Source organism: Mytilus californianus, unplaced genomic scaffold (assembly GCF_021869535.1).
Source record: "Mytilus californianus isolate M0D057914Y unplaced genomic scaffold, xbMytCali1.0.p SCAF_5, whole genome shotgun sequence".
NCBI lineage: Eukaryota > Metazoa > Mollusca > Bivalvia > Mytilida > Mytilidae > Mytilus > Mytilus californianus.
The window spans coordinates 352,277-421,577 of NW_026262701.1; the positions used below are offsets into that span (position 1 = coordinate 352,277).

The window sequence follows — 69,301 nt, forward strand, 5'->3', positions numbered from 1 at the left end:
TAGTACCATAACCCCCAAAATCAATCCCCACCTTCCTTTTGTGGTATTGAACCTTATGGTAAAATTTCATTGAGATCCATTCACTTAAACTAAAGTTAGAGTGCGAAAACTAATGTGTATTCGGACGACGACGCCGGACGACGACGACGACGACGCCAACGTCATACCAATATACGACCACAAAAATTTTTTTGCGGTCGTATAAAAAGCACTTTTATATGACTAGAATCATAACTAAAAGATAAATATTTCAAATTGCTCATGAGAAAATAGTGCTGTATATACTTGAATACTTTCAGAAAATTAAAAAAAAACACTTTGGCAACTCGACTTATTTTCATTATACATAACAAAGTAGATAAATTAACAGTACAAACAGTAGTATCTTACAACATTAAATACATGTTATACATAGTATATATATTTTGCTTACTTTAAATTAAAATAAACTTAATATCCTTGATAAAAAAATAATAAAAAAACTTTAGACATAAAAACTGAAATCATTAACCAACAATGTTATATAATCAAGTCTAAAACATCTAATCACTGGTATCAATCAGTCATTTACAAAATAATGATCATGATTTATGTGTGTATTCATGATGGTAACTGTCAAACAGAAAATGTTGAATATTCGTGATCTTTGACCCCAGAATTTGTAGGTTCATCTTTGATCCCAGATGTTGATGCTGCATTCCCAGAGCACTCGTTTTGTGAAACTGATCCAGCATGAGCCAAGAATAAGTCCTTTAACACACCCAGCTCTTTTGATAGAATTGTAACTTTTTGTTCCAATGTCTCATTTTCCTTTCTAAGTTTATCAACCTGATCCATTGTTTCCTTTGCTTTCTGTCGACTCTTTTCTCTGCTTTTTTTGACAGCCATGTTATTTCTCACCCTTCTCATAACATATTCATCACTTCCTTTTTCTAATTTTTTTCGTTTGTATTTTGGTGAGGTATCATCCATGCTACTTCCATCTTCATCACTGGTTGTAAACTGTCTTTTCGAGGGATGTTCCATCTTGCTTCTTTGTCTGTGCGAAAAAAATAAATAAATTTTAATCAAGTGAAAGAACCTGACCAGAATCCCAAAAACTTACTTAAAAAAATATGCAAAAAAATTAATTTAGAATAAAAATTCAGGGAGTCCAAACTCACCAAAGTTTACTTTTCTTAATCTTCAGTGACCTGTTTACAAACACAATAATTAACATACAAAGAACAAGGTACACTTTAGGGCTTCTTTGGCCCTAATAACTCACCAAAAATAAAACATTGCCTCATGTCATTACTAATAACATTGTTTTAACAATAGAAGATAAAATGCTTCGCCACGCAGCCTGATACGACCGATTTGGATTGTGATCAAATTTTTGACATAATATAGGTTTTTGCCACAAAATAAATGTGTGGTCAAAGATCTTAAAAATTTGAAATGGGACATTTAATTTACCTATTATGGTCTATCTGATATCCAAAATCTGTCATCATGGTTAGATTCAGCATATAAAAAACACCAAAATTGAATTTTTTAATTGAAATCAAACAAAGTTTAATTTTGGACCCTTCAAACCTTGATATGGACTAATTTGAAAACAGGGCCCAAAATAAAAAATCTAAATGCACAATAAGATTCAGCATATCATAGAGCCGCAATAATTAAATTTTTGATGAAATCAAACAAAGTTTAATAATGGACCCTTTGGACCTCAATGTTGACCAATTTAATAAAATGCTTCGCTGGGGCGCAGCTTGATACGACCGCAGAGGTCGAATCCTGAACAGTTGGGGCAAATATGGACACAACATTCAAGCTTGATACAGCTCTGAATTTGGATTGTTATTAAATATTTGACACAGCATAGGTTTCTGACACAGAAAGAATGTGGTCTAAGAACTTGAATTTTTTTAATTTACCTATTATGGTCCCATGTCCAAAATCAAAATACATGGTTAGATTCAGCATATCAAAGAACCCCATATATTCATTTTTTGTTAAAATCAAACAAAGTTTAATTTTGGACCCCAACTTGGACAAACTTGAAAACTGGGCCCATAATCAAAAATCTATACACATGTTTAGATTCAGCATATCAAAGAACCCCAAGAATTCAATTTTTTCTTAAATCAAACTAAGTTTAATTTTGGACCCTTTGGACCTTAATGTAGACCAATTTAAAAAAAGGGACTTAAAATTAAAAATCTAAATACACGGTCAGATTTGGAATATCAAAGAACCCCAATAATTCAATTTTTGATGAAATCAAACAAAGTTTAATTTTGGACCCTTTTGACCTCAATATGAACCAATTTGATAGCAGGGCCCACAAAAAAAAAATCTAAATTCATGGTTAGATTCAGCATATCAAAGAACCCCATATATTCAATTTTTGTTGAAATCAAAAAAAGTTTAATTTTGGACCCCAACTTGGACCAACTTGAAAACTGGGCCCATAATCAAAAATCTAAACACATGTTTAGATTCAGCATATCAAAGAACCCCAAGAATTCAATTTTTGTTATAATCAAACTTAGTTTAATTTTGGACCCTTTGGACCTCAATGAAGACCAATTTAAAAAACAGGACCCAAATTAAAAATCTAAAAACACGGTTAGATTTGGCATATCAAAGAACCCCAATAATTCAATTTTTGATGAAATCAAACAAAGTTTAATTTTGGACCCTTTTGACCTCAATATGAACCAATTTGAAAGCGGGGCCTACAAATAGAAAATCTAAATACATGGTTAGATTCAGCATATCAAAGAACCTCATATATTCAATTTTTGTTGAAATCAAACAAAGTTTAATTTTGGACCCCAATTTGGACCAACTTGAAAACTGGGCCCATAATCAAAAATCTAAATACATGTTTAGATTCAGCATATCAAAGAACCCCATATATTCAATTTTTGTTGAAATCAAACAAAGTTTAAATACTGGACCCTATCTTGGACCAACTTGAAAACTGGGCCCATAATCAAAAATCTAAACATATGTTTAGATTCAGCATATCAAAGAACCCCAAGAATTCAATTTTTGTTAAAATCAAACTAAGTTTAATTTTTGACCCTTTGGACCTTAATGTAGACCAATTTAAAAAACAGGACCCAAAATTAAAAATCTAAATACACGGTTAGATTTGGAATTTCAAAGAACCCCAATAATTCAATTTTTGATGAAATCAAACAAAGTTTAATTTTGGACCCTTTTGACCTCAATATGAACCAATTTGATAACGGGGTCCACAAATAAAAAATCTAAATACATGGTTAGATTCAGCATATCAAAGAACCCCATATATTCAATTTTTGTTGAAATCAAACAAAGTTTAATTTTGGACCCCAATTTGGACCAACTTGAAAACTGGGCCAAAAATCAAAAATCTAAATACATGTTTAGATTCAGCATATCAAAGAACCTCATATATTCAATTTTTGCTAAAATCAAACAAAGTTTAATTTTGGACCCTTTGGACCTTAATGTAGACCAATTTGAAAACTGGACCCAAAATTAAAAATCTAATTACACTGTTAGATTCGGCATAACAAATAAATAAATGTGATCAAAGATTTTACAAATCTAATGCGCCATACTGTGCAATTAAAGACTTCTTGAAATTTTTCAATATTTGAAATTTGAAAAAAAAATAATTTTTGAAGAATAATTCTTTTTAATTTCTGAAATCTGAAATGAGAAAAAATTGACCCCCCACAATTTCTTTTTATCCCCCCCCCCCCCTTTTTTTCCCCAAAAAAATTCTTTCCCTCAAGATATGGTCATAATCTCAATTCAAATTTCCAATGGAGTTGGCAACCATAATTACCCATTTAAATTTACCATAGTGCTAACTTAATCTATTTTATAATAGAATTAATAAAATGCTTCGCTGGGGCGCAGCTTGATACGACCGCAGAGGTCGAACCCTGAACAGTTGGGGCAAGTATGGACACAACATTCAAGCTTGATACAGCTCTGAATTTGGATTGTTATTAAATATTTGACACAGCATAGGTTTCTGACACAGAAAGAATGTGGTCTAAGAACTTGAATTTTTTTAATTTACCTATTATGGTCCAATGTCCAAAATCAAAATACATGGTTAGATTCAGCATATCAAAGAACCCCATATATTCAATTTTTGTTAAAATCAAACAAAAAAAGTTTAATTTTGGACCCTAACTTGGACAAACTTGAAAACTGGGCCCATAATCAAAAATCTAAACACATGTTTAGATTCAGCATATCGAAGAACCCCAAGAATTCAATTTTTGTTAAAATCAAACTAAGTTTAATTTTGGACCCTTTGGACCTTAATGTAGACCAATTTAAAAAACGGGACTTAAAATTAAAAATCTAAATACACGGTTAGATTTGGAATATCAAAGAACCCCAATAATTCAATTTTAGATGAAATCAAACAAAGTTTAATTTTGGACCCTTTTGACCTCAATATGAACCAATTTGATAGCGGGGCCCACAAATAAAAAATCAAAATTCATGGTTAGATTCAGCATATCAAAGAACCCCATATATTCAATTTTTGTTGAAATCAAAAAAAGTTTAATTTTGGACCCCAACTTGGACAAACTTGAAAACTGGGCCCATAATCAAAAATCTAAACACATGTTTAGATTCAGCATATCAAAGAACCCCAAGAATTCAATTTTTGCTAAAATCAAACTAAGTTTAATTTTGGACCCTTTGGACCTTAATGTAGACCAATTTAAAAAACGGGACCTAAAATTAAAAATCTAAATACACGGTTAGATTTGGAATATCAAAGAACCCCAATAATTCAATTTTTGATGAAATCAAACAAAGTTTAATTTTGGACCCTTTTGACCTCAATGTGAACCAATTTGATAGGGGGGCCCACAATTAAAAAAAATCTAAATACATGGTTAGATTCAGCATATCAAAGAACCTCATATATTCAATTTTTGTGGAAATCAAACAAAGTTTAATTTTGGACCCCAATTTGGACCAACTTGAAAACTGGGCCCATAATCAAAAATCTAAATACATGTTTAGATTCAGCATATCAAAGAACCCCATATATTCAATTTTTGTTGAAATCAAACAAAGTTTAAATACTGGACCCTATCTTGGACCAACTTGAAAACTGGGCCCATAATCAAAAATCTAAACACATGTTTAGATTCAGCATATCAAAGAACCCCAAGAATTCAATTTTTGTTAAAATCAAACTAAGCTTAATTTTGGACCCTTTGGACCTTAATGTAGACCAAATTAAAAAACAGGACCCAAAATTAAAAATCTAAATACACGGTTAGATTTGGAATATCAAAGAACCCCAATAATTCAATTTTAGATGAAATCAAACAAAGTTTAAATTTGGACCCTTTTAACCTCAATATGAACCAATTTGATAACGGGGTCCACAAATAAAAAATTTAAATACATGGTTAGATTCAGCATATCAAAGAACCCCATATATTTAATTTTTGTTGAAATCGAACAAAGTTTAATTTTGGACCCCAATTTGGACTAACTTGAAAACTGGGCCAATCTAAATACATGTTTAGATTCAGCATATCAAAGAACCTCATATATTCAATTTTTGCTAAAATCAAACAAAGTTTAATTTTGGACCCTTTGGACCTTAATGTAGACCAATTTGAAAACTGGACCCAAAATTAAAAATCTAAATACACTGTTAGATTCGGCATAACAAATAAATAAATGTGATCAAAGATTTTACAAATCTAATGCGCCATACTGTGCAATTAAAGATTACTTCTTGAAATTTTTCAATATTTGAAATTTGAAAAAAAAATAATATTTGAAGAATATTTGTTTTTAATTTCTGAAATCTGAAATGAGAAAAAAATGACCCCCCACAATTTCTTTTTATCCCCCCCCCCCCACCTTTTTTCCCCCAAAAAATTCTTTCCCTCAAGATATAGTCATAATCTCAATTCAAATTTCCAATGGAGTTGGCAACCATAATTACCCATTTAAATTTACCATAGTGCTAACTTAATCTATTTTATAATAGAATTAAAAATATAGTGTCAAATCTTTCATATGGATTTTTTTGTAAAAAAAAAAGATGCAACATTTGCAGATATTTTTACTGGTCTTCCTTTATAAATATGCATTTCTTTAAACATAATTTAAAAGCAGTGTAAGGGAAGTAACTAAAACGTTGTATTTGGATTACCTCCCTTACGCTGTTTTAAATTATCTTTATTGTTCATTAACCATTACTTTATACATAATTTAAAAGCAGTATAAGGGAGATAATTTCAATGATGTATTTGATTTATCTCCCTTACACTGCTTTAAATTATGTTTTGTACTAAAGTATTTGTCCATTAACCAGGACAACCTTGTTTTTCCCCCTTTTTTGCCCCTAATTCCTAAACGGTTTGAGCCATAACCCCCCAAAGCAAATCCTTACCATCCCTTTGTGGTATGGAAACTTGTAGTATAATTTCAGAGAGATCCATACACCGTTGCACAGTTATTGTCTGGAAACTAGAAAATGCTTATTTTTGGCCCCTAATTCCTTAACTGTTGGTACCATAACCCCCAAAATCAATCCCAACCTTCCTTTTGTGGTATTTAACCTTATGGTCAAATTTCAAAAAGATCCATTCACTTAAACTAAAGTTAGAGTGCGAAAACCAATGTGTATTCGGACGACGACACAGGACGACGACGACGACGCCGGACGACGACGACGACGACGCCAACGTCATACCAATATACGACCACAAAATTTTTTTGCGGTCGTATAAAAATATAGTGTCAAATCTTTCATATGGATTTTTTTGTAAAAAAAAAAGATGCAACATTTGCAGATATTTTAACTGGTCTTCCTTTATAAATATGCATTTCTTTAAACATAATTTAAAAGCAGTGTAAGGGAAGTAACCAAAACGTTGTATTTGGATTACCTCCCTTACACTGTTTTAAATTATCTTTATTGTTCATTAACCATTACTTTATACATAATTTAAAAGCAGTGTAAGGGAGATAATTTCAATGATGTATTTGATTTATCTCCCTTACACTGCTTTAAATTATGTTTTGTACTAAAGTATTTGTCCATTAACCAGGACAACCCTGTTTTTCCCCCTTTTTTGCCCCTAATTCCTAAACGGTTTGAGCCATAACCCCCCAAAGCAAATCCTAACCATCCCTTTGTGGTATGGAAACTTATAGTATAATTTCAGAGAGATCCATACACCGTTCCACAGTTATTGTCTGGAAACTAGAAAATGCTTATTTTTGGCCCCTTGTTGGCCCCTAATTCCTTAACTGTTGGTACCATAACCCCCAAAATCAATCCCAACCTTCCATTTGTGGTATTGAACCTTCTGGTATAGAAAAATAGAGATCCATTCACTTAAACTAAAGTTATTGTTCAGAAACCAAATGTGTCTTCAAACGACGACAACATGATAACAATATACGACGCAAATTTTTTGAGGTCATATAAAAAGCATTGTAGGGGACACTGTCATTAGTGGTAGATGTAGTGTACCGGTTTGTACGACAATGTAGAAGACACTGTCATCTGATGGATGTACTGTACCAGTTTGTATGACATTGTAGTGGACACTGTCATTGGTAGTAGATGTACTGTACTGGTTTGTATGACATTGTAGTGGACACTGTCATTGGTGGTAGATGTACTGTACTGGTTTGTATGACATTGTAGTGGACACTGTCATTGGTGGCAGATGTACTGTACTGGTTTGTATTACATTGTAGAGGACACTGTCATTGGTGGTAGATGTACTGTACTGGTTTGTATGACATTGTAGTGGACAATGTCATTGGTGGTAGATGTACTGTACTAGTTTGTATGACATTTTAGTGGACACTGTCATTGGTGGTAGATGTACTGTACTGGTTTGTATTACATTGTAGAGGACACTGTCATTGGTGGTAGATGTACTGTACCAGTCTGTTTGACATTGTAGTGGACACTGTCATTGGTGGTAGATGTACTGTACCAGTTTGTATGACATTGTAGAGGACACTGTCATTGGTGGTAGATGTACTGTACTGGTTTGTATGACATTGTAGTGGACACTGTCATTGGTTGTAGATGTACTGTACCGGTTTGTATGACATTGTAGGAGACACTGTTATTGGTGGTAGATGTACTGTACTGGTTTGTATGACATTGTAGGGGACACTGTCATTGATGGTAGATGTACTGTACCAGTTTGTATGACATTGTAGGAGACACTGTCATTGGTGGTAGATGTACTGTACTGGTTTGTATGACATTGTAGAGGACACTATCATTGGTGGTAGATGTACTGTACCGGTTTGTATGACATTGTAGGAGACACTGTTATTGGTGGTAGATGTACTGTACCGGTTTGTATGACATTGTAGGGGACACTGTCATTGGTGGTAGATGTACTATACCAGTTTGTATGACATTGTAGGAGACACTGTCATTGGTGGTAGATGTACTGTACCAGTTTGTATGACATTGTAGAGGACACTGTCATCTGATGGATGTACTGTACTGGTTTGTATGACATTGTAGAGGACACTGTCATTGGTGATAGATGTACTGTACCAGTTTGTATGACATTGTAGTGGACACTGCCATTGGTGATAGATGTACTGTACCAGTCTGTTTGACATTGTAGAGGACACTGTCACTGGTGGTAGATGTACTGTACCGGTTTGTATGACATTGTAGGGGACACTGTCATTGGTGGTAGATGTACTGTACAAGTTTGTATGACTTTGTACGGGACATTGTCATTGTTGGTAGATGTACTGTACCAGTTTGTATGACATTGTAGAGGACACTGTCATTGGTGGTAGATGTATTGTACCAGTTTGTATGACATTGTAGGGTACACTGTCATTGGTGGTAGATGTACTGTACCAGTTTGTATGACATTGTAGAGGACACTGTCATTGGTGGTAGATGTATTGTACCAGTTTGTATGACATTGTAGTGGACAATGTCATTGGTAGTAGATGTACTGTACCAGTTTGTATGACAGTGTAGTGGACAATGTCATTGGTGGTAGATGTACTGGACCGGTTTGTATGACATTGTAGTGGACAATGTCATTGGTGGTAGATGTACTGTACCGGTTTGTATGAGATTGTAGTGGACAATGTCATTGGTGGTAGATGTACTGTACCGGTTTGTATGAAATTGTAGAGGACACTATCATTGGTGGTAGATGTACTGTACCGGTTTGTTTGACATTGTAGAGGACACTGTCATCTGATGGATGTACTGTACTGGTTTGTATGACATTGTAGAGGACACTGTCATTGGTGATAGATGTACTGTACCAGTTTGTATGACATTGTAGAGGACACTGTCATTGGTGGTAGATGTACTGTACTGGTTTGTATGACATAGTAGAGGACACTGTCATCTGATGGATGTACTGTACTGGTTTGTATGACATTGTAGAGGACACTGTCATTGTTGGTAGATGTACTGTACCGGTTTGTATGACATTGTAGAGGACACTGTCATTGTTGGTAGATGTACTGTACCAGTTTTTATGACTTTGTAGAGGACACTGTCATTGGTGGTAGATGTACTGTACCAGTTTGTATGACATTGTAGTGGACACTGTCATTGGTGGTAGATGTACTGTACCAGTCTGTATGACATTGTAGTGGACACTGTCATTGGTGGTAGATGTACTGTACCAGTTTGTATGACATTGTTGGGGACACTGTCATTGGTGGTAAATGTACTGTACCAGTTTGTACATCTTCGCTAGCCAAGGGTTACGATCCACTTTCCTCCTCTCCACCCTTGGCGGATTGAGATAGAATTTCGGAGACACATGGTAATGATTTTCATTGGTTGCAGTTGAAACTCGCTGCATCCAATCAAAAAGTGCCTATAACATGATTACGTGTAAATGTAGAAAGTGTATGTTAACAATTGGCACGTGCTTATTGTGCAACAAGTCTTTACATCCCTAAATATACGCCTATACTTAGTGACAATTTGAATGTTTTTAATCAATTAATAGAATTTCCTGTGTATGTTTCTTGCACAAATGCATGAATGTCAACGTATATTTTCGTTACCTGCTTTACCAAGTGTGTAGAATCTAGACGCTACCTCCAAATTGAAGAGTTCAAGTGTTACCATTGGTCAAGAATGATGTATTCGGAATGGGTGTGACTTTAATCTACCGATAGATGGCGCAACATTGTTATCACAAATGTTGGCTTAATCTGCCAAGGGTGGAGAGGAGGGAAGTGGATCGTAACCCTTGGCTAGCGAAGATTCAGTTTTTATGACATTGTAGGGGACACTGTCATTGGTGGTAGATGTACTGTACCAGTTTGTATGACATTGTAGAGGACATTGTCAATTTTTTGCTTTTGTGCAGTACATTATGCTGTTGCTAATTGCACCCCCCCCCCTTTTTTTTTAACCCCACCCTTTTTCAAATGTTTTTACAAAAAAAAATTTGAAGAAATTTTCTTTTTAATTTCTGAAATTTAATGTGAAAAAAAAATTTCCCCCTCACAATTTCTTTTGAACCCCCCCCCCCCCCCCCTCCCAATTTTTATTTCATCACCCCCCTCCCCTATATCTCTAGGCAATGTAGATTAAACAAACACACAGCAATACCCACAGTAAAACTCAAATTTAATAGAAGTCAGAGTCCGGTGTCAGAATAGGTAACAAAAGAAACTAAGCAAAATGACAATGAAACATAAATTAACAGAGGACTACTACATGTAGCAGTTACTGACATGCCAGCTCCGGACCTCAATTAAACTGATGGAAAGTTTATGTCTTCATCATATGAAAATCAAACACAATCTCTCCCGTTAGGGGTTTAGTATCATACCATCATAAAGTATATGAGAAAAACATAACCCGTATCATGCCAACAACTGGTTTTAGAATAAATGTGTTTATTTCCGATGCAAAGACCCTATGAGTGAATCAATATTAATACCAAAATATGCCAGAGGTCAACCAGTTACCTACATAAATCAATTGCTTGTACTAGATGTTTTAAGTTATAAGTCAAATAAGTTTGCACTCCAACATGATGCTCAAGGTAAATAACTCAAATTAAGTCATATTGAAAACTGTGTCTTGAAACTTTACTCTTTTTACATTTTTACATTATCATCCAGTACTACATTTGAGTAGAAGTTGTCTCCCCTTCACCAAGAAGTGATGCTCAGTAATGATATTGAATGACAATAGTATTACTGTGCAACAGTCTATTTATAGAATTTTTTTTTTTTTATTTCCTAAATTGTTTATTTACTTATGAATGATTATTTTTCTATAATCAGGGAACTGTAATGACTTTCTAGCACCATGACACATGAATATTCTAATAGAACAAGCATTCTGAGAGTATTGCAAGGCAATACATAGTCCCCTACCGGGTAAAAATTCATTATACTGGAACAAAATGCTAACTTGTTCTATAACTTGTCACGGTGTAAACAAAAAGAAAATATCAAGTCAATATCTACAAGCATGACTAAAAACAGTGTGGAAAACTGAATATATGTGTGAATTTTTTCAAGTCCAAGGAACATAACTCTGCACAAAATTATCAGACCGAAACAAAAATTTGAACTTGATCTGTAACTTGTCATGATAAAACTATTTACCAATTGTCAATCAATATCTTCAAGCATGATGAAAAAAAGTGTGGAAAACCTAAAAAATTTTAACAGTGGTGATCTAGGAATAGTATATTAACGGGATTAGAAACTTTGAAGGTTTTTCTTATGAAGTCACCATATTTCTCTTGTGGTGAGATTTTATGAGATTTGCGAGGATTTGGAGAGAATGTTGTCAACGCCTGTGAAATTTACAAAATAATTCTAAACAATCATCAATGAAGTTTTATTGGTACGATTTACTAGAATCCAAATATAATTTGTCATTTTAAATTATACAAGCATAGATACATGTATAATAACCATATATATATATATATTTTATCTATTGCCCACCAAAACCATCATTTTTTATACCCCATTGTGTGTTGGCACACTTCTGTAACAAAATATATGCTTACAGGAAATGACAAAAACGAAGCACATAAATATTTATGTCACTGTCACACATACTCATCAGTATGTTGATAGAGTGCTGAATTATAAAGACCTTGTATTCACTCTTATCTTGCCTCATCTTTTGATCCCTTAAACAGTAAAAATCCTAATTGTTTGGTAGTTGTTTAACACCCAGTGGCAAATATTCATCTAAATAAACGGAAGAATTACACGTATTCAGATAACTGTATACATACTTCAACTATAAAATGTTTACAAACATATTGCTGGTACTATTTTTCCAGTGTTGTTGGTTTATGTGATTGCGAAATCACTTCAAAACCAAAACAAGCCTGGACATACTTTCAGTAGGCTGGTTTCGAACCGAAATTTATCGCAACAGTCCATAAATTTGTCGATGACACCAAGAAGATTAAACGAATAATTCTTACCTAGGCCAGATTATGGCAAAACGTGAAAAATTAAGCAGCTGTAATAGAAAATTCTTTGAACTCGCTAGGTTTAGGTCTGATGCAATACTGCGATTGGCCAATCAACAAGGAAATACCTTGGGAAAAGATAGACCCGCATATACGAAATTTCTATCAAATGATTAGTCTTTTGACAAGAAAATATCTTGAATTAAGTCTTTTGTCTTTTACAATATCAATAAATATATATAAGACCTTATACATTCAAATGTAATAGTAAAATGAAATAACTATGGTTCCTGATTGATGTTAAGAGTTATTGCGCAATACATCTATGAACCGCACTGAATGGGGTTTCCCAAAAGCATATTTTTTTTCTCGAACGAGTTTTGACTAGAGTCTTGACGTATTCCAAATGTACCTGGTGCAGTTCGTAATATCTTAAAATACTGACCAATCAAAGACATATTATACATCATAGGTTATTTATAGAATTCATGGCAGCCAAGAAAATATAATCCTTGGAAAACTAGATTTACTTATTTCTATAACACTTTTGCACATAAATTTGGAAGTATATTCCACTTTAATATATATATATATTGCAGCGAAATTTGTGATACTTTTTGTAAACGACGCTTATTTAAAATTGTAAACGACTTCATTCACAAAATTTTCAGGCGTATGAATATAGAAATTTCCTCTATATAAGCATGAGTTTCCGAATGAAAGTTATCTTACTAGGGTATGTCTGAATATCACAGTGCTTCTGAAGTAACAGCAACACGCAATTTTGATTTGCGTTCAGTGACTCCTGTGACCTCAGGGTCACTAAAATTTTCAACTACAGCAGATCCAAATAAGACGGATTTTACCAATTTTTTCTTAGAGAATAAAGAATGGCTCAAAGAAAATTCGACATTGCCGAACACGTTCCTGTACGACTCCGGTGTTGAAATCGTCACAGAAAGTGACCTCAAAGTTCCATTCGACCTGGATCCATCTTTTGAAGCATCAGTTGACATTCAAGAACTTTTAAAAGGAGCAGACGTGAATGAAGAAGAATTTGAAAATCTTGCATCAGCACTGGTGAGCAAAGAGGATACTACATTATTGGATTTGGTCCAACAGGCCAACGGAAGGTCAGCTATTGATACGGTAACTTCAAATACTTTTACCAACATTGTTTCAAGTGGTAGTTTGTATAATAACATTGACTTTATGACCAACGACGAGAACGTTAATACAGGGAACGGGGTGATGTTCATAGATCAATTAGTTGACACAGTTAACACAAACGATCTCTTGGATTCCAGCCAAGATAATAGCCGAGATTCAGCATTCTCGGATCAGATTGAGAGTGTGTCATCCTCCGTTGCATCACCACAAGAGTTCTTAGTAGTTCGTCCATTCAGAAATAAGCCAGGGCGTAAACCATCCGGTAACGGACCGATCCGCCCAAGGAAACGTCAGCCTGTTAAGGATACGGCAGAATATTTCGAAAAGCGAGAACGCAATAACGTGGCTGTCAGAAAAAGCAGAGATAAAGCAAAACTTAAACAAGTTGAAACTGAACAAAGAGTGCAACAGTTGGCGGACGAAAACGAAAACTTGAACAAGAAATTAGACTTGTTGACAAAGGAGCTGAACGTGCTGAAGAGTTTGTTTATAAATGTTGGTTCCACTTTACCGAAAGAACTTGAAAAAATGCTCGCTAAGTGTTCATGACGAACGCTCAAACTTTAGACTTTTGTTAGTTCACAGTTGTTGTATTTCATCATCATCACATATTTCTCATTTAACATTAATAGATAAGAAGGATTGTATATCAAATGACTGCAGAAAATGTACTTCTAAACATTGTACAAATATTGGAGAAAGTGACAATATAAACTTAGTGAGACCAAATTTGACTAGTGAGAAATTCTGCATAATAACTCATTTCTATGGATGTGATTCATACAAACTTTTTCATGAACAGAGATATTTAATTTACAAAGATCATTGTAGTTGTGTTTTTTCTAACTTTTGTAGTGATAAAAAGGTTTTGTCCCCGCTGCATATGTATAAAGTATGGGGCAAGACTTATGTAGTATGTATCTATAATATAAATAATTTAAAAGTCATATAGAGTTTATTTACATTTTCTACCTTGTGAACAGGTTTTTTACATGGATTAAAATTTTCTACAAAGTTAAATCAGAAAGGTTTTGAATTGAAAATTAGCTTATCAATAGCAAAAATGAAGAAATTATTGATTGTATTTGAAATATTTACTTTTGTCCTGAATTGTCATTGTGCAAGTGTTTGTTTTGTCCACAAACTAAAAATTTCAGTGCAATTTGGTATTGGAAAATGATAAATTATGTGACCTATACACACACTTAAAAGTTCTTCCTTACTGGAATTTTAATATATTGGTTCTGTTAACAGGTTTTCGTATTTGGTATTTATAATTACCAAGATTTTGGTAATGTTGAATGTTACCAGTCTTTATGCAAGTACATGTACCTTTAGAATTCTTGTTAAAGAATAAGCCCTAAACACCATGTACATGTATGCATAGCCACTGATTTTACAAGGGATGGTATACGAGGTAGACCAATAACATTTCTGAACTCTTGAGATCACTGTCTTGTAAGCTTGGAAAACATACCAACAAATGAAATATAATGGGGGAAGTACTTTAACTATGAAAATTGAAAGGTATTTGTTATGAAAATGTAGATAGATCAACCTTTAAAACATGGATAAAATGAGATGTGGGGTGTACGTCAATGAGACGACAACCCAACAATACATTTAACTAAGATATCCACAGCTCAAACTATATTGTATAATATAATCCAACAATACATGTACATATAACATAGCTCAAACCTTGTATAATATAATCTAACAATTAAACGACAATATATCAAACTCTAAATCATTACAAGTCTAAAAAAAAGTTGTAAATAAATTAAACAGAAACTGTTATACTCTGCCATCAGCACCAATTAAAAACACTTTTAAGGCATTACACAATTAACCATTGACGAGGATAATTTCTGGCTTTAGACGTTAATATGTGGCAGGGTTCAACTAGATTTATAAGATCTGACCCTCCCCCTTTTAATTTTGATTAGTGGTCTAACATAAGGTGCATTAAAGAACACAATAAAAATCAGTACAGGAAAGACTACACTCATAAATAAGATAACAAAATCACAAGAACTGCATTATACCTCATCAAACAATATTCGCAGTTGCCGAAAGGAATAAAGCTATGCATCAGCATAATTGTATAGAAACAAGTTGAGTAAAATTAATTTCTTATCCGTTTCCCAGATCTCACCAGAAAACCAGAACATATCACTGCAAACACAGACAACGTATGTGTATAGACAGTGATTCAGTAATTTGTGATAAATAAACCAGTATCAATTCATATAATAAGTATAGAATTGAAAATTGTTTGACACTGATAAAAGAAATGGGTTACCTAATCGGACACCTTGATGAAAAATAAACAAATAAACCCAGTTCGTAAGTTGATCAATAAACCTTATTATTGGGTGCATGCCATATAGGCCAAAATGCGCTATGTGTTTCGGGTAAGGGTTAACGATTTCTTCAAATCCTCTACTAGGAGTATGTGTGATGGCTCGTTACGAAGCTGAAAATTTTTCCAGTAAACAGTACAAACTTCCAACTGGTGCACCAGACTGAACAGTCCACTACTTGCTTCATTCTAACACCTATATCAAAACCTATCACCAATACATTTACTTCAACCAACTGATACTTCCACCCCAAACCAATCTTCCTTTGGTCACTCTTTGTCTACAACACTTGGGATCAGATTCTAATCATCCCGTCAATACTTTCAACATCTACCCAAAGGTTTATCAATTTACACAGCTTATATCAACATACTGCCATTGCTAACTATATATTTGTATACATTATAAACATGACCAATTTAAAGGGAGGAATTTGTTTAATCTTCATACTCCAATATCCCAAGGTCTGTCACGTATACACTGTAGTTGTGTTATATTAAAGAGAATGGGTCACAACAGTAATAGTGGTCAATGATTGGCGAATTAGTGTAAACATATATTATCATAAAGAATTCGTTATGTATAGCTACAAGAGTACATTTATACGAAATAATAAAAAACATCAATATATTTGTGATTTACACATATTGTATCCTTCAAGTGGAAACTTTTATTTGTTACATATGATTATGTATAAGTTATGTAATAGTTTGTCATGTTCTATGAACCCACAAAGAGCAGATGAGACCGGAAGCCAAACAAAAGACTGAAGATAACAAGGGACATTCATAAACCATGAGACGAAGAAAAACGGACCACCCCATGATTATTCCGAGATTGCTCTGACGTCTAACGTTTTTTTCGGGATTTGCTAAGCAATCTTGGACTACCTCATGGCCTAAAAGAAAAACGCAGAAAAAATTAATGACTATATATTTAACACCATCCACAATAAAAACCGGAGCGATCTCTAGTGCTCTTTGTTCATGTAAACAAATAGTTACCAAAACAACACGACAAGAAAAAGTATGCAACACTAATTTTCTTTCATCTTCATTTATAACCCATTTCACTGATCCAGAAAAATGAGTTCATCTAAATCAAATAAATTTTAATCATCTTCTTTTGTGGTGATTCGGGTCTTATTGTGAACACCAAGAAAACTAAGTTTATGATATAGATCTCTGATAGACAAATATAGGTCGTTTTTTTTCGCAACCATTAGAGTCTGCTACTGAATGTAAATACTTAGGTATTGTCTTCAACAATAGAGGTAAATAATTATATATAGCAGCTGAAAATCTTGCTGATTAACTACGCAGGCATGTTTTGCCTTTAAATCAAAATCACCATATCCTATAACTGTATTGCAGTGGAAAAATGGATACTGCCTTGTGGATTTGAGTGGAATTTTGATATCAGATTTTAATATAAACCTAGACACAGCAGATAAACTTCCACTTCAAAAGGATCAGAATTGTATAAAAAAAAATATTCCTGGTATCCATGATAAGGCTTCCAGTCTAGCTTTACGTACAAAACTTGAGCTTTATACATTATAATATTCCTGGTGTCCATGATAAGGCTTCCAGTCTAGCTTTACGTACAAAATTGAGCTTTATACATTATATAATTCCTAGTGTCCATGATAAAGCTTCCAGTCTAGCTTTATGTACAAAACTTGAGCTTTATACATTATAATATTCCTGGTGTTCATGATAAAGCTTCCAGTCTATATAGCGTTACGTACAAAACTTGAGCTTTATACATCATATTTCATATCATATACTGTACATTAATGTTTAAATATTATGCTAAATTAACTGACAGTGAAGTTAGGAACAACAAACATTTGATTTATTAAGATCTGCATTCATAAAATATATAATTTGTTATTACAGAGGAGCTCTTGCTGGCATTAATCATGTATATAAACTAAAAAAAAGTACTAAATTTGGATTCACTTAAAAAAAAAGTATCGTGTACTCTGTTTCAGGATTCACAAAAAAAACTTTTATAAATAGAAAATATCAAATTAATTCTAATAACACAGGTTAAACTCAGAATTTATACTAGAATTTCCTCACCGTTGGACGTATGCTTAATTGAGCTTTGATATACCAAAAAAGGATGATCACGTCTCTTAAAAGTTAGAATTGGTGCATATTCACTTGCCAATGAAACAGGAAGATACAGTAAACCAAAGACTTTATTTAGCAACTGAAGGATTCTGCAAATTTGGCGGAGACAAAGTAGAAGATGAATTTCAGTTCGTTTTATATTACCCCTATATACAAACCTTGCTTTTTATTATGTTTTATTTACATTATTCATTTTGTCGTGTTGTTATATATATTTATACGCATTGTCATATAATATTATGTGTGCTTTATCCAATAAAATATTTAATTTATAACAATGTCCAAAATATGCCAGTTTAGAGCACACACCGCTAGCATAATATTCTTGGACCTGCACAACCGCGGCCACCAATCTGTGTTCGTTAAAAATATTGAAAGATAGGTATAGCTTTTCATTTGGGAATTCACAAAGCGATGTTGTTCTTATAATATCTTATATATTCACAGACAATCCTTATATTACACAGAAAAATGATACATCAATAAAAAATACACGAGATGCACACTTAAAGCCGATAAGGGTTTGTCTTGTTATTATCATCCGGCATACCAACCTTGTTTCATTCGATTATTAATTTCCGTTGTTGACATCATGTAATTGAAAGGAAAATAACAGCTCCGACACTACAGCCCATAATAATATGGTTTGGGATTTGCTCATTGTTGAATGCCGTATGGCGGTGACTGTGACCAGCAGTTTGTTGGTGTCCTTTGACTCAAAGAGTCTGCTTAGTTCTCATATACCACAATATCTCCTTATTTTTTTCTTAAATCATTTCAAAAACCTATTCGATAAACCATTCATGAAGTATAAATCATACCTTGACTAAAAAAATGTTGTAAATATGTAATCCAATTAATTTTTTAAAATAAATAGGTAGTAAATAATTTAGATTTTTTTAAATAAGTGTGTTTTCAGTAAAAGTCGAAACTAGATGCCCATTTTGGCTGTGGAAGGTTGTTGCACAGTTGTAGCTAGATGAGTAACCCAGTTTAAAATCGTCCTATATGTTCAACTAATAATTGTGGAAAAATACACTGTTAAAGGTGCACTTTAGAAAATAAACACACGTATGGTTAACCACCGGTATGTGTGTATTGATCGATAATAATGAATGGGAAATCCCGATGACGCGGTGGGGTCTAGAACGGAGCTAAATTAATACAAATGTCATTTTTAGAGGAGAAAAAGAACATTCTAAAAAAGAAAGCGGCATATAAGTCATAGAGCACACCCTTTTTACGTTAATGGCTGAATAATATGATATCAAAGAAGCCCTATTTATATCAAACTTTATTTAAAAAAAGTGTTTCTCTGCCATCGATCATTTTGCCATTTTTCCTTGCATTTCATTTGGCTAAGTTTTAATAAACAAACATGCGGTATGGGCTGTGCCCATTGTTGAAGGCCGTACGGTGACCTATAGTTGTTAATTTCTGTGTCATTTGGTCTCTTGTGAAGAATTGTCTCATTGGCAATCATACCACATCTTCTATATGGAGTCAGTAGCGGATCCAGAGGAGGGGGGGTCCGGGGATTGAACGATCAGTGCATTTGAATGGGGACATATAGTTGGAACCCTCCCCCCTCTTTATTCTTAGTTGGGACCCCCCCCTTTTTTTAAATGGCTGGATCCGACCCTGGGAATAGCTATAGGCCACGGTGTATATAACGACCTTAGTTTAAGCGTATCTACTCCATAGATGTCTAACTCTTTCGGGTTTTTTGTTTCGTTGGGTTTCTGTCTAATTGACGTTTACCTGGTCTCACATCTCATTGTATTCATAAATTATTGAAAATTTACATATTGTTCTTATATACGTGTTTGCCAAATGATGCACGAGTAAGGAGCGACGTACCCAGAGGGTAAACTTAATTCATTGTGGTTCCTGCGGTTTCAGAATATATTGTCAAGCTCTGTACAATAATTTAATTTTCTGTCCGATGATGTAAGCGTTTTCGAGATAAAAAAAAACGAAAACAAAACAATATCTGATATCTACAATGCAAGTAAATAGATACAATTCTGAGAAATATGTACAAGAGAAAAAAGACGGAAAAACGTACAAATCTGCAAACATACTGACCATAGCAATCATCCTTGACTTTGTCATGTTTGTCTAGCAATACAATCTACCAAGATAAATGTTAGGAAAAATGAAGATGATGAGCATAAGAGGTAAAATTACCACTTGTGATTCTTTCCTTCAAAGCTCGTTATTTGTTTCTGACAGCTTTGCTGCCTGATTAACATACATTATAAAACAGACGTAGAAACCATACTCTTAGTTTAATATCAACGGCTCCAATAGCTTTGACTAAAGCTGTACTGTACATCGACAAAATTGAACAATTTATGCGACCCGTTTGCAACAAACACAAGAAGGAGATTTTCCATTGGTATCACCGACTCCTTTCCCTTGTTATATAAAGATAAGAAGATGTGGCATGATTGCCAGCGAGACAACTCTCCACAAGAGACCAAATGACACAGAAATTAACAACTATAGGTCACCGCACGGCCTTCAACAATGAGTAAAAACCATACCACATAGTCAGCCGACTCTTTTCCACTGAGTTTTCCATTGTTATCACCGACTCTTTTCCCGTTTTTTTTTATACCGGGGCTATTTATAGCTTACTATACGGTATGGGTCTTGCTCATCGTTAAAGGTTTTAGCTTGTAGATTCCTGCCAAGGTAACTTTATTATATTTATTTATTACTGATGACCTAATAGTTAACTGTCATTTTGAATTTTTGTGTTTCACGTGTTCTTTAAGTGTATATGCTCTACTTGGGCTTTTTATCTGTTAGACATTTAAAATTAGTGTTATATCTATCGACTACTCGTATAGAGCATCATTATCAATACCGCAGTGGGGGTAATCTTATACGCCGATTCAAAGTCTTGTGACTGAGTTTAGAATTACGTAGCAAGGTAAGGGTCACATACAATTTGACGTAGTAGTGTCAAGGATGCTTCTGACGTCAAATCTCAAGTTAAATTTAATTTGTGTATTGTTTGATACTTAAAATAGAATTTTCTGGACAAATATAGAAACAGAAAACTCTCGGTTGGTCTGGTTAAATGTATGATTTAAGAATATAAACAAACATTGAGTCAAAATTAGATAAAATATTAATATATATAGATAATTGTAAATCTGGTGATTAGAGTTGTTTGGTTAAACCAAAACTATCCACTCATTCTCAATTTAGGGTCGCAATTCTATGTACCGCAGTGTAAAAGACATATTCAACCACAGACTTGTACATTTCTATATATAGTCGGATAGGGGATACCGGTGCGGGGATAGAAATAATTGTTTTCCACATGTAACTCTCACAATTTAAACAAAATCCAGCTTTATGAACGTCAAAAACAGTATTTACGTTACTGTCCACGGCAAGGAATCAAATTATTAAAATCTCAGTCTCGTGTTATTTGAGTTATTTGTGCACAAAAAATTCTGCAGTTATTTGAAGAATTATCATACTTTTCAACTGATACTTGTAAAATGCATACACATAACACATTTTGAAAATCAGATTGAAACGAACTCTAAATTTCCAGTGTCACCAAGTCCAAACTATTTGAATTAATGTGTTTCTTAAACGACGTTAGCACTGCATTAAATGTAGTTATAGTAAACAAAACCTATTTGTTTTATTCCTTAGACACATTGTTTTAGCTGACAAATATCAAATATAGCAAAATTGTTCTGTTCACATTGATTTTGCATTTTTTTCCATACCAAGGATCATGGTTATAAAAACAGGGGATATTTACGTGTTGCACGACACAACAATAACACATAACTCAAATGTCAACAGCTCTTAGTTATTGGAGAGGTGGAAGTATATGTACAATTTTGACATCTGTACTGTCTTCTACATAAACAGTTAGTATTAACAACGAATTACTATCTAGCCAAAAATATTTACGTTACGGATATTTACGATACAAAATATACCTTTGGAACGGACCCAGGTACTGATCATCATTTTAGCACTTTTCAAAAACAGCGTCTATGACGTCATTGTTTAACACGTTGTTTACAAGATTTCATGGCGTTACATATCCATACATTACAGTAGAGAGATAAAAGCAAATAGAAGAGCAAGGTAACTATGACGATGTTTGATATATATTTTTTCTTACGTTTTGAAATAAACTGATGAAGTAGAAGTTTAATTGTATTCCATGCTTAGTTCTTGTCATTTTCAAATACACTTTTTGTACTGATCATTTACACAAGTTAATTGAATGGGGAAAGTATTTACGTTACGATTGGGTAACGTAAATATTTTACTAACTATAACTGAATTATAGTGAATACAATAAAAAAAAAGTTGTCTTTGTGATTTTAAAGTTGGTTTATAGATATATGATACTAGTTTCAGTGGTTAAAATTCATAGAAATGAATGTTTTTCTACTGTAGCTGCATTAAAAAGATGCGTAGTAATGCTAGAATTGTCGTGGAATTTCACCATTAATTAAGCAATCAAATCAATAAAACGTGCTAAAAATGCATCTCAACATTTATATTATGCTATATCAAGATAACAAAATGAACAAAAAACAATACATACAAGTTTACCAATTACTACAACTAATCTGCCTTTGGGTCTAATTGTAACGTAAATATCAAAATTTTATTATTGCTTAAAGGTAAATTTTTTATTACATTATTATAACATACATTATGTTTACCTAACTAGACTTCTTATTATTCCTATCTTCGTTCAAAACAAAGTGTTTGCTAATATAGTTCATATTTTGATATCACTAAATTAACATAAAACTGGAACATTATAGTTCAGTTTGATGCAACATGTACTCCTTTTTCAGGTATACATGGCTAAGTCACGAAGTCAAATCCAAAAAGAGTACAGAGACAGAAAGAAATTGAAAGAGGGAAAGAATTATTTAAAGAAAGAATCAGCCAGGGTGATTAAATACTATGTTCCAGCAGCTGAATTGCCAACTAAGGAAAGAAAAAAAAGAAACGAAAGAGCAAAAGTCCACAACCAAACACATAGACGCAAAAGAAATGCAGCAGCAATGGTTTTGAATGAATCTGTTACAGAAAGCAGTGGTTATGAAAGTATAGGTAGCCCATTGGTGGTAAAGTTGCCACTTGTTGGAAGGAGGAAAGGAGGAAAAAAGAAAAATACAAGAGCTTTAGCTAGAGCCCATGGTGCAATGAAGCGTTTGAAAGTAAAAAAGGAAAAGCTTCTGAAAAAATTAAAAGCAAAGTCCAGACAACTGAAAAGGCTCAGCACTAAGATTAATTCCGGAACTAGAAGGCCATCTGAACCTTGTACACCTAACAGCAAAACTGAATTAGAACTGAGAGAATTAAATTTGACACCCAGAAGAAAAGAGAGGGTAAAGCGAAAGTTAATGTTGAAGAATGTGGTGTTGCACGAAATTTCAGAAGCAAGAGCTTCAACTTCGTCCATGTATGAGAGACAGTCCATAGCTAGACTAGTGTCTGGAAAGTTGTCAAAGAAATACAGACTCAATCTTGCTATAAGTAAAGGAACTGGTATATGTAGAAAGACTTTGACAAACGTGTCCACAAAGCGGGTAAGACCAGACAGACGTATTTGTGCAGTCAAACAGCTTGCTTTAGATGTTGAAGATTTCATGAGCAGAGAAGATGATAGTCGCATGCAACCAGGAAAAGGGGATGCAATTAAGATTTCGAAGGGAGAAAAGAAGCAAACAATTATTCTAACAAATTATCTTGCTGATCTACATAAGAAATTTTCTGCAGAAAACCCTCAAGTGAAAATTTCGTTGGCAACCTTTTGTCGTTTACGTCCACGCCATATCTTAACAGCAAAGTTCATATCCCGAACATCCTGCCTATGTATAAAACATCAGAATATGGCCCTCAAGTATCAGACACTTAAGAAATACAACATTTTCGTAAGAGAAAATCCTGAACACTTAATAGGTCAAAGTCTTGAAATAGAGCGTTCTATGGACCAGCTGCTAGAAAATCGAGTGGCTTATCGAGTATGGAAACAAGTCGCTGTTGAAGATAAAAAGAAAATGAAGATTATAGAAAATACAGTAGAGAAGAATGAATTTATAGAGATGATGAAAGTTGAAATGAATCAGTTTGCAAGTCACGTTGACAGAGTACGGTGTCAATATAGAGAAATCAAAACACTTAAAGATAGCCTTAAAGAGAAAGAAATTTTAGTCCAAATGGACTTTGCAGAGAACTATTCGTGTGAGTCTCTTGCAGAGGTACAGAGTGCCTATTGGAACCAGACCCCAGTCACCATACACCCAGTAATTGTATATTTCCGTGGCCAATCAAAATTAGAGCACAAAAGCATCACAATAATTTCTGATGAACTTTCTCATTGTACCAGTACAGTGTGCACATTTCTTGATTCTTTAGTTCCAGTCTTGAAGGAAATCTGTCCAAATGTCGAGTTTGTCCACTACTGGACGGATAGTCCATCAAGCCAATACCGCAATAAAACCATTTTTGACCTCGTTGCAAATCATTCATCAGTTTATTGAATTCAGGCCCGTTGGAATTATTTTGAGGCTGGGCATGGCAAGGGACCTTGCGACGGTCTTGGTGGAACAATCAAAAGAATGGCTGACGAAGCAGTGAAGAGAGGAGCAGTTGTTATTCAAGATCCAAAAGAATTTTTTGATTGGTCTATAACTTGAAACATGAAAGAAGTGAAGTTTTTGTTTGTAAAAAAAGAAGATTGCAAGAAGAAGCTCGACCAACTAAATAAACTAAAGCTGAAGCCAATTAAAGGAACAATGAAGTTTCATGCTGTAGCCTATGACTTACAGACGGCCGAACTTTGCACCAGAGAAACATCATGCTACTGTGACACATGCTTGAAAGGGAAATTCTGTGAATCCTGGAATAGACAGACATATGAAGGTAACACAAATCATAACAGTCACACAGAAGAAACAGTCACACAAAACAAATTGCAAGAAAGTAATGAGATCCAAAATGAAGATTATCATGAAATAATAATAGTAGAAGTGTCAGTGGATGACTTTATTGCATGTGTTTATGAAGGTCAGTGGTACATCGGGAAAATTTTAGATATGGACGACGAAGATGTACAGGTTACCTTTCTCGAAAGAGCGAAAGCTATGTTTAGGTGGCCAACTTCACCTGACACGATATGGTGCAAAAAATCAGACGTCTTCTATAAACTTGATCATCTAGAGCCTTCCGGCAAGAGCAAACGCTTTTGGAAAATAAGCCCAGAGGACAGAACTAGAATTGAGAACAACTTTGAAGCTCATGAAATGAACACAAATAAATAAAACATATTTGTTGAATTGTTTAACATGTTTGATGCATAATCTTTGCATTTTGATATTTACATTACCAATTAAAAATTTGAAATTTTTGTCTCTTATTTGATGGTAGACAAATGTCTGAGTTGATAAATTCGTTGTACATTCATTAAAAAAACTTTCAATGTTTAAAGTCAGAATTTCGGATTAAAATTTTATAAGTTAGATTATTGATATTTACGTTACCTTTACACAGGTCTATGAAAAGTTTAAAATATCTACCATGCCAACATTTCTTTGGGAAAACCTTTTTCATATTTCATTGCAATTATTCAAAAAAAGGTATCAGCCATAAATTGTTTGCTTACAATGCATTGAACAGAGAAAAAAATAAATCAAAGAAAGTGATTTTATAGAATAAAAGGAACAGCTACAGTTTAAAAACGGACCCAGTTTTGATTTGGCTGATTCGGTCATATGAATTTCAGACCATGGTAATCAGAAGTGAATTTGAAAGTCAAAACTGTTGTTCTATTTGGACAACTCAATATTTTGAAGTATATTGATGAGCATTGGCTTTATTTAATATGTTTAAAACAGTCAGTTGCAGATCACGTAAATATTTTGTCAAAAATTGGACATTAAAGGCGCCAAAACTAAGAGCTGGTAAATTTTTTATCCATGTTTGTGAGTAGAAAAGAATAGCAGTTTTGATTAACAGGTTTATTTAGGTATAATGTATGAAAGGTTTTAATGTAATTTTGTAACCTTTATTATAATTGATTTAAGCATATGCCTTAGCCACCGTAACTTGAGAATGAGTGATCACAAGATGTCTTCTTCGTGTGGCCAAGATGGCCAAATATTGCTGTAGAGCATTCTTTTTAAATTTATGCTGTTTTTACTATATATATATAGTTCCCGTTAGGGGCGTTCTTAACCTAAAAATACGTTTACCATTACAAATTCTTAATACGTTACTATGGAATATATAATTCAAAGGTTTATTTTTTTATATTGATCTAACAGTGGTCTAACATTTTAAGACACTGGGCAAGATGTACAAAAATGGATAAAAACAGGATAAATTATAAAATATTTATATGGTCAATTAGAAAAAGCAGTTATAAAATTAAAAATTGGAGTTATAAAGTTATAGATATGTTGAAACTTTACAATATGGACAGATTTTGTAATGTAGATGATTATATACTGGATAAAAATATAATTTATCAGTTAGAAGTTAATATTTTTGATAATTATAAAACTGAATGGAGTACAAGGCTTGATTCTTATGGTCAAGGAAATAAGTTAAGAACTTATAAATTGTTTAAATTTTCATACTCTACTGAACAATATTTGTTGCAAAATATACCTATTCGATACCGCAGTGCATATGCGAAATTTAGATGTGGAGTAGCACCTTTTAAAATTGAAACTGGTCGTTACGAAAGATTAGATTTAGATAAAAGATTATGTTTCAATTGTGATGATATAGAAGATGAAAAACATGTACTGTTAACATTTCCATTATATGAAGATTTAAGGCAGTCTTTATTTATTGATATAATTCAACATAATAATATGTTTTTAACTTTGTCAGATGATGAAAAATTTATATTTTTGTTCAAAAATGAAAATGTTTGTAGTTCTGTTGCCAAAACCTGCCATAATATTTTATTGCGACGAAATAGGATCTTATACTGTTAAAAAAATCATTGTTATTTTTTATGTACATGTAACAGGTTTTATCCTTGAATGTGCATGGTGATATTGCACTTTTATGTTTTGTGTAAATAACAAAATTATGTTTTAATTCTGTTGTTTCATAATTGTATATAACAGTCTCTTATAGTTCTTTTAAGAATGGCACATGCATTCTAAATTTTTATATTGTGTACTTGATATTATAATGTGTTTATACTTGTATGTATGTGGTGAGACTTTAATAAACTATTGAATCTGAATCTTGATCCTGTTATTAATTAACTATATATTGTTTTTAATAGACAACCCTCACATTGTTATGGATACCAACACATCTTGATAGAAGAAGAATATTGCATTCCAATTTAGTGCCCCAAAGGTCATAACCATTTGACATGACAGTATCGTCAATGCTTCGAGATTAATAAAATTAAATAACATTTAAAAAAAAACCTCATTTTTAATATGCAAACGGATTTTAAGTGATGACGCGGTATAAATAATCTATGTTGCTCGTTTCTCTAATCTGCAAAAGTTAATAAAAAGTATTAGTTTCGGACTGATCTTGTAAAATAAGCTACCAGACAAGTTGTTTGATAAAAGTCTAGGGTGTCGGAATTATATTGTATAATAGAATTAGGTAATATAATACGAACCATGTACAGAATAAAGGCACCTGTCTTCACTCTCGGGTTTTTTGTTCGTATTTGTGACACTCAATATTTTTTTTTCTGTGTAGTGTTTCTTGTGTTGTCTTCAGGCATGTCAGGGATGGATCCAGGGTGTAAGGAAAAGGGTTTAATTGTCCTTTGTTATAAGTCAGGGATGGATCCAGGGTGTAAGGAAAAGGGTTTAATTGTCCTTTGTTTTAAGTCAGGGATGGATCCAGGGTGTAAGGAAAAGGGTTTAATTGTCCTTTGTTATAAGTCAGGGATGGATCCAGGGTGTAAGGAAAAGGGTTTAATTGTCCTTTGTTATAATTATTCGACTTATATGACCCTTGGTATGTTTTTGATTGACCCTTGGTATATTTTAATTGATCCTTAGTATGTTTTTGATTGACCTTTGATATGTTTTTGATTGACCCTTGATATGTTTTTGATTAATCCTTGGTATGTTTTTGATTGACCCTTGGTAAGTTTTGATTGACCTTTCATATGTTTTTGATTGACCTTTGGTATGTTTTTGATTGACCTTTGGTATGTTTTTGATTGATCCTTGGTATGTTTTTGAATGTATTTACACCAATTATATGGTCCTATGCAAAGGCATGATTACAAAAACGCCAGTACATCAATAATTAGTGTATATATAATACATTAAGAGTACATGATAAACTTGATGAAATTATATTTAATTCGGGATTTTCATAGGGGATATGGGATCATATTCCCTGTCAGGGTTTTATATTATGTGAAGCCCGAATTATAATTATATTATACTGGAGTCAACATTATTTACCCTTCTGATTCTCTTTTTGTTCACAGGGTATAATGAGCTTATAAACCCAGTCAAGGAAGTTACCAATGCAATGAATGGAAATTAAACTTACAAACATTTCCATTAACTGCTTATTATTTTTTACTAAGAGAAACTGAGTGATGTAAACTTCCTAGTTTTTGTTATCTAAAACTAACGGATAGTGGAAACTTTTTATTTCCTGTAACCAGGCAATCAGCTTGTTACGTACTGCTTGATGTGACGTATTTTACGTCATACTATAGAATACAAACAGTCAAAGCTGCATGATTTTTCTTAGAATTCATTCTAGTTTGTGCACATGGTGAGTGGAAGATGCGTCCATGATAATCAGTGGTCTAGCTGGCCAATACGAAGAATCAATGCACAGCATCAGTTCCAAGTCATTCGGAAGACTTCAGTACTTGTGTTAGTGATAGATCTATATAGATAATTCATGACGTCAATCAATGTCTCGTATACACAAATATTATTCATTGATAGGATTAAGGGGATTCACCTATATTAGATGAGGTTAAATTCAGGATATAATTTATTTCTTTCAAAGTTTAATGATTATATGGATAGTTCTAATAAAAGTACATACTATATATAGTATAAACTGTGCACTTTCGAGACTCCAGAGACGCACATCGTTTACCATAGTGTATTCACACTTTTGCGTAAACCTTTACTCTTAGATGACGCCGACCATTTGATTTTCTGTGAAAAGGGGGAACAGGAGGATTTGTTTGCGGATCGAATATTCATTTTTACCTGTTGCTAGAACGGGTTATGTATTTCGCGAAAATTGTTTTTACTTCTGTACACAGCTCATTCCTGCATTTGTTTGGGCAGACTATTCATTTTTATCCTGGCTTGGGCAAAATTATTTATTTTCAGTTACGACCAGTCCAGAATGTTTACGTCCTGTCCCCCTTTTCCCACCCTCTAGGAACATCAAATAGTCGTCCCCTTATTTTTATGAGAACAATTGTCTCTTCCCGTAAATGTGTTATTATGTTTCTGATTGATAAAGTATTGTCTCTTTATGTCAAGTGCATGGACTCATTCCTTGAATGTCTGCATCCTTTGAAATGCGACAAAATACAGGGAAAAAATGTTGGCATTCAAGGAATAGTATCTGATCATGATTAAGTAATTATAATTTGTGCTCTTCAATTTTGATTCAAGGTAATATTACCATTTTTCTGCTGGTTTGCAATGAAATAAATTTTTTTGTATTTTTTTTGTTTGTTTCTTGTTTGAAATGAGGAAACCTTTTTGAAGGAATGAAAAAAATTCATAACTAAATATTATTGGTATACAGCTATTAACATTTACGGTCCTACATTCTATCGATGCTTATATTTTGGCATTGCACAAGATCAGGTTTTCTCTGACTATTTATGACGTCTTTACACGAAATCCATTGGGTATGTACTAATTTAACTGATATTTTAGTCTTGGAACAGGATACATGATTTTTTAGTAGTTGTTATTGGCTTAATTAACTACCAGTAAACTGCAAATTGGTTGTCTTAAGTCTTTTTGTTAGTTATTTTTATGTGTGCCTTTTGTCAATCTGATAAGTCAAGCTTTTTCAACTGTTTTTTTAAAGTTTGTTCTTATGCTGTGCTGATACACCACTGGTCCAGGTAAGGGGAGGGTTTGGCGCCTGCAAAAATGTTACCGGATAATACCACCATTGCTTTTCCCCTATTAGTCTTTGTTTTATTATTTTATCATTTGCAAAATGTGCAGAAATTACTTTTGTTTCAAATAAAGAAATATTTGGCATGATTAGAGTTTCATCTTGGTCAGTACTGCAGTGAGAATTTCACTCAGTTATATTTCATGAGAGTCTGTATGGGAGGCCCTTCATTTCTGTATTCTTATGTTTGTGACATTTATCTTTATCTTTCAGAATAACGCTCATTTCTGTAAAATTCTCATGTAAATTTTTTTACTATACCTAAGATCATGATTTCTTTATTTTGTACTGACATGGTTTATTTCTGTAATCAGTATTGTATCACCGAATTCTATTATTCTTTAGTTTTGCACCCCATTATTCTCTAGTCTTTTTGTTTGTTTGTTTGTTTTTGTTTTGTTTTTTTGCTCATTTTTCTCTATTTATTAATTATTTTGACCATTATTCTCTACTCTGTAATCCAATTTCAGACCTCATTCATTGCATATAAGAAAATAACTGCAACAGAAGTAAACAAAGCAACTTTTCACCCTATTTTTACCTGTTTACAAGCTATAACAACCAGGTATAAGGTATATATATATTGACAAAAATTAAGATATGATCATGTATGTAAAACATAAGTTCTCCTACTACACTGTTATTCCAGAATTAAAAAAATAGATATTAGTAGTTTTTTTATAATGCTTATAGTCTGCCCATATTTGATTTTTGTTGCTCAATATGGGTAAATTGTAATGAAGATGTAATTCAAAGAGTTGTAATGATGCAGATCTAGCTAATCAATACTTTGGAATAAACTACCAAATATTGAGAAAATCTGGGTACTTTTCAAAGAAAATGTGTAGTTTTTTTAAACTGTTAATGATATGTAACAACTCTCTCGTGTCTTTTTAATGTTAGTGTATAAAAAGTAAAATCACAAAAATACTGAACTCCGAGGAAAATTCAAAACGGAAAGTCCCTAATCAAATGGCAAAATCAAATGATAAAACACATCAAACGAATGGACAACAACTGTCATATTCCTGACTTGATCAAATGTAGAAAATGGTGGATTGAATCTGGTTTTATAGCGCTAAACCTCTCACTTGTATGACAGTCGCATCAAATTCCGTTATATTTACAACGATGCGTGAACAAAACAGACATAATAGGTAAAATAGTCACAATATGGGTACAGCAGTCATCACTGTGTCACAATCTCAAAACAAACAAATATTTAACAAAAAAGCACAAAAAAAGTAAAATCACAAAATTACTGAACTCCGAGGAAAATTCAAAACGGAAAGTCCCTAATCAAACGGCAAAATCAAATGATAAAACACATCAAACGAATGGACAACAACATCGTTAAGCATCTATAAAATTTAAAAACCACATTCATTGCCTCGCGTGTCTGACGTCAGAAAATGTAAACGTCACATAGGAAGAAATTTTGTCGTTCAAAGTATTTTCAAAAAAAAAAATAAAAAAAAATAAAAAAATTATAATTTCACATGGGGAATGGTGGTATACAGGGTTAAAAAATCAAAAGTTGTGTTAGAACTAATTTCAGAAACAGACAGAGATTTAAAATTTTTAAGAATCCACATATGGTTAATACCACTACGCGAGTAAAATAATTTTGTCGTTTGTCGTTCAAAGTATTTTCAAATTTATAATAGAACAATAACAAAATGACATGTAATAGAACAATAACATAATGACGGGATCTTTAAAAGTACAGAGTCACGTCATATGAACCAAAGAAACACAAAAAGTCGCACATACACACCAGCAAAAATGAAAGATAATACAAACACATTGACGGGATGTATAAGTACCGAGCCACGTCAAATGGGTATCACAGAAAACAGACCAAACAGTAAAAGTAATATTAACAATTGAACAAAGACAAATAAAAGAACAATATAACACGTTGTTAAGATGATAAACAACGTCAGTACGCAGAATCTATACATCAAGACCATCATGTATTATTTGTGAAGTTGATACGGAATATTTATCAACAAGGTCTTGGTACCTTCCGATGAACTTTTTTAGAAAAAGGACGAGACGTTCTTTGACATACCCCTGGTTCATCAACTTTCTGCTCCGACTCTGGTGACGTTTTACAAAGTCTGAGTAGGAGCTGCAAGCTCTTAAATATCGAATAAGTTGGGAAATGTATATCCCATATGCAGGTGAAGTAGGTATATTGCTACTAAGGTGGGGGAAATTTATAATTTCAAAATTAAAATCGTCTTGTTTGTCATAGATTCTGGTACTGAGATGACTGTGTATGTCAAATTCGAGATATAAGTCTAAAAATGAGGCGGAGGAAGCCGTGTCTGTTGTTTCTTTAATTTCTAGTTCTGGGGGATATATTAATGGAACCCAATCAGAAAAGTCCCGATTGTTAATGGAAAGAACATCATCAATAAACGTATTTACACTTTTGGTATTTGGCTGAATTTTGTCTCAGAATGACCTTAGATCTGTCTCAGAATAACCTTCTGACGTCAAGAACAACCACTTTTTAATTATGACGTCAAATTTTAATTGTGATGTCAGATTTTACGGGAACTTGTGTGATTTTAAGTAATGGCGGACAAATTTGCATACAAGTATAAATACGTCTATTGAAACCCCTCATGGGGGTGTCCAAGTAATCACATAATCACAACTTGAATTTTTTTTGCCAATATAATCACATAATCGTTAATTATTTTTTAAACAAGATAATCAAATAATCAAAAATACAGTCCTAGATTATTAAATAATCAAATAATCATAAAATATTTGGTCTGGTAATCATATAATCACTATAAAAACGGCCAAGTAATCACATAATCAAAAACCCCATGAGGAGGATCTCTATTATGTATAATTTTGGTTTTCTTGTTCTACAGACAATGATGAGGGGGGGGGGGGGGGGGGGGGTAGGAGGGGTCCCGATCCCGAAATCCCGGGCTTAAAAACATGGAATCCCGAGGTCCCGAATTTAAAAAAATTTAAATTCCGACATCCCGAAATTCGAAAAACGAATTCCCGGATCCCGAAAGGATCAATCCCGAAATCCCGAGCTTAAAAACTCCCGATCCCGGAGTCCCGATAAAGGTCCTACCCCCCCCCCCCTCAATCATTTAGCGTAAAAGTTTAAATTGTAATCTTTGTAATACTTGTTCTTTATGTTTTTTGTGAGGGCCTGACGGAATATTAGTGAATGCTAATAGAGTCACCCTCTTTGAATAAAGTTATTATTATTATTATTATTATTATTATTATTATTATTATTATTATTATTATTATCGTATAACTGATTTTGCGTTGGAATTTCGTGAACCCATCTGTAAAAAAAATAAAACCGGTAAGGGCTACGCGTTATCACAACCAAATAATTTGATAGGACTTGAAAATAACACTATCCAATCAGGTTATCTTCAAATTGTTAATCCTTATCCAATCAGATCAAAGATACAAGATGATTGACAGAAGTGGGCAGTAATTGACAAAAGCAAAAAACGCGAAAGGCGAAAAGCCGATTTTTTTTTTTACGTTTTCGCTGTTGTTACATCGCAACAAACACGTTGTACAATGATTACGTGTTTTAAGTCATATTCCTTTTGTTTGGAACATTGTGCTCTTGTGATATACTGTCTCGGGGGGGACTTCAATCTTTCTTTGTGAGGGGTGAGCAGCTGAGACCGATCAAGTACCCCACCCTTTCCCTTTCTGATAAGCATCCGTTTGGCAGAAAAAGACATTTATATCAACAACCTTACAAATCTATGTATTAATCACACCTTGCTTTTCCAATAAATTCGTCACATTCGTCATACTTAAACACTTTCCTCTACTTACCCCTTTTATTTCTTTCATTATGAAGAAAATTCAATTTCAATAGACAATACTTATAAAATATGTTTGGTCAGATAGTAGTACCAAAGAGGGTAACACTTTCAGTTTCATATAAACGAAAAACTGATACAAATGTACATTGCTGTTCCCTCCTAAAGGACGCTGACCGTGACTATGGAATTTCTTTTAATAATTGTTATCATGTTTCATGTACACACAAACCATTGAATGTTAATTAGGTGCAAATGCCAAAATAATCGGATTTATAGCATCTATAACTAGCATCAGTGTAAATACCACATTGGAAGATAGAGATTAATTGGTTTGTCAAATAGCTGATGCATTTACGACTGTGGTTTAACCGCATCAAAAATAAACGATGACACCTGATTAGTTTCAGATACTTATGATATATTATATCAACCTAATGATATATTTAATCTGAATTTCTCACCCTTTTCATATATCATGGAGCATGAAACAGTGACCTATTCCAGCAGCGGCTCATCCGGCCTACTACTCTTTACATAGTAAGTGTCCAAAGGGAGATAAATCTGGTTGATATTTGTTATTTGTAAAGGGATGTATTATAGTTTATCATTTGTATCCATCATCAGTAAATAAATCAGTAAATAATTTATGTATTATAGTCCATCATCAGTAAATATATATTATATTTTATTATCTGTAAACGTTATATTTTTTATCGCCTGTAAACATATGATGTATATCATGTTCAAAACCATCCTACACATATCATATTTTATTCAGAAAGAGTAAAACAGCCAAACTAGAAAATCAAAGTGTGCAATAGGCTACATCCTGAGTGTCCAATTGGTATCGCGTATTCCAAGTAGAAAGTTATGTTTGCATCACATTCATTTGAAAATTTGTGTTAATCGTCAAATAAACAATTTATCGGCGCAGGATTAAGAAATCAGATTATTAGTTGAAGAAGAGGAAAACAAAATTTATATTTATTCACATATCAATTAAAATTGTTGTTATTGTGAAGGTATAGTGCGACCTGTACATGCAGGTGAAAATCTGTCCCCTCTATTATTCTCTTTATATATTAATGACCATACAGATTTTTCTTTATCCTGAAATGTGAAAAGTTTGTCCTCGATATATTGCCTTGAAAAATATCTTAATGTCTATTTAAAGCTGTTCATCCTATACTATGTCGATGATACAGTTCTGATGTCAGAAACACAGGAAGACCTTCAACTGCAATTAAAATACTTCAGTGAATATTGTGGTACTTGGAAACTTAAAGTCAAAACATCTAAAACTAAAGTTTTAATTTTTATAAAAAGGAAGACTGCTTAATAATATCCAGTTCATTTATAAGGAAAATTAACTTGAAATTCTGAAAGAATTCAACTACCTTGGACTGTTGTTAACTAGGTCTGGATCAACTACCCTGGACTGTTGATGACTAGATCTGGATCAACTATCTTAGGCTATTGATAACTAGACCTGGATCAACTACCTTGGACTGTTGTTAACTAGATCTGAATCAACTACTTTGGACTGTTGTTAACTAGATCTTGATCAACTACCTTGGACTGTTGAAAACTAGATCTGGATCAACTACCTTGGACTGTTGATAACTAGATCCGGATCAACTATCTTGGACTGTTGTTAACTAGATCTGGATCAACTACCTTGGACTGTTGTTAACTAGATCTGGATCAACTACCTTGGACTGTTGTTAACTAGATCTGGATCAACTACCTTGAACTGTTGTTAACTAGATCTGGATCAACTACCTTGGACTGTTGATAACTAGATCTGGATCAACTACCTTGGACTGTTGTTAACTAGATCTGGATCAACTACCTTGAACTGTTGTTAACTAGATCTGGATCAACTACCTTGGATTGTTGATAACTAGATCCGGATCAACTACCTTGGACTATTGTTGACTAGATCTGGATCAACTACCTTGGACTGTTGTTAACTAGATCTGGATCAACTACCTTGGACTGTTGGTAACTAGATCTGGATCAACTATTTTGGACTGTTGTTAACTAGATCTGGATCAGCTACCTTGAACTGTTGATAACTAGATCTGGATCAACTACCTTGGATTGTTGTTAACTAGATCCGGATCAACTACCTTGGACTGTTGATAACTAGATTTTGATCAACTATCTTGGACTGTTGATAACTATATAGCTAGATCTGGATCAACTACCTTGGACTGTTGTTAACTAGATCCGGATCAACTACCTTGGACTGTTGATAACTAGATCTGGATCAACTACCTTGGACTGTTGATAACTATATAGCTAGATCTGGATCAACTACCTTGGACTGTTGTTAACTAGATCTGGATCAACTACCTTGGACTGTTGATAACTAGATCCGGATCAACTACCTTGGACTGTTGTTAACTAGATCTGGATCAACTACCTTTGACTGTTGATAACTAGATCCGGATCAACTACCTTGGACTGTTGTTAACTAGATCTGGATCAACTACCTTGGACTGTTGTTAACTAGATCTGGATCAACTACCTTTGACTGTTGATAACTAGATCCGGATCAACTACCTTGGACTGTTGTTAACTAGATCTGGATCAACTACCTTGGACTGTTGTTAACTAGATCTAGATCAACTACCTTGGACTGTTGATAACTAGATCCGGATCAACTACCTTGGACTGTTGTTGACTAGATCTGGATCAACTACTTTGGACTGTTGTTAATTGGATCCGGATCTTTCAATAAAGCAAAGAAAAAAAGCAACAAAAGCTATGTACAGTGTAACTGAAAAGGGGAGACAGTGTTATTTATCTGTATGATTTGTTTGATAAACTGGTGAAGCCAGGTTTTTATACGGATGTGAAGTCTTTTGGTTTGGAAAAATGTCATTATTGAACAATTTAACCTAAAATTCTTAAAGCATTTGTGACATTTAAAGAGATGACCCTAAGCATGATAGTGTATGGTGAAACCGGACGATAACCATTTGGAATTGGAAATAAGCTTTCTAGATTTTGATATTTCAGTTTCACACGGGACACTCTATAAAAAAATTACGACAAAAGGCAAGATTATTCGTTCCTTGTTTGTTTATTTTTCCCTTTTTGGACGGAGATGTTCCTTTGGCCCCTTCTTACGTTTTGTATATTTTATAACTTGTTCGCTATGCCCGTGTATGTAGTCGCGTTCTGGATTTCAATGAATGTAATTTATGTATAACTGATAAATTATTAAGTCAGGGATTTTGTTACCGCAAATTGATTAAAACCTTTACAAAATTCTTTCATAGATACAAAGCTTTTGATGGAAGTTTGACTGTACCTGTAGAATTCTTATTAATGACGGGATATCACATCCCAATTATTACGGTGATGCTGTTTAAAAGGCCCGTACATTTTGATACGATCCATGTAAACTAATTGACCCTTAGTATCAACGTATTCTTAAATCATAAAATGTTATTAATTTGACACAGTAATAAAATCTGTAAATATTGTTTTATTGATACTAACATTGATTTTGTTTTTGAAAAATTAAAACATTCCTTAATTTATATTGCTATATATGAACAGATATGAGAACAAAGTATCCTACACCCTGTCGATACTGTTTACTGTAGTTTGGCATTGCACAACGTTATGCCTTTCTCAGACTGTTTATGACGTCTTTTTCACTAAATCCGTTGGATGTGTTCTAAATGATACTTTAGTCTGGGAGAACATGATTTATGTATTAATTGGAATTGGCTTTTAACTAGCTTTCAGTAACTGCTAGTACTCATATTTCGGTGATGTGTGCCTATTGTTTTTATGTTAGTTGTGTTTGTGCTTTGTACCGATCTTTTGAGTGAAGCCCATTTCTCCTGATTATTACAGTTTGTTCTTATAATGTGCTGATATACCCCTGTTCCATGTTAGGGGAGGGTTAAGTGATCACAAACATGTTTAACGCACCACATTCGTTATGTGCCTATCCCAAGTCGGGGGCATGTAAGTCAGTGGTTGTCGTTGGTTCATGTCTGTCATATTTGATTTTTTGTAAAAAAAATTGTTATAAACTAGGCCGTTAGTTTTCTCGTTTGAATTGTTTCACATTTTTCACGTCGGAGGCCTTTTATAGCTGACATTACGGCATTGGTTTTCCTCATTATTGAAGTCCGTACGGTTGCCTATAATTGCTTACATCCACTTCATTCGAACACTGGTGGATGGTTGTCTTATTGGCAATCATATCACATCTTATTTGTATTTTAACTCTAGAATGATATCATATTGGTGCAGATTGCTTGTAAATGAAAATAAGTTATCATCCATTTCATAGGTGCGTGAGGACAGAATCCTGCCTTTCCTTTTTAGAGACAGATATTTCTATAAGAAGTATATACACAATTTCATTTGTGTTCATTTTGTTGTAAATTCTACCTTGCTGATAATTTTAGCTGTTCAAGTTTCTCTTTATCTATTACATTCTTAAGATGTTAGTAAAAAAAGACGCAAAAATTTACAAAAATCGGACATTGGAAGGGCAATAATTTCTGTAAGGGACCGGTCATCAGTTGTAACCTGAAAGGGGGATAGAAGGAAATTAAAGGGAAGGGGTTTGAAAAATTTCAGAATGGAAAGGAGTGTGTGTGTGTTTTTTTTTTTTTTTTGGGGGGGGGGGGGGGGGGGGTTAACATAAAATCGACCAAAATGATGATCGCGCTCACTCCGTTCGCCGGTATGTTTTTTGGAATTACGCTACCCTTCAAAACATTCCGAATCGGCCCAAGTGGAAGGTAATTGTATGTTAAGAGGCACACTTCGGGGAGTACTCTGTGATCACTCTTCAATAATAACGATCTACAGTAGGTTGAAACAGACAAGAAGAATTATTATGAAAACATTATGATATAAAACGAAATTTGTAAATGAAGACCCGAACACCAGAATTTTACAAAGTAAGCAATTTTTATTGAATAGAGAAAAGTGGCCTAACAAATTAAAGAATACAGAAAAAATACAGACCCTCATATACAATAACAAAAAAACTGACAAATCATGCTAGAAAAAAAAAACCCTCCTATGAACATTATTTTTATCCATTTCTGAAATAGAATTTTACCATTCCTGCATATTTACAACCTAAATAATGAAAGTAACATGTTTTTCAAGTTAAAAATAAACTAGTAAGCTTGGAATTAGCAAAAACAACGATGAACGAATTGTAAGACATAAAAGGGATTCTTTTTTGCACACTGCTTGGCTTCTTTGATCTCAAGTTCACATCAACTAATTGTACATTTGTAATTTTCATTTTCCGCTATTTTTTAATTTGTATATGGTTGCCCAACTTGTGCGGACGACATAGCCTTCTTAAGCAGCAGCCATCAGGAATTACAATGCATGCTTTCTGTTGCAACTCATCATGCCAGACAGTCTAGAGTAACAATAAATCCTACCAAAACTAAACCTGTCATCCTCAACAAACCGAAAAATATAAACAGGTCCGACTTAAACTGGACACTAGGCAATACCCCTGACACAAGGCCTAGATATTTTTACCTTTTAATTGCGTAAGAATTTTTTTTATCAGTCCTTAAATATATTAGATTTTATCCGTGTACAGTGAATCAAAAATATTTTTTTTAGTTATTTGTGGAAAACTTTTAGTGCATACTATTTAAGTTTTAATTAACTCCCCACCTGGATAATATCCGTTGAGGAGGTGTTCCATAATTGGAAGGACATACATATATAGAAGAAGTATATATATTAATATATGTCTTTTTGTAAGTTATCCTCCTGTGACATAATCTTCAATTTGTTGAAGGCGGTCACTATATTGTAGAAAGAGAAGTAGCCGGAAGTTTTGACACATTTCCTATATTATGTGTTCATCAAAATAAAAGTGTAAAAAATTAAGGACATAACTGGTGTGTGATGCGAAGTTCGAACTTGATCTTGTTATAACTGTTAATGATTATTTGAAATTGTTAAAATTTATCAATGAAGATAAAAACATGCAGATAACATGGTCTTCAGTTGTTTTATTGAATACTTTATATTCCTGGTACTCTTCAGTGCAGATGAAAGGGAAAAAAATATTTGGTAGCAGCAAAAACAACATAAATATCGAAATTTTCAACAAACTTTAACCTGGGACTATTATACTAACAGTTAGTATAATAGTCCCAGCTTTAACATATCGTATACTCTTTTCAAATAATAAGCATTATCAGAGACATATATACACACATGTGTATATGGGTCATTTTCAAAAAACGTCGAATTTTGAAATTGAAAAAATTATTAAAAGTTACTTATTCAAACAACCCTCTTCATTAGCAATTCAAAACAAACAGTACTTATAGAACAACATATTAAAAGATGCAATCTTAATAATGTCATACAAGAATATCTTGAAACATTTTTTGATAGGTGGTACACTATTTTGTCTCTCCTGTTACCATGTTCAAAAGAAATTTCAGGTTATTAAGAAAAGGTTTAGATAAAATATTAAGCTTGTTTTTCGTAGCCAATTAGATGGTTTTCAAGAGTTTTAACTTCTATATATATTCATTCTGTGAAATAATAGAGTATTTGCCAATTTTCCAGGTTGTACTGAAAAATGCCTCTAAAAATTGGTTTTCAAAGGTTATAAAATTACCACCAGTAATGCAAGTCTTAGATAGCAATTCATATTGTTCAGCATTTTTGCTCTCTTTAAAAAAAACCTACATCAAGTAAATCCCTCACATGTTAGTTTACTTTTGTCTTTATTTCATTGGTAACAGGAACGTACGTTAATGATATATCACTATTTATCATATACTTAGCATTAATATGATAGCTTTTGCATATGTGTAATGAACGGAAGTACACAAGCCATAATTTCCCACCCGGGCTGATAACCCATATCAGGGGCGTCTCGTGCAAAAAACCCATAACAGTGCCTCTCGTGCAAGTTACTTCCGGTATTTCCGGTATCGTATGTTTACTTTTCCATTGTGGCGTCAGATATTTTTTATTATGACGTCAAAATTTTACGGGAACTTTTGGGATGTCCAGTAATGGCGGACAAATAGCGATAAGGTTTATTGGATCCAGTGGTAAATCTGTTTGTACAGAACCAGCTGTTATTGAAAAAAAGATGTTAAAATGGCTAAATCCGATGATATAGATTTTTAAAATGATGCTAGTTTACTTGCTAATAAATGCCATTGACAATTATGAATCATCTCATATAGTACAACATGTAGTAATAATGATCATAAAACTGTAAATACTTCCTCCATGCTTCCAGCTTCCAAATTTTTAATGTTTCAAAATGCCTCTATAGGAAATGGTACCTTAATATATATGGAGGTAGTGATGCTATTGTTGGACAATTATAGTGTATTTGTTGGATTCATGATTTAACTTCTTTAAAAAGTTTTTGACTGTTTTAGTTACTTCATTTGTTTATTTGCCTTACATAAAACAATTGTCGGAAGTATATGATAAAGAGATTAATACATGGCCTTTTCCATATCGGCCCGGATATCATCCCTCGACCCATATCAGCACCTCGACTACGTCTCGGGCTGATATGGGGGTCTCGGGATGATACCCAGGCCGATATGGAAAAGGCCATGTATTAATCTCTATATAAAGTTCTATCCTGTTACCAATATCAGTATTGCACCTGCAAATGCTAAATTGGGAAGATTAAGACGTTATAACCTTAAGACGAGTTTAAACAACGAAATATTTCATTATGTTTGCAACTATATGTTATGATAAACATTTTAAAGACGTTTCTGTCTACAATTGTCTATCCTGTTACTGTAACCATAGCAACCATAGTAACAGGATAGACAAATTTCTTCATTTTTGAATGCTGTTGTGAAATAACTACTCCCTTTGGTGAAGTGATAATGTTCTGTAGTGATCTTGGTTTCCAACACGTAATGGAACTTTTTACAAGTAAATTTTTGGTGTAATTAATCAACATGTTGGTAACAGCATAGACATGAAAAAAAAGTACCCTCTATTTTTTTTCACTAAAAGTCTTGAAATTTTTTTTACTCTTCACTGTGGTTCAAGAAACGTGCTGCGTTAAATGTTAAGGTTACTTTGCACTTTTGAAATCAAAACTGACCAATTCAATATTCATAGGGAGGACAATTTAACGCCTGATTTAAGTAGCGGTAACAGGATGGACATGAACTTCATGTACGCTGATTGAACTTAGTTTGTAGATAAAATGTTATATATAATATTAAAGAAGCTACGATTTTTCGTTAGAGTTATTATTAACGTTCTTAAAAAGTCCCTTTTGCAGACATCACGGCGATTAGAAAATTGGAAAAAAATCATTTGAAGTGTGTTACTCTGACACTGTACGCACACAAATTACCCCAAAATCGGACTTAAATACATTTTAATCTTATCAAAACAGATGTAAATCGTGTTTATTATTAATCCTACAAGCTTTCATTTAAACAATTCCAACTGAAATTTCAATTAGAAATAAATATTTTAGCATGCGGGGTGTACTGAAAATTCGACATTTTTTTAAAATGACCCATACATGTCTCTGGCATTATACATTAAGACAACAAAATGAAATAAAAATCAGAGCGAACGGACGCAGGACAAACAGTTATAAGGACGAACGGACCCAGGGTGAACGCGTATCAAGGCGAACGGACCCGGATTCTCTCTCTCTTCTCTTCTCTTAATTAAATATTCGGTTAATAGATATCCCATAAAATCCCCCGGTCAAACGCGCCTTTCAAGGGAGACAAAGCAATAATAACAATAGATGTATTTCGGCAGTTTTAGTACATTTGTACTTTAAAAAAAAGTACCGATGACTCCAAGCAACAGAGATGTGCAGTTGTTATTTCAAAAATCGAAATTTGTAAAAGTTGAACATGACATTATTTCTATAAATGGTATTCCTAGTTACAGTTACTGTTATATATCGGTTTATAAGTTATAGTGTGATTAACAGAAAGGTGTAATATTTATTAATAGATTATTTATATATATAAATATATGACGAGGCCAGGTGTTATATTTTCCAGAAAATCCTAAAGACAAGTACTTCAACTGACAAAAATAACTCCTTAGGTAAGTATTTTTAACGAGCTATTTACGTTTTGTATCTGTCTCATTTTTGACATATTTCATCCAACTCCTTAGACTTTACCCAAGTTCAAACCCAGGATATGAGTCTCTGTTCCTGCATATTTGGCCACAGGGGCTTGTTCAGACATTAACCAGTAACTGGTCCTGGTAACCATAGAGCAAAATTGGCACACTATAAAGCTGAGTATACAGATTTTCGTCATTTATTTCATTTTCGTCATTGATTTCAGATTAATGTGTGGTGTTTAACCTTACTCTTGGTAACCCTTTTTCTGGTAAAAAAAAATATTTTCAACAGGAGTTTCATTTAAAAAAAAATATTTGAGAAAACTACGAATTTCTGACGGTAACCGGTACCGGACTTGTACAAGCATGTTAAGTTTAAAATAAAAATAACAAGATTTAGGTTGTCATTCCATAGGTGTATAAACACATCTATGCATTCCAAGTTTTGTCTAGATGTATCAAAATGAAATAATCTTATAATATTTATGATAAAAAGTTAGTTCTGCTAAAAATGTAAAAGGGGAAGTGTGTGATAAGACCAAATGGCTCTATGTTTAAAGCCCAGTACACTACTACTGTGGGAAATCAATTGTCCAAATATTACCTCCCTTGTAAACACTGAACACTTGATCATTACAATGTTTGTTCTGTTTTAGCAATGACGCTATCAATTATAGATTCAGAAGAAAACATTCCATTAAATAGATATAATAGAAATGTATTGAAATAAAAACAAAATTTCCATATAATGTTATCCCTCCTTAAATGCATACGATGAGTACAGCAAGCTATATAGGGCTTTGTGTATAGTTGGTTTAGAACTAGTCAATTATCAAGCCTTAAAGGCAAGTAATGTATAATGTTTTCAAATATAGGCCCTCCATTACATGTTTTTTAACACGTACATGCAACAACTCACAAAATTCAGTTATTTCAATTTAAATTCTAATGCAATTAGTTTGTATCTATGGTTCTGATTGGATGACAGTAAGCGTAAAATTCTCTATCTCTTTGTCTGTAACTAAGGAAGCCGACATTTTGAATTCCGGAATGTATTGACATGTAATTTTTCCAATAATAAGCAAAAAAAACTTAAATTTTGCACCTACAAATTTTCTTTTTATCAAATTTTATTCCATTCTGAAGCTGACAAGTAGCCAGAAAACGTCCGGTGTTTACGTTTGATGCCGGAAGTTTACCTATGACGTCACATAGTTTATGCTCCAAAGAAGATAACATCATTTCGCGGAATTTTTGTTTAATGAAAATTTTACACTGAAATAATGACTAAAATTCAACGATTTGTTTATTTTGCATTAGAATAGAGATAACTGTATTGTATTTCAAGCTTTGCGGACGTCCATCGGTAGTTTTACTGTCGCAAATTGAGTTTACCTGGCGACGCTATGTCAGGTAAACTCAATTTGCGACAGTAATCCTACCGATGGACGTCTGCAAAGCTTCAAATACAATACAGTTATCTCTTAATTGTATTGCACTTTTATTCCTCAGATTTTTATAGTAGAGAGGAATGGAATCTCTTTATTTCGTGTATTATTGGAGGTTTATTTATGTCATGAAGTCATGCCAATTATGTAATGAAGCCTTGCCCATTTGACATCTTTTTATGCAACTATAGCTAATCAGCATAGAAATGATGAAAATATTGAGTTTTTGTTTTGGTGCTGAAATTGTGTATCCTTACAATGAGTTGTGTCGAATTAGAACTGTCGGAAACTCAAACATAAACGATCTGATAAAGGTTCACGTCAGGTTATTATGTTTTATTACAATTCTCAAAATTTTAACATAAATTTGGAAGCAAGTATGGTATACCTTCAAAAGTAAAATAGATTTTTTTTTTGTACAACTAACATCATATTTTCCTAGATTCACTGTTTTGTAAGTCTCGCTTTTATTCCAGGATTTCCCTTATGATATGTACTGACCTGACACTTGAAATGGTCGATTATATGAACTAAATACCTAAGAAGGGCATTAAAAATCGCAGAATATTAAATACTAAAAACTTATGTAAATGACAATTTTTATGATGTGTACATGTATAAGAGATCACATATGACATGTATATGAGAACATATATATGACATGTACATGTATAAGAGAACATATATGACATGTATGAGGGAACACATATGACATGTACATGTATAAGATAACACACGTGGCATGCACATATATAAGAGAACATACATGTATATGATATGTACAAGTATAAGAGAACACATATAACATGTACATGTATAAGAGAATATATATGACATGTACATGTATAAGAGAACACATATGCCATGTAAATGTATAAGAGAACATATATGAGGCCAAAAAAAAATATTTTTCTGTTTAAGGTTGCATCATTTAAAAAAAATAGGGTAGGTAGGTCGGTATTTTCATTTTATTTTCATTTTTCTTTTTTTTTTTTGCGACATGATTTTGAGTGTTTATTTCATCACATGAGTCACAAGTTTCTTAAAACAGCTGTCATATTCACGATTGTGAACATTTAGATGTATCAGGCAATTGATTTATTTTATTGGCAACTCTAACGTCGCTTTTGACATATATTTTTTTTTGGCATGACATGTACATGTATAAGAGAACACATATGACATGTACATGTATATAATAGATCACATATGACATGTACATGTATAAGTGAACACATATGACATGTACATGTATAAGAGAACACATATGACATGTACACATGTATAAGAGAACACACATGACATGTACATGAATAAGAGAACACATGACATGTACATGTATAAGAGAACACATATGACATGTACATGTATAAGAGAACACATATGACATGTAATGTGTAAGAGAACACATATGACATGTACATGTATAAGAGAACACATATAACATGTACATGTATAAGAGAACATATATGACATGTACATGTATAAGAGAACACATATAACATGTATATGTATAAGAGAACATATATGACATGTAAAAGGGATGCATTACTTGATTATGTTTTCTTGTATTGAAAATATTATGTAAATTATAAAAAGTTGGCAGTATGGGATAGATTTATCTCCTTTAGTCATTCAGATTTATTACTTTTTACTTACTTAAGGAGGCTCGATGGTACAAAAATTTAAACATTTTTTTTTTCATTACAAATTTTATTTATTACACTATTAGTTGTTACTTTATGTTATGGTACAAAAATCAACCAAAAAAATCAATTCCTTTGGCCCCAGATGACTATTAAAATGTTTATATCATTGAAAAATCTCCAAATTATCTCCTATTTGGTGCAAAAATGCCATTTGTTTGCATTAAAATTAAATATCTTTTTTAACTCATCGATGACCTATATTTTTTATTATTTTTTTTCAATAAGCTGTTCTTTAACTAAACAATTGTAAAATTTCAGCGATTTCTGTAATATAGTTCTTTTTATACGACCGCAAAAATTAAAATTTTTTTGGTCGTATATTGGTATGACGTTGGCGGCGTCGTCGTCGTCCGAAGACACATTGGTTTTCGCACTCTAACTTTAGTTTAAGTGAATGGATCTCCGTGAAATTTTACCATAAGGTTCAATACCACAAAAGGAAGGTTGGGATTGATTTTGGGGGTTATGGTACCAACAGTTAAGGAAAAAGGGGCCAAAAATAAGCATTTTTGTAACTTCCAGACATAACTTGTGTGTTAGTGTATGGATCTCTCTGACATTGTACCACAAGGTTCCATATCACAAAAGGGATGCTGGGATTGATTTTGGGGGTAATTGCCTCAAAATTTAAGGAATTAGGGGCCAAAAAAGGGACAAAAAACAAGCATTTTTCTAGTTTCATGATAATAACTTGTGTGTAAGTGTATGGATCTTTCTGAAATTGAACTACAAGGTTCCATATCACAAAGGGAAAGCTGGAATTGAGTTTGGGGTAATTGCCCAAAACGTTTCGGAATAAGGGGCCAAAAAGGGGCCAAAAATAGCATTTTTATACGCCCGTTTACGGGACGTATTATGGTATACCTTTGTCCGTCTGTCCGTCCGTCCGTCTGTCCGTCCGTCGTCAACATGTCGGACATTAACTCAAAAACGCTTTAACCAATTTGCATAAAACTTTGGTGAATTGTTTATATCTATTGACGTGAGCTCCCTTTCGTTTTTTATAAATTTTAAGTTTTACGTTTCCGTGTTGTGGGGTTTTATTCATTAAAAAAAGGGGGATTCTCCAGTTTTCGGACAATAACTCAAGAATGCTTTCACTAAATTGCAAGAAATTTTGGTTAATTGTTTATATCTATTGACATGAGCTCCCTTTTGATTTTTATAAATTTTAGATTTTACGTTTCCAAGTTACGGGGTTTTATTCATAAAAAGAAGGGGGATTTTCCAGTTTTCGGACAATAACTCAAAAATGCTTTCAGCAGTTCTCATGAAACTTTAATGAATTGTTGATATCTATTGATGTAAGCTCCCTTTAGAATTTTATAAATTTTACATTTTACATTTCCGAGTTATGGGGTTTTATTCATTAAAAAAGGGGGGATTTTCCAGTTTTCAGACAATAACTCAAGAATGCTTTCACCAACTTGCAAGAAATTTTGGTTAATTGTTTATATCTATTGACATGAGCTCCCTTTTGATTTTTATGAATTTTAGATTTTACTTTTCCAAGTTACAGGGTTTTATGCATAAAAAAAAGGGGGATTTTTCAGTTTTCGGACAATAACTCAAAAATTCTTTCAGCAATTCTTATGATAATTTGGTGAATCGATTATATCTATTGATGTTAGCTCCCTTTAGAATTTTATAAATTTTATTTGTTTATAGTCTGACAACAGATTTACTAAGTATTGCGCAACAGCATAGTGTATTGCACAACAGCAAGAAATCTTTAATTGAATATAATTCAATTCATATAACCAATTTCAAGTTCTTTGACTACATTTATTCAGAAACCTATAATATGTCAAATATTTAATTACAATCCAAATTCAGACCTGTATCAAGCTTGAATATTGTGTCCTTTTTTGCCTCAGCTGTTCAGGGTTGGACCTCTGCGGGCGTATCTAGCTGCGCTCAGCGAAGCAGTTTATTCTAGTTTCCAGACAATTACTTGTGTTCAAGTGTATGGATCTCTCTGAAATTGTTCTGCAAGGTACCATACCACAAAGGGAAGGCTGGGATTAATTTTGGGGGTAATTGCCTCAAAATTTTAGGAATTAGGGGCCAAAAAGGGGAAAAAAACAAGCATTTTTCTAGTTTCAGGACAATAACTTGTGTTCAAGTGTATGGATCTCTCTGAAATTGTACTGCAAGGTACCATACCACAAAGGGAAGGCTGGGATTGAGTTTGGGGGTGATGAATCATAAGGGGTTTCAAAAAATTTGGGGGGGGGGTTTCCTTTTTTTCCTTTTTCCTTTTTATTTTCTTTTAAAATTTTCCATTTTAAGTTGGTTATTTCTGATTTATATTTAAAAGCAAATAATAATGATATGGTAGGAGATACACACCAAACAGGATGTGTAAATTATTATATAATAAGTATTGTGCAATAGCAAGAAATTTTCAATTGCACAGTATTGCACAATAGCAAGAAATCTTCAATTGCACAGTATTGCGCAATAGCAAGAAATCTTCAATTGCACAGTATTGCCCAATAGCAAGAAATATCCAATAGCACAATATTGCGCAATAGCAAGAAATTGTCAATTGTACAGTATTGCACAATAGCAAGAAATATTCAATTGCACAGTATTGTGCAAAAGAAGATACTTCGTATAAATTGCTTATTTCTTGACCAATTTCAATGGGGTTTTATTCTTGAATTCTTGGGGTTCTTTAATATGCTGAATCTGACTGTGTATTAAGTTTTTGGATTTTTGGCCCCGTTTTTAAATTGGTCCACATTGAGGTCCAAAGGGTCCAAAATTGAACTTTGTTTGATTTCATCAAAAATTGAATTATTGGGGTTCTTTGATATGCCGAATCTAACCATGTATTTAGATTCTTAATTTTTGGTTCCGTTTTCAAATTGGTCTACATTAAGGTCCAAAGGGTCCAAAATTAAACTTAGTTTGATTTTAACAAAAATTGAATTCTTAGGGTTCTTTGATATGCTGAATCTAAACATGTATTTAGATTTTTGATTATGGGCCCAGTTTTCAAGTTGTTCCAAATCGGGGTCCAAAATTAAACTTTGTTTGATTTCAACAAAAATTGAATTCTTGGGGTTCTTTGATATGCTGAATCTAACCATGTATTTAGATTTTGGATATTGGACCATAATAGGTGAATGTCCAATTTAAAATTTTTAAGTTCTTAAGACCACATTCATTCTGTGTCAGTAACCTATGCTGTGTCAAATATTTAATCACAATCCAAATTCAGAGCTGTATCAAGCTTGAATGTTGTGTCCATACTTGCCCCAACTGTTCAAGGTTCGACCTCTGCGGTCGTATCAAGCTGCGCCCTGCGGAGAATTTTATTTTATTTCGATATTACCTCTATTTCTCCTATTAGATCAACAGAAAAAAAAGTACCTTAACAAACATGCATGCATGCTTCTTTCAAAGGCAGATTGTGAGCTTATATGAACGGTGACCCCATTTTTTTATTTTATTTTTCCATTAAGTATATGATAAAGTTCATTTTATAGAAAATATCGAAATTCTATATTTAAAAAAAAAATGGATTTATACCCTCGAGCCCCTTTAAGTATGAAAGTAATATTTTCTCTTTTAATATATTTCTCTTTGACTACATTGCTATCATAAAGTGTTCAACTTTTGACTACATTGCTATCATAAAGTGTTCAACTCTTTGACTACATTGCTATCATAAAGTGTTCAATTTTTGTCTTGAATAGTTGTCTTTACTCTTTATAAAAGTATAATTTCATGGACAATGAAAATCTTTTTGGACTGTTTTTTTTTTTTAAAGACTGCCCATTACAAATTGCAGTTTCTTAACATCTGTTCCAAGTAGACTTCCTTAAGTTCTTGATATAAAAAGGGTTTAAAAATAGTAAGCAAACCAGAAAAAAATTTTGAGGCAGGTTTTGATTTCCTAACACAAGAGTTTCAGGGGTTGTAAAAAATAATTACTTGGATAATGTAAGTTTTTGGAGCAGCATGAAGGGATGTTATTCAAGCATTGAAATAAAATTCAAATTACACAGGTAATTGTTTCATACATTTAAGAATTAAACCTGCTTATTTACAGACATTAACAACACATCCACAAAATTTTTAATATTGGTTAACATGGTTAATGATGTAAATTATCTTAACACATTGTTAACTTTTCTGGTTATTACAATAACACATGGTAAACTTTTCTGGTTATTACAATAACACATGGTAAACTTTTCTGGTTATTACAATAACACATTGTTAACTTTTCTGGTTATTATAATAACACATGGTAAACTTTTCTGGTTATTACAATAACACATGGTAAACTTTTCTGGTTATTACAATAACACATGGTAAACTTTTCTGGGTATTACAATAACACATTGTTAACTTTTCTGGTTATTACAATAGCACATGGTAAACTTTTCTGGTTATTACAATAACACATGGTAAACTTTTCTGGGTATTACAATAACACATTGTTATTTTTTCTGGGTATTAAAATAACACATTGTTAACTTTTCAAAATATTGAAATAGTACATGGTTTGAACTTTTCTGATTATAAAAGTAACAAATGATTTAAGCTTTCCAGATTATCATAATAACACCTGGTTTAAATTTTTCAGATGACAAGCTTGGTTAGAATAACACGTGATCACTTTTCAGATGACAAGCATGAGTAAAATAACACATGATACACTTTTCAGGTGATAAGAATGATTAGAATAACACATGATACACTTTTCAGATGATAAGCATGATAAGAATAACACATGATAGTATCATACACTTTTCAGGTAGTGATGGCAGAGTATGATCCACAGTTATTTGGTGAAATTAGAAGCCTACTGTTACAGTCACAAAACAGACATTTAGAGGATAAAGCACCAAATGGAGCCCAGCCAACTTTCTGGATGTTTGTTTTACCTGGTGGACCTAAAGACCATTATAATGAGGTCTATCCTGGAATTTTCATTGGAGACAAGTAAGTCAATATTCAGGTATTCATCAAGGGAAGCCAGTTTTCAGTGTTTTCAATTGAAGTAGGTACAAATGTAATTGTCAGTTTTCACCACCTAGGCAAAAACAAATTGTGGCATCTTTGACGCCAAATTATTGTGTCTTTATACTTTGTTCAGTAGTTTTTGTCTTGCCTGCGAGACAGGGATTACAATCAGGCAGCTGCTACTTAACCTATCTGTAAAAAACTTTATATGTATGTTACAAATCTTTTGTCTGTCATATGTCCATTTGTCCTTGACCTCATTTTCATGGTTCAGTGATTGCTTGAATAAGATGAACAATTATTTTGTCATGTGAAATACTCATTATGAGTAATAGGCAAATAATATTTGGTATATGGGATTCTTGCGATGTCTTCATGTCTGTTAGACAGAGTGACCTGACCTCTACCTCATTTCATGGATCAGTGAGCAAGGTTAAGTTTTTGTCAAGCCTGCAACTTCTGTCGCAGAAAGCTCGACATGGGGATACTGATCCGGCAACATCAACGTTAACAAACTCCTTAAAAGCTTAATATTTCTGAAGGTAGAAGACCTGAATCCTTCATACTTTGTATATAGATGCCTTATGTTCTGAAGTTTCCATCTGTCATATGTCCATTGTCCTTGACCTCCTTTTCATGGTTCAGTGACTACTTGAAAAAAAAGTTCTGATTTTTTGTAATGTTAATTTCTCTCTTATTATGAGTAATAGGATAACTATATTTGGTATATGCGTACCTTGCAAGGTCCTCATGCCCGTCAGACAGTTTTCACTTGACCTCGACCTCATTTCATGGATCAGTGAACAAGGTTAAGTTTTCGTGGTCAAGTCCATATCTCAGATACTATAAGCAATAGGTCTACTATATTTGGTGTATGGAACGATTGAAAGGTGTACATGTCCAACTGACAGGTGTCATCTGACCTTGACCTCATTTTCCTGGTTCAGTGGTCAAAGTTAAGTTTTTGAGTTTTGGTCTTTTTTTCTAATACTATATGCAATAGGTCAACTATATTTGCTGTATGGAAATATTTTATGATGCACATGTCAGTCTCGCAGGCTTTATTTGACCCACGGTTCATATATGTTAATGTGATACTTGTCGTTAAACTTTATAATTAGGACGATCATCATAAAATCAATGGTCAGTATAGTAGGCGAGACATTTCAGCATTTGCACTCTTGTTGTTCTTTGGTCTGTTTTTCTAATACTTTAAGCAATAGATCAACTATATTTGGTGTATGGAATGATTGTAAGGTGTATATGTCTATCTGGAAATTATCATCTGACCATGACCTCATTTTCATGGTTCATTGGTCAATCTTAAGTTTTCCTGGTAAAGTTTGTTTCTTAGATACTATACATGAGCACTATATGCAATAGGTCAGCTACTTTTAAAGCATGTAATGATTGTAAGGTGTACATGTCTGTCTGGCAGGGTTCATCTGACCTTGACCTCATTATCATGGTTCATTGATCAATGTTAATTTTTCTGGTTCAGCTTGTTTCTTAGTTGTGCAATAGGTCAACTATATATAAAGCTTATTTGGTGTATGGAATGATTGTAAGGTTTACATACATGTATTTCTAGTTTCATTTAGCCTATCTTGACTTCATTTTCTTGGATCATGTTAATTTTATGTGATAGTTGTAGTAAATCTTTATATTTAGGACTATCAACATAAAATCAATGGTCAGTAAAGAAGGAGAGACATTTCAGTGTGTGCACTTTTGTTGTGGGCAAGTCTGTTTCTCAGATATCATAAGCAATAGGCTCACTATATTTAGTGTATGGTATGATTGTAAGTTGTATATATGTCAATAATTTTAAGTGTACATGTATGTGATACTTGTAGTTAAACCTTCATATTACAGATTTTCAACATTTAATAATGATAAGTAAAGCAGGTGAGACATTTCAGCTTGTGCACTCTTGATTATCTTATTATCTTAACTACCAATCTATTTATATCAAGTATACTATTAACAGTCACTGAAATTCTTTTAAGCTATGGACATGGGACTCTCCTCAGAGTGCACAGGCTGGGCGTCATGTACAAAATGTAAACAGTATCCCATAGAACTTGAACAGGTTGTCAAGGAAAATAGATAATGCATAGTTACAATGATTTTAAACAGGTCATTTATCCTGATAATATTTAATATTAGATTGGTACTTTTATAGCTATTGAATTTTTAAGACCTTTATTCAAAATAGAAACAGCATATGCCTAATTCTACATGTTCTAGCTAGGTCAATGATTATTTGACCCTACCCTCAGTCATGGTATATTGAATTTATAAATGATATGCATAGTTTATATGTTTAAATATTGCCATTTTAATTTCAACATTTGCATTTTACAATCAAAATTTCAAAAAGCATGACATTTCTCTGTGTCAATGTAGTTAGTATTACTGTATAGATGGTGAAATTCCAGTTTTGATAATTGGCGTAGATCCAAGTTAAGGTTTTTTTAGAACCTTTCATTTTGTCATGCCTGAAATTAAATAATATTTATTTATATTATAATGTACAGGATAACTTATCTGCCGGATACTGGATCTATATAAATAGGGTGCAACAATTAATCAATCATTCTGCCTTTGAAGAAGGTCCGTGAATGACTGTAACCTGTCAGTCTTTGTATCAACACCAGGCGCTGTTAATTATGTGTTTTGGCATATCCTATATTTTATATGCTACATGTTTTTTTATGCCCCATTTATGGGCATTATGTTTTTCAGTCTGTGCATCAGTTCGTTAGTCCGTCTGTCCCGCTTCAGGTTAAAGTTTTTGGTCAAGGTAGTTTTTGATGAAGTTGGAAGTCTTATCAACTTGATACTTAGAACACATGTTCCCTATGATATGATCTTTCTAATTTTAATGCCAAATTAGAGTTTTGACCCAATTTCACGGTCCACTGAACATAGAAAATGATAGTGCAAGTAGGACATCCGTGTACTTAATGGACACATTCTTGTTATCGTTGATTCACATTATAAAAACAGCTTCCAAAACTATACTACTCATTATGTAATTCTGGTTGACATGCTTGAAATGATTCTCTGGAAAGTATTTTAACCGCTTTTGAAAGAGGGATTGGTATTATCTAATCATGATTTTATTTTTCAGAGAGATAGCCTCAAACATAGAAAAATTACAGAAAGAAAATATAACACATGTGTTGAACTGTGCTCAGGGGACCAAATTCAACCAGATAAACACTTCTTCTGGATACTTTAAGAATGCAAGGATACAGTATTATGGAATAAAAGCTAATGACATATCAACATTTAAAATGGCTCCAGAATTTGACAAGGCAGCAGAATTTCTAGACAATGCTCTAAAGGATCAAGGTATAAATCTATTGTATTGAAACAGTAAGAAGATGTGGTATGATTGCCATGAGACAACTATCCACCTGAGACCAAAAGATGAAGATGCAAGCAACCAGTTACCACTGGACAGAGTATGGCTTTTAACAATGAGCAAAACCCATACCATACTTTAATCTATAAAAGGCACAGGCATGACAAAATGTGAACAATTCAAATGGAGAAAACAACAGCCTGATTTAGGGAGCTACCATTTGATTTTTATGGGGGGGGGCTAGGATGAAAAATTTTGTCCTGCATTTTTTTTATGTCCCTGCCGTAGCGGAGGGGGCATTAAGTTTTACCCTTGTCCGTCTGTACGTACGTACTTACATACGTACGTACGTCCCAAAATTGGTTTCCGTTCTCTAACTTTAGTTTGCCTCAAGCAAATATTATGAAACTTATACACAATGCTTATTACCACAAAACACAGATCAAGTTTGAATTTTGGTGGGGTCACTTTTACCGTTCTAGAGTTATGCCCCTTTACAAATGGAAAAATTGCTGAATTTATCGTTTCCGTTCTCTAACTTATGTTTGCCTCAACCAAATGTTATGAAACTTAAAAACAATGCTTATTACCATAAAACACAGATCAAGTTTGAATTTTGGTGGCGTCACTTTAACCGTTCTAGAGTTATGCCCCTTTATAAATGGAAAAATTGCAAAATTTTTATTTTCTTCTAAATATCAAGTAATTTTTAAAATTGGAGTTATCTTCCTTTGTCCATGATTATAGTTGAATCAACTACAATCAATGCTTTATACAATTCAATGTTTAATTTTGACTTCAACTGATAAAACACAGATCAAGCTGAATTTGGGTAGTGTCACTTTAACCATTATTGAGTTATGCCCCTTTATCGAAATTTTATGAGTCTTACACACTGCTTATTACCACAAAACTCAGATCAAGTTGAATTTGGGTAGTGTCACTTTTACCGTTCTTCAGTTATGTCTCTTTATAACTATATGATATGCAAGCAGGGGCATCATCTGTGTTCACATGTGGACACTATCCACATTTATTAGTTGTAATCTCTGTCCTGCCTTTTTATTTTTCACTCTATTCGGTCCTGCCTTTTTTTTTATTAGTTTATCCTGACTTTTTTTACATAAATTGTCATCCTGCCTTTTTTTTTACTCAAAACTCTTGTCCTGCCTTTTTTTTCAAATTTCATCCTAGCCCCCCATAAAAATCAAATGGTAGCTCCCTTATGCTTAAAACATATGGCAGACAGTAACTATGGACAACCATGGAATGACAGAATGTGGTAGGATTAAACATATTGTGAGCACTCAACCCTCCTCCTTACCTCAGATAGCGAAGTAACAGTAGAACATGAGAAAGATTAGTTGAAAGTTGAAAACGGTATTGTTTACTTTCAATTATCTGAAAGATAAAATATTTAACTGTTATAGTGTTTACCATCAATGCTCTAAAAAATCAAAGTACAAAAGTATTATATTAATACAATGAAAATACTCTTTTAACAATAACTCTTTAGGGATCTACCCTGTAACTACAAGCAGCGGCAAATAAACCATATGTGTAGATAAATTACCCGAAGCACTATTGAACAGACCCCGACTCATTTTTGCGCCTGTCCCAAGTTCGGATCTCAAGCCTCTGGCCTTTGTTAGTCTTGTATGTTTTTTTAATTTTAGTTCATTTATATGTTTTGGAGTTTAGTGTGACGTCTTTTTTCACTGAACTAGTACACATTTTTTGTTTAGGGGCCAGCTGAAGACCGCCTCCGGTTGCTGGATTTTCTCGCTGTGTTGAAGACTCATTGATGGCCTTCAGTTGCTTTCTGCTCTTTGGTTGGGTTGTTGTCTCTTTGACACATTCCCAATTTCCATTCTTAATTTTATTTCACTTTCAATACCATGGTTACATTGTGATGTTGGATTATGAATTTCCGATTTTTCCTTTGTATTATGTGTACATAACCTGATGTTGGTTATCCTAGGCACCAAAACAGAAGAACTATGGGACAGTCATGTTTTAATCCATTCCATTTATAGCATTTTCAGTAAATAACTCTGACATAAAATTTGAAGCAAATACTTTATACATGAACAATTTTATTTTAATATCTTGTTCATGTTGATTATATTGAAATGTTTCACTTTCTATTTATACTTTCACTTTCTATTTATACTTTTATTTACACTGTGATGTTGGATTAAGAATTTTCCTATTTTTCCTGTGTATTATGTGTAACCTGATGCTGGTATCCTAGGCACCAAAACAGTTGGTCATTTATTTACTGCAGCAATCCCTATCGTGTTGTTGTTATAAGTACATTTTATGTGTTTTATCATAACATCATACTCATGGTATCAACTTCAGGGATTCTATCACATTTCAGATTTACTAGAAGTTGGTTCACTCTTGTTGACAATATTTTATATCAACAATTACTTTCCATGTTCTGAAAGATCAAAGTATAAAACTATCAAATTGTCTCTTTCCTAGCTTTGAAAGATCAAGGTATAATATAAAACTATCAAATTGTCACTTTCAGCTTTGAAAGATCAAAGTATAAAACTATCAAATTGTCACTTTCCTAGCTTTGAAAGATCAAGGTGTAAAACTATCAAATTGTCACTTTCCTAGCTTTGAAAGATCAAGGTGTAAAACTATCAAATTGTCACTTTCCTAGCTTTGAAAGATCAAGGTGTAAAACTATCAAATTGTCACTTTCCTAGCTTTGAAAGATCAAGGTATGAAACTATCAAATTGTCTCTTTCCTAGCTTTGAAAGATCAAGGTTTGAAACTATGTTTAATTTTGTTGAGTATAAGTCAATACCTAAAGTTCCCAGTTCCTGGGAAGGTTGTAAATAAATTTAACAGAGAATACTTCAGACCTCTCTTCAACACCAAATTATTTAAAAGACAAAAAATAGGGTTATATTACCAATGTTACCATTGTGGAAGTTCCTTACTTGGGAGAGGTACCCTGCATGGTTACTTAGGAGAGGCACCCTGCATGGTTACTTGGGACAGGCACCCTGTGTGGTTACTTGGGAAGGCTCCCTGTATGGTTACTTGGGAGAGGCACCCTGTATGGTTACTTGGGACAGACACCCTGTATGGTTACTTGGGACAGGCACCGTGTATGGTTACTTGGGACAGGCACCTTGTATGGTTACTTGGGACAGGCACCCTGTATGGTTACTTGGGACAGGCACCCTGTGTGGTTACTTGGGACAGGCAACTTGTATGATTACTTGGGACAGGCACCCTGTGTGGTTACTTGGGACAGGCAACTTGTATGATTACTTGGGACAGGCACCCTGTATGGTTAAATTAGTGTTTTAGTATCATTGTTGAAGTCCCTTACTTGGAACAGAAACTCTGTATGGTTAAACTAGTGTTAGGGAGCTACCATTTGATTTTTATGGGGGGGCTAGGATGAAATTTGAAAAAAAAGGCAGGACAGGAGTTTTGAGTAAAAAAAAAAGGCAGGATGAGCAACTTGGCCAAAAAAAGGCAGGATGACAATTTATGTAAAAAAAAGTTAGGATAAACTAATAAAAAAAAAGGCAGGACCGAATAGACTATATAGAGTGAAAAATAAAAAGGCAGGACAGAGATTACAACTAAAAAAATTGCAGGACAAAATTTTTCATCCTAGCCCCCCCCCCCCCCCCCCCCCCCCCCCCCCCCCATAAAAATCAAATGGTATCTCCCTTATTAGTACTCCATGCAATTAATGGAATACCAAAAGATACATAGAATAGTGCATTCTAATGTTAATCATGCAATCAATGGAATACCAAGAGATACATAGAATAGTGCATTCTAATGTTAATCATGCATGTCTCTTGCTATGCTAAAGGTAATTTTAGAATGTTTTTATCATTGTAGGCAATAAAGTGTATGTACATTGTCATCAAGGAATTAGTAGATCAGCTACCATTGTTTTGGCCTTTCTGATGTTAAAACGTGGTATGACGTTAATTGAAGCCTTAAAGACAGTACGTGATCATAGAGCAGTTCATCCTAATGATGGATTTGTCAAGCAACTTTGCATTCTGAACCGAGAGCTGTATGAAAAGCAAGAGTAAAGTGACTCATTTTCATCATTTATATTTGTTTGAAGAAGATGAAAAGAGAATTGTAATACCTCTATTTCCAAAGACTTTTCTAGCAATAACACCCTTTGTACTTTCTATAATGCTGCACATCATTAATTGTGGTATGCTTGCCAATGAGACATCTATCCACCGAAAAAACAAAGGACAGGAATGTAAACAACTGCAGGTCACAATACAGCCTTCAACAAGGAGCAAAATCCATACCGTATAGTAAGCTATACAATGCCCCATATAATATATGTGAAACGTTACATATGACAAAACTATTTCCTGACTTGGTACAGACATTTTCTGGAAACAAAATGTTGGGTTAAACATCAGTTTTAGTGTAAAGACATCATAAACAGTCAGCGCATGACCATGACAATCTTGTGAAAAGACATCATAAACAGTCAGAGCATGACCATCATAAGACATCATAAACAGTCAGTGCATGACTATCATAAGACATCACAATGATGATCTTGGGCAATGTCAAATTATAAATATTTACAGGATGTGGGGCCATTAGTGATAATAACTGAATAGCAATATCTGTTTAATTATCATGATCATGTAGTATACTATCTTACTATAATGTTAAATTGAAAAACTTGAAGAAAATGTATTCAATGGACCAAAAATGTACCTGGCTTGTATGTGCTCTTTAAACCATGTCATCTTCAAAATTATGAAAGTCATCGTTTCCTTGTATGTATGCTTACTCCTCAACTTTAATACTTACATACTTTGAACAGTGTCTTCAAGTTATGTGATATTGTTTAGTCTTTATCTGGTTTTATTTGCCACTTGGTTTTAAGTTTGTCCTGCTAGTAGTCAAGCTTTTGCAGAGGCGGATCCAGCCATTTTTAAAAGGGGGTTCCCAACCCAGTAGAAAGGGGGTTTCCAACCATATGTTCCCATTCAAATGCATTGATCGTCGAACCCTTAGAACCTCCCCTGGATCTGCCACTGCTTTGTGTTGGATGCTGAGTTCACTTTTTTTACCAAGTTTTGTACAAAAACAAGTAAAAACTAGTTGTGTGATATTTTTAATTTGTACATAATTTACTTGATTATATATTTATACTATTTATACCAGTCATCCCAAGATATCAAGATCTTAATATACTAAAACACTCTCTTTGGCTGCTACCTTTCTGACTCCTCAGGATTCATGTCTTCATACTACTTAGTAATTAGAATGAATTCATTTGGTATGCTTTATCATTCTGACACCTCATGATATTCAGGTCTTCATAGTACTTTATTAATAATTCCATTTTAGAGTTGTTTTATTTCTTTCTCTGATTGTATACAATTGTATTTTGTATATGTTTACCTCTTGTTTCACATGTGAATGTGACAGAGTGTTTTTAGATAAAGCATATTGTATTGTATTAAGTAATTTATTTGATATGTTTTACTTTCATTTATCAAAGTAAACCATAATTTCTGAATTAAAGTTTAATAATACAGAATTAGTATTAAATTGTCCCAAATTATTGTGATTATATGTATTTTTTGTTTTTCCATCTGCATGTTTACCTCTTACGACCTAATTCTCTAATAGTGACTCCTGATGATGATTTGCTAAGGTGGTGTTAAGAAACCATCAATCAATCAAAGTATTAATCTTATAAAGTGACATTTAACTTGTTTATAGCTGTGATATATGTATTTTGTACAGTAAATTTATTTTACTGTATTTTTTTAATGTAAGTTTAAAATAAACTACTCCCAATGTTTTAGTCTTCATTTTGGTTGTCATATATAAGCACAGTTGATTAGTAAAAAGGTTCAGATAACAAAGACTATACTTGGTCAATGTTATAAAACCTCATTAAAGATACCAGGCTGTTTCATGTTGACATGAAAACACAAAAGTGCTGACTACTAGGCTGGTTATATCCTCTGTGGCGAAACGTGGACAAACAGTAGCATCTACCCAATGGTTGTAAATACTCATTAACGACATCAGGCTTGTAATTTGATAGGCCAGACAAGTGTTCCGTCTATATTAGACTCATCAGTGGTGCTCCAACAGTTATAAGGCCAAATCAGATAAGAAAAAGATCATTTAATAACCAAAAGGTTAACAAAACGTCCACGAGCAATCCTAAATGAGATACTGTCTTTAAAACAAGAGAAGTAGGTTATAGTTTCAGTCGAAATTGAAGTGTTACTTTCAAACTTATCTATATGTTCTGCTTTAATTAGGAATTGAAAAATTGTCAAATATATCTTATACATTTAACATACCAATCAAATTCTATCAAGTTCATAGTTTTATATGGATGTAAAGAGCCCTATTATGATGCATAGAACATAAAGGAAATGTAGTATAATTCCCAAGGAGGCAATTGTCGCATGCAGCCAGCGCCCGTAGCTACCCCCTTTTCAGCTGCTTTTTCTCACTATGATTGTGAAAACACATCACCCTCTGATAGAACGGGCCTTGAGAGTAGTGATAATTATTTCTCTTGTGCTAGCTGTAGAGACTTATTGGCAATAGATTATATTGATAGATTTGAAACTTGAATGTAATCCATCCACAGATAACTTAGGGAACGACCATTTAACTTCAATGTGGGGTTATGGTTTTTTCCTAAAAAAATATTCTGACCCCCATTTTGATGAAAAAAAATGTTGTGGTCAAGCAGATGACAAAAAACAAATATTCTGAATCCAGATTTTCCCCAATACCTTATAGTGTTAAATTTTGAAAAAAATAATTTGATTGATAACATCGAAAAATTAAATAAAAATTTCGCATTTTTTCTGACTCAGACAAAAAAACCATACCCCCCTTTTGTAGTTAAATGGTTGCTCCCTTAACTGACATTAGTTGTCTGTCCATTGTGAAAGTTTTAAATGCAAGGGAGATTGGGGTGATCAAAATAGTAAGAGTAATCTTGCAAGCCAACCAAAGTTCGTAAATATTAACATTTGCTTTAGTGACATCAAAACATTAGACCACTTACCTGAAAAGGAAAAACAACTACCACATACCACATCTCCCAAGTACCACATACCACATCTCCTTATTTTTATATTAAAAGCTAGAACTTTCTAATAAAGAACAGAGGCAGATTTAGTGGTGTAGGTTGCCAGAGCCCCCCTTTTGTGGGAAAAATTGATTATTTTGGGAATCACTGAAGCATGACTGGAACTGGACCCTCTTAGGCAGTCAGTGAACCCCCCCCCCTTTTTTTGAAAATTTCTGGATCCGCCACTTAAGAATCTGCTCTCAAAACTTAAAGATAACGGTTTCGGTGAGAGCAGTGAATTAACTGTTAAGTTTTCAGATCACACGATTATAATATTAGGGGACTTGCATGCCGCATTGATCCGTAAACGGAAAACAACAAGGGACAAAATGTTTGTAACGTCAATACTGGAAACAACTAGGGACAAAAGGTTTGAAACGTCAATACTGGATACAACAAGGGACGGAAGGTTTGTAACGTCAATACTGGAAACAACAAGGGACAGAAGGTTTGTCAATACTGGAAACAACAAGGGACAAAAGGTTTGTAACGTCAATACTGGAAACAACAAGGGACAAAAGGTTTGTAACGTCAATACTGGAAACAACTAGGGACAAAAGGTTTGAAACGTCAATACTGGAAACAACAAGGGACAGAAGGTTTGTAACGTCAATACTGGAAACAACAAGGGCAGAAGGTTTGTCAATACTGGAAACAACAAGGGACAAAAGGTTTGTAACGTCAATACTGGAAACAACAAGTGACAGAAGGTTTGTAACGTCCATACTGGAAACAACAAGGGACAGAAGGTTTGTAACGTCAATACTGGAAACAACAAGGGACAGAAGGTTTGTAACGTCAATACAGGAAACAACAAGGGACAGAAGGTTTGTAACGTCAATACTGGAAACAACAAGGGACAAAAGGTTTGTAACGTCAATACGGGAAACAACAAGGGACAGAAGGTTTGTAACGTCAATACTGGAAACAACAAGGGATCGAAGGTTTGTAACGTCAATACTGGAAACAACAAGGGACAGAAGGTTTGTCAATACTGGAAACAACAAGGGACAAAAGGTTTGTAACGTCAATACTGGAAACAACAAGGGACAGAAGGTTTGTAACGTCAATACTGGAAACAACAAGGGCAGAAGGTTTGTCAATACTGGAAACAACAAGGGACAAAAGGTTTGTAACGTCAATACTGGAAACAACAAGTGACAGAAGGTTTGTAACGTCCATACTGGAAACAACAAGGGACAGAAGGTTTGTAACGTCAATACTGGAAACAACAAGGGACAGAAGGTTTGTAACGTCAATACAGGAAACAACAAGGGACAGAAGGTTTGTAACGTCAATACTGGAAACAACAAGGGACAAAAGGTTTGTAACGTCAATACTGGAAACAACTAGGGACAAAAGGTTTGAAACGTCAATACTGGAAACAACAAGGGACAGAAGGTTTGTAACGTCAATACTGGAAACAACAAGGGCAGAAGGTTTGTCAATACTGGAAACAACAAGGGACAAAAGGTTTGTAACGTCAATACTGGAAACAACAAGTGACAGAAGGTTTGTAACGTCCATACTGGAAACAACAAGGGACAGAAGGTTTGTAACGTCAATACTGGAAACAACAAGGGACAGAAGGTTTGTAACGTCAATACAGGAAACAACAAGGGACAGAAGGTTTGTAACGTCAATACTGGAAACAACAAGGGACAAAAGGTTTGTAACGTCAATACGGGAAACAACAAGGGACAGAAGGTTTGTAACGTCAATACTGGAAACAACAAGGGATCGAAGGTTTGTCAATACTGGAAACAACAAGGGACAAAAGGTTTGTAACGTCAATACTGGAAACAACAAGGGACAGAAGGTTTGTAACGTCAATACTGGAAACAACAAAGGGACAGAAGGTTTGTCAATACTGGAAACAACAAGGGACAAAAGGTTTGTAACGTCAATACTGGAAACAACAAGGGACAAAAGGTTTGTAACGTCAATACTGGAAACAACGAGGGACAAAAGGTTTGTAACGTCAATACTAGAACCAACAAGGGACAGAAGATTTGTCAATACTGGAAACAACAAGGGACAGAAGGTTTGTAACGTCAATACTGGAAACAACAAGGGACAGAAGGTTTGTAATGTCAATACTGGAAACAACAAGGGACAAAAAGTTTGTAACGCCAATACTGGAAACAACAAGGGACAGAAGGTTTGTAACGTCAATACTGGAAACAACAAGGGACAAAATGTTTGTAACGTCAATACTGGAAACAACAAGGGACAAAAGGTTTGTAACGTCAAGACTAGAAACAACAAAGGGACAGAAGGTTTGTCAATACTGGAAACCACAAGGGAAAAAAGGTTTGTAACGTCAATACTGGGATCTCTGTGTTATCCTTTATGTAATACTTTTTTTTCACCACAATAACAAAGCTTCATCACAAAAAGAATATATTTTACTTTTTAATGATAGTAACTTTTTAACAAAGATAGATATACATTGTATGTCACCATTAAATCTATCGTCACACGTGCCAGTCACTGCCACCTTACAGAATATAGTGTATGTCACCATTAAATGTATCGTCATAAGTGCCAGTCATGCACTCCCACCTTACAGTGTAATTTTCAGGGAGTTGAAAAAAACTGATGAAGACAATATTGTTACAATGAATATAGTAAAATGTGATACTTCAATAAACCAAAGCGTATTTAATGAAAAGTTGGATTCTTTAGATATTATAATACATCTAGAACTTTAGATCAACAATATCAAATTGTGGCTGATATTTTGAAAACTAGTACAGAGAAATCAGCAGTTGTAATGGTCAGGCCCTGAACTCCAAATTTGAGACGACTGTGTGATGAAAGTAAACATCCAGGACTATAATATATGAAACATGCACTTTATGGGTGAACAACACGTTAATTTGAAACTTCGACAATCCCAGAGACATTTGAGTGAAATTATGGACTCTTAATTATACTTCAAATTAAAACCTTTTCTATAAACTTGTTAATATTCAGAGATCTGACCAAGCTAAGAAACTGTCAAAGGATTGGATAGGGTTTCTGAGCATCCACATTATTTGTACAACTCTCCTTACTCTTTGGAATTGTGGAGGGATTTTGCGACCTAAATGGTTCACCAAAATTAAAATATTTTTATATATAGTATAGTATAAGTATTACACCTTTACACAATAGTCATGATTAAAGGCTTTACATGACCCAAATTTTAAAAAGTGTATCACTGTTTGCAGTATTATTGGAAAAGTGTTTGTTTAATCCCGCTGCAAATGTTTGCACCTGTTCTAAGTTAGGAATCTGTTGTACAGTAGTTGTCGTCTGTTTATGTAGTTCATACGTGTTTCTCGTTTCTCGTTTTTATATAGATAAAACCGTTGGTTTTCCCGTTTGAATGGTTTTACACTAGTAATTTTTGGGGCCCTTTATAGCTTGCTGTTCGGTGTGAGCCAATGCTCCGTGTTGAAGGCCGTACCTTGACCTATAATGGTTTACTTTTATAAATTGTTACTTGGATGGAGAGTTGTCTCATTGGCACTCATACCACATATTCCTATATCTATTGAGTCAATACATGTATCTAAAATTTCTCTGAAGTAACATAATAATGGATTAAAATAAACGAGACAATACACCACGTTGTCTAACTCCTTGTTGCTCATCAAAAACTTTTGCAAACTTACCATTCCTTCTAACCTTGACCTCATCTGCTGATACCACTTGTATACTTTACCAGTCTTCGTCCTTCACTCCCGATTGAAACATTTTTAACATTAATGAGTAATATACCACACAACATCAAAATCTTAAGAAGCCTCAATAAAAGCTACAAACATTTTCTTCTTTCGGCCATTGGCATCGGCAATAGCCTCAGTAAATAATAAAGCTGCACTTCTGTGAAATACAAGTTTAGTAGAGCCACGTTGCAATTTATTTAAGATATATTGAAGATACTAAATATTTCCTGCTTTATTGTAGTCTTGCAGATACGGTGTTGAGACCGTTTATTACAAAACTGAGAACTCTGCTATACTGTTTATTACAAAACTGAGAACTCTGCTATACCGTTTATTACAAAACTGAATCTCTACTATACCGTTAATAACAAAACTGAGAACTCTGCTATACCGTTTATTACAAAACTGAGCACTCTGCTATACCGTTTATTACAAAACTGAGATCTCTTCTATACAGTTAATAACAAAACTGAGATCTCTGCTATACCGTTTATTACAAAACTGAGCACTCTGCTATACCGTTTATTACAAACCATTTATAAAAAAAAAATAGGAACTCTGCTATACCGTCTACAACAAAACTGAGAACTCTGCTATACCGTTTATTACAAAACTGAGTACTCTGATATACCGTTTATTACAAAACTGAGAACTCTGCTATACTGTTTATTACAAAACTGAGAACTCTGCTATACCGTTTATTACAAAACTGAGAACTCTGCTATATGACATTGGTCGTAAAATAGAATTTTCAAACAAGTCAATGCTATTGAAAGTAATTTTGGTCCACAAATTGCAATAGTAATGCAGACTATCTTTTTGATGGACACAATAGATCAAGCAATCCCATAAAGCGCTCGCATACTCAACTGTTGGTCTTACGACAATGGAGACTGGTGGTGGTTTTTTCTTTGTCGATATCGGTGTTAATTTTAGACATTGAGATTTCTTTTGAAGAATCCAATTGTTTTATTCACCTTTTGACAGATGTTGCTGATGTCATTTTCCCACTTTCTAAGTCTGATGTTTTTGTTACTCGGCGAGGTATTTAGATTGTTGCTGTGGAGATAGTACTGTGACTTACTTTGTAATTGGTATTTTGTTCTTTGCGACAGAGATAACTTCAAATAAATAATTATCAATGAACCCTTGCCAGTTCACATACAGACAATGATTTCTGTGTCATGTCTCTTGTTGAGAGTTGTCTCATTGGCAATCATACCACATCTAATTTTTTATAAATAATGCGACTATAGTTTGGACCCAGCAGCCCAAACTGTGTAAACATACATCACAGACACACAACACAACTGACTAAAATATTCAAACGAACATACAATAAACCTAACAAAGTGGACAAAGACGCCGATAACAAGGTGTTTGTAGTTGATATAAAAATAAGATGTAGTTGATAGTACATATATATATATATATATATATATATATATATATGTTCTAATTGTCGTAACCACAATCTCGTCCTCTTTTCTCCGAATGTGGCCTACCGAAAAAGACTTTTCCATGTTTTCAATGTGTTTTTACTTTAATGGGCAATTCGACGGGTGCCGCATGTGGAATAGGATCTGCTTACCCTTCCGGAACCTCTGCGAATACCCCCGATTTTTGGTGGGGTTCGTGTTGCTCATTCTTCAGTTTTCTATGTGTTTTGGATACTGTTGTTTGTCGTTTGGTCTTTTCCTTTTTTTGTCATGGCGTCAGTTTATTTTCGACTGTTTTTTTTAAATTTTTTTTTACTACAAAAATGCCAGGTAACTGTGCAATAATTAAGATTAGACAAAATAAAAGAATAATGAATTGTTAAAACAACCAAGTCTAATCAGATATCCTCCAAATACGTTTAGGATCATTGATTTGACGAGAGGCCCTTCTTACAAATCTCCTTCAACGTAAGGTTTGAATTTATTAAGGGCAAAATGTCAGGTGTTTGACTAGCCAACAGTTAGGGTTAAGTATGCATGATAGACCTCATGAAAGCAGCTAGTTTTAGAGCCTTTTTATTAAATTTAGTTATGGCCCATATGATTCTAAATTAAGTCTGAATGAACACACTCTTTAAAAAGATGAAAGGCAGACAAATAGATTTGTAGTAAGAATTGCCAAAATATGGAATAAGCTACCGTAAAAGTTATAAAAGCTCCATCTATACACGCCTTTAAAAATAGATTGGATAAAAACTGGAAATACGAATAAATCTATTATTCTAATTATCGAGCTCAATTAACCGGAAGCAGCAACAGAAATAATAGGGATAAAACACAACATATGAGTCTGGTGAAGAGGAACCGTGAGTATCCTGTGAGTGAGTGAGTGAGTGAGTGAGTTTGTGTGAGTGAGTGAGTGGGTTAGTGAGTTTGTGTGAGTGAGTGAGTGGGACGAGTGAGTGATTTTGATAGATATAAGAAGATGTGGTATGAGTGCCAATGAGACAACTCTCAATCCAAGTCAAAATTTATAAAAGGTCAAAGTACGGTCTTCAACACGGAGCCTTGGCTCACACCGAACAGCAAGCTATAAAGGGCCCCAAAAAATACTAGTGTAAAACCATTCAAACGGGAAAACCAACGGTCTAATCGATAACATGGATTAAACAAATCAACTATATTAATGACTTAAACCGACATCTCCCAGTCAAATTTTAAAATAAACTTGACAGTTTCCCTCAGTAAAATTTTACTCTAATAACTAAAATAAAATCAATACCCGGTATAGCGGATCACAATATAGTTTTGGTTGATGTCATTTGTAAGCCTAAAAGAGCTACGCAATACCTCTAGATTTAGAAAAAAATAAAAACATTACCGAATCATTTATATCTGATCTGCTTAGCCAAACCACATTAGAACTTACTATAGATCAGTGGTGGATTAAGTTTAGAGATGGTATAACAAAAATCATCAATGAAAATATACCAAGTAAAATGACAAAATCTAAATATACAAACCCAATGGCAAATAAAGACATTGATAGTTTATGTAAAAAACAAAAACGAGCATTTAGGGACCGGTCAAAATTTCTTGATGCATGGGACCGGTGCAAACTGTAATGGGACAAGCACTTTTTGCAGTGTTTACAGGAATGGGACTCAATGTTTTTTTCATTATTGGCAAGCATGGGACATGAACTTTTTGAAACAATGTCTGTATATGAAAAAAAAAAATTTGATAAATCTATAACAAACAAAAATAACATCATGAACATCTAGCAATGTGAATTTAACAGTTACAACATACCAAATTCATTTTCAAGATTTAGGGACCGGTGCAAAACGCAGTAGGAAACACATTTTTTTAACTTAATTTTTGATAGGACTTCTACTTTTTTAGTTTTCAGCACTGATAGGACAGCAATATTGTTATGGCATATGTATGAATGTAGAAAGTAGTCTATACAAATTTAATTACAACAAAATAAACAAGATTAATTGAGGAACAAACAAAGTAACATATGGTGTAAATCAGTCCATCTAACTAAATTAAATATAGATCTATCAAAATTCCAGTTTTTTTGGTAGTTTGGTTCATTGCTGTGAAATTAAAGAATTAAATTAAAAGGTAAAAAAAATTTGATGAAATTCAGATAGTCATCTTTAATTATTTTTATAACTTTTTCAAATCAAC

The 69,301-nt window shown here is 33.5% G+C and overlaps 3 protein-coding genes and 1 long non-coding RNA gene across 5 annotated transcripts; 2 read left to right on the forward strand and 2 right to left on the reverse strand.

Moving 5' to 3' along the window:
* Positions 1 to 317: 317 nt before the first annotated feature.
* LOC127701002 (CCAAT/enhancer-binding protein gamma-like) lies at positions 318 to 12,124 on the reverse strand. The gene is made up of 2 exons (XM_052204764.1): positions 12,054 to 12,124; positions 318 to 1,039 (listed from the first exon to the last, which is right to left on the reverse strand). Exons 1-2 carry the CDS (start codon positions 12,107 to 12,109, stop codon positions 616 to 618), a joined length of 480 nt encoding a protein of 159 aa, XP_052060724.1. The 5' UTR covers positions 12,110 to 12,124; the 3' UTR covers positions 318 to 615.
* Positions 5,893 to 10,399, reverse strand: LOC127701004 (uncharacterized). The gene is made up of 3 exons (XR_007981791.1): positions 8,665 to 10,399; positions 6,933 to 8,507; positions 5,893 to 6,193 (listed from the first exon to the last, which is right to left on the reverse strand). It is a non-coding gene; the product is annotated as an uncharacterized LOC127701004 (long non-coding RNA).
* A 1,062-nt stretch (positions 12,125 to 13,186) lies between the features above and the next one.
* LOC127700999 (CCAAT/enhancer-binding protein-like) lies at positions 13,187 to 14,587 on the forward strand. The gene has a single exon (XM_052204761.1). It carries the CDS (start codon positions 13,209 to 13,211, stop codon positions 14,187 to 14,189), a length of 981 nt encoding a protein of 326 aa, XP_052060721.1. The 5' UTR covers positions 13,187 to 13,208; the 3' UTR covers positions 14,190 to 14,587.
* Positions 14,588 to 42,940: 28,353 nt separating this feature from the next.
* Positions 42,941 to 60,653, forward strand: LOC127701001 (dual specificity protein phosphatase 3-like). Of its 2 annotated transcripts, none has more exons than XM_052204762.1 (4): positions 42,941 to 43,087; positions 51,221 to 51,408; positions 54,566 to 54,789; positions 58,689 to 60,653. In XM_052204762.1, exons 1-4 carry the CDS (start codon positions 43,085 to 43,087, stop codon positions 58,886 to 58,888), a joined length of 615 nt encoding a protein of 204 aa, XP_052060722.1. In that variant the 5' UTR covers positions 42,941 to 43,084; the 3' UTR covers positions 58,889 to 60,653. The 2 variants fall into 2 exon arrangements, with proteins under 2 accessions (XP_052060722.1, XP_052060723.1); XM_052204763.1 differs by lacking the exon at positions 42,941 to 43,087 and adding an exon at positions 43,094 to 43,265.
* Positions 60,654 to 69,301: the final 8,648 nt, after the last annotated feature.

What these genes read in the sequence shown, in the direction of transcription:
- LOC127700999 (XM_052204761.1), top strand. Translation starts at nt 13,209, where the DNA reads ATGTCTGAATATCACAGTGCTTCTGAAGTAACAGCAACACGCAATTTT.
- LOC127701002 (XM_052204764.1), bottom strand. Translation starts at nt 12,109, where the DNA reads ATGAGTATGTGTGACAGTGACATAAATATTTATGTGCTTCGTTTTTGT. An exon ending in CTTCGTTTTTGTCATTTCCT is followed by an intron (nt 1,040 to 12,053) that starts GTAAGCATATAT and finishes TTTTTCGCACAG; the next exon opens with ACAAAGAAGCAAGATGGAAC.
- LOC127701001 (XM_052204762.1), top strand. An exon ending in GGAATTTTCATTGGAGACAA is followed by an intron (nt 51,409 to 54,565) that starts GTAAGTCAATAT and finishes TTTATTTTTCAG; the next exon opens with AGAGATAGCCTCAAACATAG. An exon ending in CAATGCTCTAAAGGATCAAG is followed by an intron (nt 54,790 to 58,688) that starts GTATAAATCTAT and finishes TTATCATTGTAG; the next exon opens with GCAATAAAGTGTATGTACAT.